The sequence below is a fragment of the Echiichthys vipera genome (assembly GCF_963691815.1).
Source record: "Echiichthys vipera genome assembly, chromosome: 4".
NCBI classification, from domain to species: Eukaryota; Metazoa; Chordata; class Actinopteri; order Perciformes; family Trachinidae; genus Echiichthys; species Echiichthys vipera.
The window spans coordinates 28251964-28323742 of NC_139829.1; the positions used below are offsets into that span (position 1 = coordinate 28251964).

General features: G+C 42.4%; 5 protein-coding genes across 5 annotated transcripts; 3 read left to right on the plus strand and 2 right to left on the minus strand.

The window, feature by feature from the left end:
• Window positions 1-6823: 6823 nt before the first annotated feature.
• Window positions 6824-18512, plus strand: anapc5 (anaphase promoting complex subunit 5). The gene is made up of 17 exons (XM_083911675.1): window positions 6824-7309; window positions 7402-7481; window positions 9218-9327; window positions 9424-9667; window positions 9914-9980; window positions 10070-10171; window positions 11451-11641; window positions 11753-11834; window positions 11970-12062; window positions 14074-14255; window positions 14536-14671; window positions 14823-14897; window positions 16170-16291; window positions 16390-16497; window positions 16695-16842; window positions 16961-17123; window positions 17228-18512. Exons 1-17 carry the CDS (start codon window positions 7112-7114, stop codon window positions 17446-17448), a joined length of 2322 nt encoding a protein of 773 aa, XP_083767801.1. The 5' UTR covers window positions 6824-7111; the 3' UTR covers window positions 17449-18512.
• A 2296-nt stretch (window positions 18513-20808) lies between these two features.
• Window positions 20809-28271, minus strand: ggt1a (gamma-glutamyltransferase 1a; the record flags this gene model as incomplete). Its single annotated transcript, XM_083913200.1, has 12 exons — window positions 28096-28271; window positions 27849-27985; window positions 27676-27765; window positions 27114-27306; window positions 24399-24559; window positions 24103-24252; window positions 23526-23662; window positions 23180-23367; window positions 22311-22438; window positions 21552-21664; window positions 21352-21465; window positions 20809-20955 (listed from the first exon to the last, which is right to left on the minus strand). The coding sequence occupies exons 1-12, from the start codon at window positions 28266-28268 to the stop codon at window positions 20809-20811; spliced, it is 1731 nt and encodes a 576-aa protein (XP_083769326.1). The 5' UTR covers window positions 28269-28271.
• Window positions 28272-34706: 6435 nt separating this feature from the next.
• On the plus strand, window positions 34707-48067 carry lrrc75ba (leucine rich repeat containing 75Ba; the record flags this gene model as incomplete). The annotated part of the gene is made up of 4 exons (XM_083911809.1): window positions 34707-34991; window positions 38436-38564; window positions 39822-39934; window positions 47476-48067. 4 exons carry the CDS (start codon window positions 34707-34709, stop codon window positions 48065-48067), a joined length of 1119 nt encoding a protein of 372 aa, XP_083767935.1.
• A 4756-nt stretch (window positions 48068-52823) lies between these two features.
• Window positions 52824-59840, minus strand: ggt5a (gamma-glutamyltransferase 5a; the record flags this gene model as incomplete). Its single annotated transcript, XM_083912012.1, has 12 exons — window positions 52824-52970; window positions 53053-53163; window positions 53348-53454; window positions 54572-54663; window positions 54867-55051; window positions 56113-56243; window positions 56459-56605; window positions 56843-57003; window positions 57103-57289; window positions 58805-58900; window positions 58998-59125; window positions 59674-59840. 12 exons carry the CDS (start codon window positions 59838-59840, stop codon window positions 52824-52826), a joined length of 1659 nt encoding a protein of 552 aa, XP_083768138.1.
• Window positions 59841-63563: 3723 nt separating this feature from the next.
• On the plus strand, window positions 63564-71529 carry asphd2 (aspartate beta-hydroxylase domain containing 2). Its single transcript, XM_083913102.1, has 4 exons — window positions 63564-63800; window positions 64983-66186; window positions 66760-66873; window positions 67097-71529. The coding sequence occupies exons 2-4, from the start codon at window positions 65322-65324 to the stop codon at window positions 67225-67227; spliced, it is 1110 nt and encodes a 369-aa protein (XP_083769228.1). The 5' UTR covers window positions 63564-63800; window positions 64983-65321; the 3' UTR covers window positions 67228-71529.
• The last annotated feature ends 250 nt before the right edge of the window (window positions 71530-71779 follow it).

The window sequence follows — 71779 nt, forward strand, 5'->3', positions numbered from 1 at the left end:
AGTGCTTGTGCGGCGAAATGTTCACATTCCGAGCAGAAGAACGTTCATGTTCAAATATAAAACTGTACAAAAGTTATACATGTAACAAATGTGATGCTGTCAGTTTGAAATAAAGACTGAGCCGTCCTCCATCAGTGGGAAGCTTGACAAAGCCTCACTCACTTTGAAAACAGTCACACATTCCTGAGAGAGATTACCGTCAATGCCTGAGTTGCCATGGCTGCATAGCGAGAACCTCTGATGTTTATTTTCCACCAGTGCTTTTAAGAACTGCAAGACGAGAGATACTAATCAGACTCAAAGTTCTTTTATTACTGTGCAGAATCATGCAGCTTTTGATGCTGCGGCTGCTGCTGCCTTGTTCATGTCACTCCTTAAAAATGATAAATGATTTTGCGTTGTATTTAATAAATTACCTTGAGTGTTGAGAGACAAGGAGAGTGCAGATCTGTGGGTGTGAGCTGATAAAGGTGTCCTTGAGATATTTCATGCAAGAGAAAAATCACACCGGATTTAAACAAACTGCAATTGCAAATGGCTGTTCTGTTCCGTGGAGCTGAAAAAGCTTCCCATGATTGCCCTCAGTATCTCTTATTGCTCAGTTCCAGTCACTGACTCCCCCCTCCACTCAAACTACCTGCTGGCATAACCTTTAAAGCTTTGTGTATAAAACAGAAAACACATACACAACAGGTTGTGAACATGCAAACATGTATAATGTGGCTCTCTGCGGTGTTGCAAATTACAGGGGAATTACTTATGGGGAACCGGTTTTTCAAAATATATATTTATATCCTTGAGCCCTTAATGGTTCTTTCAATCTGCTTCTTACTATGAGTAATGCGACCTATTCCTAAATGAGCATATTGTTGTCAACCGAGCTTTTTTGTTTTTTTCCCAAGAGACATTTCTGCTCAAACCGCACTCCCACACTCATCTGGATGATGACGCGTTTTTGAAGTAAAGTCTTCAGTAACATTCCCTTTAACTTTGATTTGTACGTGTTGAGTCGTGAAAATATTTTAGAGAAATACTTAAAGCTGCAGTAACTTTTCAACTGCCAGTTTGGGAGTTGTCTCTGGTCTGGCCGCGGGGGGTGCTGTCCCGTGGACAGTTCCGGCCCGGGCGGCTAGAGGGCTCTGCACCTTGGTGCGGAGACTCCTGTCTGCCTGGGTCGGGGTGGTCTCTGTGGCGGTGCTCCCTGTGTCCTTGGACTGGGACCTCTCCCAGTGTGGTTGGCCCCCCAAAGGTAGCTTCCTCTAGCCTCCTCTGTACCTCAGGTCTCGCTGCCCGGCCATGTCTCTGTAGTGACAGCTAGTGTTTGTGTAGGTGTGAGTGTGTGTGTCTCTGTGTCTGTGTGTCAGCGTGGCTGTGTGTGTTTATGTGAATGTGTGAATGAACGTATATACATTTGTGTATGTCTCTGTGTATGTATATGTTTATTTGATGTTTCTCTTTTTCTGTACATCTCTGTGAGGCACTTTGCGATACTTTTATGTATGAAAAGCGCCATATAAATAAAGGTTGACTTGATTTGATTTGATTTGATTTTTTTTAAAAACTATTGCTATATTTGTTCAATTTGTCGCTATATCCTGAAAGTAGTACATAAAACAGATAATCTTTGGAAAGACTTCCCCTTCTAGTGCTCCTAATCTGCAAGACTCCATCTCACCCCCGGGAAAACAACCAACCAGGGCTTAGGAGCCTCTAACGCAGTGTCAACAGTGGAACTTGAAAAACTTTTCTATGAATATTGTACCCAGGCTTTTTGGTTTATGGCTCTGTCATGACCAGAAGCAACAGTTTCAAGATATTTCTGGGGCATAAATACACCCACTCACTCACAGACGCATAGGCACACATACACGAACAAGCGAATAAACAGGCTCAGCAAAGTAAACACATTTCCCCGAGAAGGAAATCCACAAACACACACAGACAAGTGACATGTTTTTCTCTGTGGATACCTGATGGGATGAAGTAGGACCAAATGCACTGTCACATACTTTATGCTATACGAAACTGTTTAAAATGCCAGCACTATATGCATTACTTCAGCACCATGGAGAGAGAAAGTCAGGGTTCATTCACAGAGATTGAATCCCTGCGAAAAGGCTGAAATAGGGGGTTATTGAATACATGGAGATGTGGGTGTCATTTACACTCCAATGAGCTCTGTGGCTCACACTATGCTTCTGGTAAGTTATGGATTCCTTCCTAAATCTATTAAGTCCTCAAGAGCTGCAGCAATTAATCTATAAACACGGAAATGAGTAAACATATTTGCACATCCGGTTCCCTCGTCGTATGTTTTTTTTAAAAGTTGTTTTGGTTAGATGACTTAAATAAGGTCTGTGGTTAACACAGGCTTTAGAGAGTTTAACGCTGTGTGTTTTTCAACATAAACTACATCAGTTAATACTCTATACATCAACTTTGAAGCTTATGCATGTCTTAAAAAAGGCGGTTGCTAACAAGTGGCTAAATGAGACTACAAACGTCATCATGTCGTACAAGCAAAATCAGTTGGAAGCTAGTGGGGGGTGTAGTTTGTTTATTTTTACTTCTAGTGATTGCATTTATGCTTCAAAAATCATGAAAGTGGGGTTCATTTGTGAAGATTATCTTGCTGGACAAAACATGTAAGTATCATAAACATACAGTATGTTTGCCACAGAGCTTATTTTCTGCAATAATCCAAAATGCAATGGAAAAATCCCATTCGCTTTTTTATCAAGGGAACCCAGAGCGATGCTAACGTCAGGGTCTCTGTTGTACTCTATAAGACAATAATGATGGACACCTATCAAGACTAAAAAAGAGCCTAGAATTTATACTTTGCAACTGAATGAATGAAGAAGTTAATAAAGATTGAAGTGGCCTTAATTTCTCTTCCTCACATATGCTATAAAGTGCAGTTATAAAACATAGTGTTCGCTCTGGAGTTCATGGACTATATTTTATTTGCCCTCCTCAATGTGTTCTTAATGTACAAGTGAAACACCCTCAAGGAATCGCAGAGGGCACGGCCATATCTTGGACGAGAAAAGGGTGAGATAGAGAAAGTTGCAATAAAACCGAAGTAAATCCCTCTGATACCATTTGGCAGACGGTTGCTTGATATACCTCAGGCTGGATATTAAAAATCTCAGATGGGCTGTCCAATTGACAACTTAATCCATTTAGAGACACTGAGTAAGCAGCAGGAAGCTGAGTCAGGGTCAGCGTACGCAGAGGTCTGTCATTTCTCACATGAGGCACAATAACTTTATCTCTGGTAATCTATTCCACACACTTAAGAGTCAGAGAAAAACAGCGGAGAGGCCGGAGAGAAATGCAATCATCCAGTTTTGATATCAGGATGATTAAAAGATGTCACAACATGAAAGCCCACTCAAACTGAGGCTATGCAAGTGCTGGCAAAGAAAAATGTGATATATGTTCTTCCAGTTAAAAAAAAAAAAAGAAAGACAGTAAGGACATCACTGTCTTGTTATGCTAAATCCTTGCATTGCCAAGGGTAGAGAAAATGACCTTTCGAAAATGAAGCAGTTCAATATGTTAATTAATAAGGCCATGATCCAAGGCAGAGCAAGATTGGCTGGGGGCAAAGTGGCCTCGCTGACTTTCCTACGAGTGTCCGCGGAAAAAAAGGAGGGAGAGCTTTGATGCGAATGAAATATACAGTGTGGTGGCTTAGATAACAAAGAAGCTGTGAACTTCTTTAGAGACAGATGCGACGTTAATGAAGAGAGAAAAGTGATGTAGGGGCAGACAAGAACGGTTCTGTAAGAAAGATGATTGAGTCTCACAAGTAATTCCAGCCATTAGGGAACATATAAAACTGCTGCTTCCCTCAAACTGTCTCAGCATAAAAGGTGACACTAAAGGAATATCTTACCTGATGATTTAACGTTTGATTGGACTAGCTTAGCATGCTAGTGCGCTGCTCTGCTCATTTATTTCTGTGTGTTCTGTAGACATCAATTAGGTTTTTATTATGAGGTCAAATGAAATGAATAAAATCACATAAGCAAAAGCATGAAACCTTAAGAATACAGTTGTATTTTTGGAATAAGCTTATTTGCTTCCTTACTGACAGTAGGGTGAGAAGATTGATACCACTCTCATGTCAGTACGTTGGCTAAAATGTGTGGCTAGCTCTGTTAGCTTAGCTTAGTTTAGCCGAGGATTCTCTATACTTAAGATAGCGCATTTTCGAGCTGCGTCTAGTGGGTGCGGCCTCCTTTGATAGTGTAGTGAACATCATATGGATGAATAAACAGTTTTATATCTCCTATTTTATTTTGAAAGATCCACGATCCAATACACGGTGGTGTAGTGGTTAGCACTGTCGCCTCACAGCAAGAAGGTCACAGGTCCTCTGCCTTTCTGTTCGGAGTTTGCATGTTCTCCCCGTGTCTGCGTGGGTTTTCTCCGGGTTCTCCGGTTTCCTCCCACAATCCAAAGACGTGCAGGTGTTAGGTTCATTGATGACTCTAAAATTGCCCGTAGGTGTGAATGGTTGTCCGTCTCTGTACATCTCTATGTGCCCAGATAGACTGGCGTCCTGTCCGGGGTGTACCCCGCCTCACGCCCGATGTCAGCTGGGATCGGCTCCAGCATCCCCGCGACCCAGGATAAGCGGTTGAAGATGAATGAATGAATGAAGATCCCATTAGCCTTCCAAACTGGGAGTGTTTGCTCTACTCCAGGGGCTGTCCTTGGGTGAAAACTATACAGGGAATAGTGGGGATACTTTTGTTTTCATTTTGTAGGCAGAAACCTAACAAAAACAAGCATACCCAACAACAGTGGGTCACTGTGTGTTTCCCTGGATCAGTTATGCTGAAATCAGCAGAGACAGCAAAGATAGCCCTTAGCAACCCTGTTCAATGACGACCCTGTGGACATGGGGATGACCCCCTTCTGATTTATCATGCAGACACAAGAGTGGGGTCAATCTTCTCATCTAACACTCAGCAAGGAATAAGTATATTTTCCCATAAGCTTGAGCTTTTCCTGTGGAGAAAATCTGTGGAAATCTCTTGTGTAAAATATTTGCTATGTTTGGTATATTTTGTATTTGATGTGCCAGGTGGTAATCAAAGCAATTACCTTGTCAACTATTTTTTCAAAATATGTTATGATGATGTTTCTATTCAAGGCAGAAAAGACAAACATTCAATATTCTCCATTAAAGAAGAGACGCCTACTGAAGTGATAGCGGGTAATCAACGTTCACACCATTGACTGTGTACTGTGTTCCCTATGTTTGAATGAAAATGTTTTCCTATGATGTTCGATGCCGATTTCAAAAGCCATAGATTTCTGTTGTTGAGAGCAAATCATTGTGCGCAATGTTGTGAAAAAACATTTGGATTCTATAACTTAATGTTTGTTAAATTATTATGAGCCTAGCTCAGTGAAACTGTGATGGATGGATGGATGGATGGATGGATAGATGGATGGATGGATGGATGGATGGATGGATGGATGGATGGATGGATGGATGGATGGATGGATGGATGGATGGATGGACGGATGGATGGATGGATGGATTTGCATCAAAGTCAAAGTGAAACTCCTACATTCGCCATTTCTCATGAAAATAGAATCTAACAACAGTTTCTCAGACACACAAGTTTGTTTGTGCGGATCCCTTTGAATTTAAAATCCTACAAACTGTGCAGTCATACAGTCGGCTATGTTATTTTACAGTGACTCATGTATTGACAGAAGAATTTACAGTCAATTTATTTAGGCTTTTTCAAAAAATGTCAGCTCTGACGGGTGTTATTGTGCACCATCTACTGACTCCACCTCACCGTGAGAGACAGTACAGAGGGAGGGAGAGAGAGAGAGAGAGAGAGAGAGAGAGAGAGAGAGAGAGAGAGAGAGAGAGAGAGAGAGAGAGAGAGAGAGAGAGAGAGAGAGAGAGAGAGAGAGAGAGAGAGAAAGAGAGAGAAAGAGAGATGTGGGTGGGAGATGGTGGGGGTGGAGGGTGCCACATTGTGTGTACTGTCTCTTGTTCCTCTCAAACCTGTTACTGATGAGATACAACTTTGAACCAGTATGAGCTGCTAGTTCAATACTGCCATCCTCTGGGTAAAGTCTTCACAGTATCATAAAGGCTCCGGTGCATGAAAAAATGTAGAACTATAATAAAATAAAATAAAAACTAAGCAATAAAAATAAACAAAAACGTAAAGAAACCAAAGCTGGGTTTTTTTGTAATTCATATACTTCAATAATGTTAAAAAGTGTCACTTAATAACATTTAAGAGTTACGCATAGTGGGAGGGGAAAGCGCACATGATAGCATAGACAACTATGAAAAGATATTTGATATACCCCCTGGCATTTAATGAAATGTATGATAAGAGAGATTATTTCATACAAACATGTATTGACAGGACAAAGATTATTAACTAATGAATTTATTGATTTTATATGAGATTCCTGCTGTATTTATTTTTTCTATTCATTGTTTTTTTGTGTGAAAAAGCTCTCATGCGTTGTTAGTGTTTGACACTTCCTGTATGAATTGAATATTTAAATATATAAAATAAAATAGAATATAACCGTTTCCGGTCAAGACCTTCAAATTAAAAGTTTATTGTGACTTAAAAGAATAGTGTGTGTCCCGTAGTATCGACTTTTAAAGGCAAAACAAATCGTCCCTTCAACCCGTTTGTTATTATTTTGTTATTGTTGTTGTTCCCCAGCTTTGTTTGAAACGTACACACAAAGTTTAATGAGAAAAAAAAACATACGGTCTCTTGATGACGTATTTTTCAGGCGACTGAAGGAGGGCGGTTTGAAAGCGAAGATGTAACTTCTGACAACATGTTTAAAAGAAACCAAATGACCTGACAAGACCGGAGTGAGCATTCACAGTCAGTAAAATACCTTATCCGTAAATTAACCGAGACTAACCGTTGCTGTATTATGTCGTCTTTAGGGACTTTAAACTGGCGGTAACACATTTGGTAAACAGCTAACGGGCGTTAGCTAACGTAGCTGCTGTTGTTCTTTCTCTACATGTTAACCCAGCGAGACACAAAGTCAGGTTATTTGTAGCCGTAGCGTAACACAAGCTGTCAACATGGCGAGTGTGCATGAGAGTTTGTATTTCAACCCTATGATGACCAACGGGGTGGTCCATGCTAACGTGTTCGGGATCAAAGACTGGGTGACCCCGTATAAGATCTCCGTGCTGGCGCTGCTGTACGACATGACTGCGTCCAAAATCGCTCTGCCAGAGAGACGAAGACTGAACAAACTCATCCTACCCCTGCAGCAGGTTGGTTTTTCACTAATGCAGTTATCTGGAGTACAGCTGAGGTGTGGAGGGTGTTTCATAGATGTACCTTTTGTTTCATGTGGGGCTGTCAGGGTCCAGACCTGACTCTGGGCCAGTTCCTGAAGACTGTGGAGGAGTGTTGCCCTCAGACCGCTTATGCAGTCAAGCTCAGGTATGCTGCTGTAACTTTAATTCATTACTCAGTAGCATGCTACTACATTGCTATGGTGGTTACTTCTACTAGATTTCTGGTGCTTTCACAGTCTCCTAAGTTGATGAAATTGTACAATATAGTTGCAACATAGCCTGCACATGTGTCAAACTAATCCAGTAAAGAGCCGCTTTGGCTGCAGGTTTTTAGTCCAACCAAGCAAGAACACACCTGACTCGACTTACTTAGGTGTGTTTTACTTGGTTGGAATGAAAACCTGCAGCCACAGCGGCCCTCCGCTGGATCAGTTTGACTCCCATAGTGATAGACCGATACATCGGTATCGGCCAATGCAGGCCCCTGTGTTCCCCGGCATTATTTACAGACAGGCGTCCACAGGCAGCTCTGGATGGCTGGGGAGTCCTTTTTTAGGTTCAATAAATGGTCCTTTTTTTAAATTGAGACATTTGTTATCATCATTGTGTCATCACTGTAAACTGAGGGAGCTAAAGTAGTATCGGCTCAAGAAAATCGTCAGTCCGTGTCAGTCATCGGCTAAGGCTGATGGAAAAAAAATGGTTACAAATCCATATCGGTCGATCCCTACTTTTGTCTGGAGATGCACCTTGAGCCGAGCGTATCCGCCGATACCGGTCTGAACCTACTGTTGAATGAATGAACCGTAAACCTTGCCATGTGAGTGAAGGCTCAGGCTCGACATAAACATTTAACCTTGTTAATAAAAAAAAAGGCTAACAAATTAACACAGATATAAATGTACTTAAAAGTTGACTATGTAAACTCTTCCCTAAAAGCTACATACTTTTTTTAAATAATACACCCACGGGGAGTTTTGAGGGGTACAGAATGAAAGTATTGCTTTTCCATGAAAATATGTATTTAGTCTGAATTTATTTTCACGGGTTTGACAATGCCTTTCTTTCACGTTCTGTTTACATTGTACCAGCCATTAGCGGCTGGCATTGCGGGTTGCCAGGGTTGTCGGTTGTTTGGTGCAGATACTGTAGGCTGGCACTGGGTGAAATCGAGTTTGCCAATCCTGCAGCTGCTTATTTGTCCCAGCAGCTGAGTGACTGGAGAGGGGCAAAAACTAGAGTCAATATAGGCCGAGCATTCACTCGATAGTCCGAGATAAAGGAGTTCAACGGCATTAAAACGCACGCCCAAAGGCTGTTTCTCCTTGATCTGGTAACTGTCAGTCAAACTCCTCTAATACTTGCTTTTATGGTGCGATTTGCCGGAGACTTAAAACTCCTGTAGGCTACTTGGCCGGATCTGACCGACCTGGCAACCCGACTGCTGGAATTATTTTCTGTTGTTGCAACTACGATGTTGAGACACTAGATAGCGGTGTTTTGCTCATTCTCCAAATTCAACCTTTTATATTATTTATTAACAAATAACAAAGTGTAAATTAGCAGCAAAAAGAAATAACTAACACTTCCATGTAAAGTGCACTGCAAACAGATATTTTAAAACGTAATCTAAAACCCTAACAGGTGTTTCAAACATAGAATTAAAGTGACTAGATTGCTGTAACTGTATTGCTGTGTATGATATTAATTAAAAAGAAATGAGCAGGATCGGCCTCATTCATCCGCTATCCGATCCAGCTCATTAGTCAATATAGGAGCCGATATCCGGATCAGTGCATCTCTACCCATCGTCGAGGACGAACACAACATCACAATAATGTTAAACTATTGACATGTCTATTTGTTGTTGTTTTTTCAAAGGCTGCATGAAATGGCAGATGGAGAGCTGAAAGACATGGAGCACTTCTTTTCCAATCTCCCCACTCCATTCACTGCTTTTGATTCAGAGGCGTATAAAACCAGTGTTGTGGGTGAGTAGTCAGCATGATTTGTCAGCTCTTAAAGTCTGATTGGAAGTCCTAACATGTCTGTTTTACTCATTAAGCAATGTCTCACCTTTTTTTTAGGTCTTTTTATGAGACACATGCTTCTGGCATACAACAAGCTTTCTTTCAGTCAGGTCTACAAGCTGTACAAGTCACTGCAGCACTACTACCACAGTCAGTACGCCAAGCCTACCGACGGGCAGGTGGCTTTGCCCGTGCTGGTCGCTGACGACTGTGATATGGACCTCACCAGCACTGAGGATACTATAGGGGACAGAATAGACAGAGAGGAGTTGGACTCCCCGCTGCATGAGTCAGAGCTTCGGTTAGTGATGGATAAAATCATTTGATTTGGTGTGAAATATGTTACTTTAGAGGGACAAACCCAAATGGTTCAACCTTACCTTGAACGTTTTGACATCAATATTATTGTTTTATTTTTATTTTGTGAAATCTACTCACTGTGTGTACGCCAAAAGTCTCAGCAGCTTGGTAATTGGAAAGACTTTTGTAATGATGTTAATGTGACCAGGACGATTGTTATAAGCCAATCTCATTTCCGGTTCTCTAGAAATGACAATGCTCCAAGCAGAGGTCCGCTGTCACAAAAACAAGCAGAGTATTTTCTTGCAAGACAGGTGAGTGTTTCAATCGAGGCCGAACTGAACTGTGTTCATGCCATCTTGTTCAAACCACAGCAGTTTCTGAAAACCTCTTTCTCCTGAAGGCATATCTCCTGAAGAACGATGAGAACAAGGCTCTGAAGCCTGCTTCGCTGCAGGAAGAACTCAACAACATGCTGAAGTTTAATCCAGATTTTGCTGAGGCGGTGAGCTCCTTCCACTTAAACTTTATTACTATAGCTGCTTTTCGACCAATTAAACTCACTGGGAAACAATGATGAGAACTGTTTGGTTCCTTCTGCCGGCTTCATCTAAAAGAAACGTTGAAAAAAAAGGCAACATTTGGTTTCGTCTCACTGCGATGACATTTACTGCTGCATGTTGGATGTAATTAATGAAATGCAGAGGAGGAAAATTGAACTTAGAGTGTCTGTCTCCACATTAATGTTTGATGGTTATTTAATTGTGCTCCAAAACGTATCATTCACCGGCGCTCTCATTAACAGCACCACTACACTGTAGCCTGCCCTGCAGTTTAGTGCTCTTTTTCTCTCCCTATTTTATTTAATCAATTGGGATGCCGACAGCAAAGCCTAACTTTACTTTTAATCAAACAAAGAGAAATGTTTCCCTTCTTCCTAAATCGATACAAGAGAGCATCCATCGTTTTATAAATGAAACAATACACAAGTTGAAGCAGCCGCACTGTGTTTGACTAATCAGCAGCAGCCATTCCTTCAAACCCGGCCCCAAAAGTTCCTATATTTTCAGAAAGTACTTTCCTCCAATTAGGGACTTTTGGGGCGGTCAAATGTCCCTAGAACTTAATTTAGGGCGCACTCACACTGTCCATCCGTCTAGTTCGCTTGACCAGTGTGAGTGCAACCGTACCGCGCGGTACGCTTGCCGGCCACGGCCCGTTTGGGAGAGGTGGGCTTTTGTAAAGCACGTTTGCACATGAACGAGCACTAGCACGAGGCCTACGGCGGTTCTGACGTCATTTTATGATGCCTGTTCGGACATAGAAAAAAGAAGGGCGGAGCGTCGACTAAACAGGGTCGTGACGCATCACAATGAGTCCAAAAAAAACACAAAGCCAATTCTTCCCATTATGTGGCCCAAAGACAAACAAAGCGACGCATCACGATGATGTCAATCAATGCGTGTGACGTGTTACGGCGTGATGACATATAGGCAACAAGAAGCATTCGCGCCGAGGCCCAGGCAGTGTGAATAGAAACAGGCCTGGGCCACAGGGGGAGAGCTACGGGGGACAAGTACCCTAAAGCACAGGGCATGGTACGGACGGACAGTGTGAGTGCGCCCTTAGACCCTGGTCCCTGCAGTCGAAACGAAGTGAGTTTCTCAAAAAGTGTCTAGTCCCTGGTGGAAAATACCTGCAGTGAAAAGCTCTTTAAATTTACAAAGTCCACCTGAGGGGGTATATCTTCTTCATCGGCTCTGTGATCTTTTCTCTCTCCCCAGCATTACCTTAACTACTTGAACAGCATCAGAGTGCAGGACATCTTCCTCTCCGCCCACAGTCTCTTACATTATTTTGACCGGCTCATCTTGTCTGGAAACGAGGGAAAGAGCAACGGGGATGAGGGCTACGGCCGAAGTCTCCGCTACGCCGCTCTCAACCTGGCAAGCCTGCACTGTCGTTTCGGCCACTAGTGAGTACAAGAACTAGTGGAGTGTGTCCGAGCAGATGAACAAGTTCCAGTAAAAAGAGCATCTGTATAAAACGTTGCTCACAGCTGTTCTCACTTTTCTTTTTCCCTCAGTCAGCAGGCTGATCTGGCTCTACAGGAGGCTATCCGCATCGCCCAGGAGTCAAATGATCATGTGTGCTTACAACACTGTCTGGTAAAATACTTTTTTCTACTGTTAATATTCTGTTGTCTTTTTTTCACGTCACTATTGTACCATGATTGATGGTTCCTAATGTCTGGATTTAAAACTTGTGTGCCTCAGTTTATTTGTCTTTGTGTCCCCCGTCAGAGTTGGCTCTACACACTGGAACAGATGAAGGGATCTGACAGCACTGTGTTAACTGAGGATTCAGTAAAAATGGCTGCCCATTTCTGCCTGCCAGTGAGTGTTGAATAAGAACGCCTATATTAAAGTGGCTGTTTATTATTATCATCCTTTTTAATTGCCTTGGCTCACTTTTCACAACAGTCTTAGTTTGCAAAACACGTACCACCAAAGGCTCCAAAGGCCTCCAAACCTCACATAGCAAATCAATTAAAACATCTCTATCAAATACATTGCATCATAAGTTTACCAGAGCATCACAACAGTAAATACTTTTTATCACTGAATTAATTGCATTTTTAAAAGAATACGGACTATATTAAATAATTCTGACTTACAGTAACACATTCTCATCAAAACAACTCTGCAGAGACTTTCTTTTCTTACATAAACAAATGGGAATGAGAAAGATCTGCAGTTAGAGGTATTCAAATAATTTAGAGTAAGAAAGACTTTTCAGAACCTTAATTGGATTTATTGAATATACTTTATCTCTGCAAATATGAGACAATGACTCTAGAGCAGGAATGTCAAAGTCAAGTACATCAGAGGGCCAAAAAAAACAAGCTACAAGCCGAGGGCCAAACAGGTTCAATGTTTATTAAAACATATTAAAATTATTGCAGATATTCTATTGAACCAAGACCTAACACAGTGTACCGTATTTTATTTAATAATTAAATGAATATTCCAATATTTTTGTACGGCTCTGTCACTAATTTCAGGTGAAAACATTTTTCAACAGGCTCACAGACAAAAACAAACTTCCTTCAAAGAGAAAACACATGTCCTGTACATTAAATGAATAAAGCAATATTTTCTTGTGACTTTAGTTATTTCAAGGAAAACATTTCGAACAGGTAAAGCAAAAAAGAAAATGTCCTTCAAAAATGAAATATGTTCCTTAATATCAAGATAAAGACACACAGCTTTGCCTGTTACCTCTGTGAACATGTGCTCTGCCTCCCACTGAGCTTAAAACACCATGTTCTCATCGTCCACCTTCCCTTTAGCCATTATTGGGGGGGGGGGGGGGTGCTGAACGTTGACATCTGCCCTGAATGCTGATGAATAAAGAAGCCGAGGCGGCCCACATATGGCAAAGGGTTGAGTTTGCAGGCTACCGTTGCATTGTGGGTAATGTAGTTTTGGCGCGTGAAAAACACCAGCAGGCAGCTGTGGCGTGCGGGACGGTTCTAATACTAATCAAATATCATCCCGGGGGCCAAGATATTTCATTCGCGGGACCGATCTGGCTCGCGGGCCTTGACTTTGACACCCATGGTCTAGAGCTTGTTTTTTTACAACAGTGAATTCCACACATCTCAACATGTTGTTAGTAATTAAAATACATTGCATTTCTTTTTACTTTTTGGTAATCAGGTGTGTTGCAAATGTCCCCTGGATAATATTTAAAATAATTAGAAATGCTTAAATTCCCTTTGATATTAATCCATGAACTATACCTTAGTAATAAGCATTATCCTAATGTGAGGGTAGCTGTGTGTTTTATATATTTTCTGTTTAGAGGCAAGAACACTATGAAACCTGAGCCAAAGCAATCCTGAACTACTGTAACAGAGGTGTTCTTCATGTCATTATACAGTATGTACAGCTGTTACACGGGGGCATTATATTAACATGTTAGTTGCAATTTAGCACCACTCCTTAGATATTCTGGCTTTTATTCAATAGTTGTCTCCTGAACTGTTTATCATTCATTCATTCATTCATTCATTCATCCATCTTCAACCACTTGTCCCTGTCGGGGTCGTGGGGGGCTGGAGCCGATCCCAGCTGCCATCGGGCGTGAGGCGGGGTACACCCTGGACAGGACGCCAGTCTATTGCATGGCACATAGAGGAGACGAACAGAGACAGACAACCATTCAAACAGCATTCGGGGATGCATGCTTAAAATAGAATCCAAAGACTTGCTGCACACACATAAAAAACAACATAGAACGCATCATTCACCAATCATTGTACTTGGCTATACCTGATCTTTCCATATTTTATCTCTGACACGTGTTATCCACCACACTGATTGATAATCCTCTCTGTTTTAGTACTTGGCATCTCTGGGAATTCAGTCTTTGGTCCAGCAGGGGGCGACACAGGCTAAAACAGCCCACAAACTGATGGACGCACTGAAGGACACAGACATCCTGCACTGGAAGCACAGCCTGTCGGAGCTGATCGAGATCAGCCTGGCACAGACTACGTCCATATGGAGGATGTATGGCAAGAGGTCAGACTCTTCAACGCGCCACCCCGACACACAGTTGTCTCTGGTGCTTACTGTTACTGACTGTGGACTGCACGCACGAATCAGCTCTTGAAAACACGGTTGAAATATCTCATGTTCCTGATGCATAGATTAACATTTCAGGCATCTAATGTACAAGACACACTCATGAGGATTAATATAAAAAAACACAAGTTTAGTTGTAAAAATCCATGCCTCAGAAGTGCCTGTAGTACTACCGCTTTTCCTCTAACTGGTCTATGTGCTTCTGTTTGTCGTGCAGCACCATGACTCTGCAGCAGGCCCAGCTGCTTCTCAACATGAGCAGTCTGGAGCCAGTCAACTTCGGAGTCCAGCAGAACAACACAGAGGCATTCGCCGTGGCCCTGTGCCACCTGGCCGAGCTGCACGCTGAGCAGGTAACACATTTGATGTGATCTCGTCTGTCTGCTTTCTGCCCCGCTGCTGTGTAGCCATTAGTCATTTGACCCAGCGTTGCAGGAAGACAAAAAACTTGGATCAGGTCTTCTTTCCAGCTCTGATTTTAACGTGTGTTCGCTTCTGTTGCAGGGCCTGTACTGTGCAGTTTCAGAGATTCTCCAGCACCTGAAAGAACAGTTTCCTCCTCACTCACAGCATGCCAAGGTGTGTTCTCTCAAGCACAATGTATTATTCAGTGCTGCCCTACAAAGGGCAGAGAGCAGTGACTGCAGAAAGAGTGAAGTTGACAACAGTTTTAAAAACTGTCCGGTAAACTGTAACAGAAAAAAAAAAGTTGCAATGGTCTTTTTAATGCTTTTTTAAGACTCATTCATGAACCCTAAAACAATCATCACCATAGCTTCCTGCCTTTTAGATGATGTTCACTGAATGCACAGGGGAATGACGTATTTACTAGAAAATAACTGTTATTTAAACTTTTTTGTCCATAATGAGTTCATTTACATTACATGGTTTACATTACATAGGTATTAGAGTTATGGCAGGCCCAAAAGTTCAGGCTGATCTCCATCTCTCCGAGCCCCAACCAGGGGAGAATTGTTGGGCCCAAGCCCATTAAAAAAATTCCACTGTTAAAAAAAATAATATTAACAACAAGTAAACTCAAGTCTTTTAAATGCAGACATTTATGACACAATCACTGACATGTCTCGAGACTGTTCTAAACAACAGCAGCGACATAATATCCAACGGTGGGTTATTGATCATAGCATGAAGCATTCCTGCTCATCTGAATAAGATAACAAATAAATACAAACACCTGGGAGTTTGCGCAGACTTGACCAAAGCCTGGAGGAATTTTTAGAAATTACAGCCTGTAATTTCCGAACACGTTCACATACACATTTAGCATATATAAATATGTGATTTAAAGGAGATTAAACCACACTAAATCATCTTCATTGCACTCTCGTCAAAAGCTCAGATGACAGTTGCTGCTACTCTGCTTAGCTAGCGTAGTTAGTCGGAGTCTAGCTAGGTTTTTTCTATTACGATTGGATTCAGCTGCTACCTCGCTTAGTTCTTTAGGATAATAAACTAAAGTTTAAAGAGAGTCAGTTTATTGAAGTAGATTTTACTTTGCATTCTAGCTTTCACTAGACACAGCCCTCTCGCTTTAGCCGATAGTTGGCTCTCTCTCTGCGGCAGATGGTGCAGTATGTGCAACGACCTTCGAAATTACCAACCCAGGGAGCAGTTACTGCAGTGAAGCTTGTTTCTTCTGTTTAGTAGTTTCTGCTGTTTTCATTCCAGTCTTTAGTCAATTTTGACCAAAGTTGTAGTCCTCGCCTTTTTAGCACAGAGGGGAACACTTGATTAATTTATTTTGTGATGCTTGATATGATGTTTAATCCATGATAGGAAATGTGTGAAATAATGCTGACTGTTCTTTTTTTTTGGTGATCTCCAATTCAGCTCTGGATGCTGTGTGATCTGAAAATCCAGTTTGAGAAACACATGAACGAAGGGAAATACCATTTGGCAGAGCCACTTGTCACAGCCATCTCTGCCTTGAACAAAACAGAGGGTCTCTACAGGTAAAGCCAAGGCACTAATCTTCAGTTCTGTTCTCCACAGTGGCTGTCTCATTCATGTGTCATTTGTGCATGAGCTGTAACTTTGTGTTTGCCGACAGGAAAGCTCAAGTTCTGAAGGCTCTCAACCGGAGCACTGAAGCGTACAGCGTCTTACAGCGGCTGCAAGTGCACTGTGAGAAGACTAAATGTACAGAGGTGGTCATCAGGTAGATGGACACTTCATGATAACATGTTTTTCCTTGAGTGTAGAGGAGAATGAAGTCACCCAAACTTTTACCTTCTGTTTTTTTATCGACTCACCTATTTTAGCGCTACCATAAATATTTAATGCAAGTCATTCCTGGCTTCGGACTGAGCCACATTTTTTATCGTCCATATCACTGCCTGTTTATGTTTCATACAGAGTTATGCTTTCCACCACTGAGCTCCACTGGGAGTCGTCTGGCTTCTCCACAGCTCTTCCTCTCCTCCTGCAGGCCTTGGCTCTGGCTAGACAGCACCACCTACAGTCCCTGGCATCAGAGACCATCCTTCACCTGGCCTTCACTCAGGTCAGCCACAGCAGGAAAACAGACTTCACTCAAACACTGTCACAGCTCCCACTAATGCAAATCAGCATGGTCGGTGTATATGCAAAATAATTGTCTTTGTTTTCCCTCCTGTCTGCAGTTGATGTTGGGGGTTCCTGAGCACGCTCTGAGTGTTCTGCATGAAGCCATCGAGCCTGTTCTGGCCCACGGATCGGTCATGGATAAGGGCCGAGCGCTGCTGCTTACTGCCCGCTGTCAGATGGCTGCAGCTGGGTTCAGGCCAAACGGACAAGGGCAAGCAGGTAACAGCCTTGGCCGCATGCCGAACACCGATCCCTATCTCATAGTGTTGTCATGCTGCATAGCCTCTATACTACACACTGCTGATTGTTCTCTCTCTGTGCAGATTTACATTTGGCGGTTTTGGCTCTCGACACGCTAAATGAGGCAGCAGCCTATTTCTCTAAGCTGACCTGTAAGGAGCGGCTGCGGGACGTCCACTACCTGCAGGCTCAGCTCCACCGTTCTCTGGGACAAACCTCACAGTGCAACAAAAGTGCCATGCTCTTCCGGCTGCTGGACCAGGAGCTGCAATCACCAGCACCACCGGTCTCTATGCGACTGTAACTGCTGCCTCTCTAACGCTGAAAAAAGGACACAACAACTCCTCTAATAGCTGAGTTGAGTCACTGCTGCTCACCACTAGATGGCGATGAAGAGCTGTCCTGCTCTGTCAGTATTAAAGCATTTGATTTGTAAACAGTTGGGCAATTTTGGAACTCTTTGCACGCAATGCCTGGATGATTACAGAGGACAGTGTCAGTCATCATCATAAACAACAGGCTGATCTACTGGCAGAGATCAGTAGATCGGTTGTTGCTTCACTCGTGGTCAAGAAGATTAAGAATTAGAAGAATTATTACTTTATTAATCCCGCAAGGGGAACTTTTTTTCACTCTGTTATCATTCAGGTTACACACACACAAGCCCGAAATACACGCACATGCACAAACAGGACCTATATACATGCAATTAATGGAGAGATGTCAGAGCGAGGGGGCTGCCAATGGGTCGGCGCCCCGAGCAGTTGGGCGTTCGTTGCCTTGCTCAACAGCACCTCGGCAGTGCCCAGGAGGTGAACTGGCATATCTCAAGCCACCAGTCCACACTCCTGTCGCGTCCCACGCAGAGACTCGAACCGGCGACCCTACGGTTCCCAGCCCAAATGGTTGCTTGATAATAAACTTTTAATAATTTTAATTTTAAAAATAAAATAAATACGTTTTTTAATGCTTTAACAACAGAAACAGTCCAGGTTTGTCAGACAGGAATAACATGCCTTATGACGGCATGGTAGGAATGACAAAGCTTTATCGGGGGGCTGTCACGGCCGCGCTGATCTAACCATCGCTTTTTGATAAATGAGGCTAATATCGCAGTTAGCTACAAGATGAATGTGTTTCAGTGGCCTGGAGGATCCATATTTCAGCAGAAGAATACAGATAAAGCTGGAGTCCAGAGGAAGAAATCGTGATCACATTTATAATATACTAGACCTGCCAAGATATAACACCAGGTACTTTGTCTGAGAACGATTTTTGCCTGATATTGTTACATTTAGATGTCCTGAAGGGTCTGTAATCCATTACACGCTGCACTTCTTTCAAGAAAATAACCGACTTGTTTTATTTTATTTTGTTTTCAGTTCATCTGAGACAAGTATAGGAATACTTGTGGGTAACATGTCTGCTGCAGGAACATCTCTGTACTAGAGGTTAACCATAGTTTTAAGTTGTCCATACCCTTCTGCGCAAGCATCTCTGAGGTAGGGTGTCTGATTTGAGTCCTCTGGACCTGTTGACAGGGAATTTCTCTGTCTCGTTTACCATCTGTGTAGACCCCCTGAAAGTTTCTGTTGACTGAGTTAAAGTGCCATGTTTGGCTTCATGTCATTTACTGCATAAACAGATATATTACAGTGGAGCGTCGTAGAAGCCGGCCTGTTTTCTGTGTAAATATCACGAGTCAGAGTCATGCGATTCACCTCGATGAGTGAGGGCTTTTCACTCTAGCTTGTTGTGAGATGGCTGTAGGCACAGAGCCATATGGTACCTGTATTTACATGTTTGTCTTGATTGCAACTAACAGCGTGTAGAGTATGTGGTCGACTTCACAGGGAGTGTGTATGTAGTGCAAAGTGTATAGCGCTCAGTTTATGCCTTTACCAAAAGAGTCTGTACGTTGCGGGTATTCCTGAAGTAGGGTTCAAAGCACTAATTGTTATCCATCAGGTTTCACAGAACTGTTTACGGCAGACAGCTTTCTGTTTGAATTTGATGCTGCTTGTTACAAAGTGCGTTTAATGCACTTGAGCAGTAAGTATTTTCTACCATCTGTGAGATATTACAACACTTTAAAGTCTAAAGAGATGAAAGAAACAGCTACAAATAACTTTTTCAGCTTGGTAAAGTTATGAATGACAAAAAAATCTGATATTTTTGAGATTTAAGTTTTACCTAAAGGCAGCTGGTGTTTGGTTTTTCATTTTCTCGAAGAGCACACACACACACACACACACACACACACACACACACACACACACACACACGAGTGGAGATATTTACTCAATACTGATTGAGGCTCACTAGATAGTAAAAGTAAAACAGGGTCAGTCTCTCCGGGGGTCTTGCACACGTTTTGTTAACCTCCTTTTGTCTGTAATTGAACCTTGGTCCTAAAAATAATTTTTTCCATTACCTCCACAGAGGAGGTTATGTTTTTCGTTCGGTTTGTTTGTTTGTCTGTGTGTCAGCAGGATTATGGAAAAACTACCGGCCCTATACTCGTGAAATTTGACAGAAGGGTGTTGCATGGGCCAAATAATCACATTACATACTTCATTTTGGAGCGGATCCATATCATGAGGCGGGGATGTGCCCTTGTATTAATCACAATAGATCAGGCTCCGTATAAACGCTGAAGGACTAAACCTGACTCCACAAACTAAAAAAAAAATATATATATATATATATGGTGGCTTCAGGCCTAATACTCAGAGAAACTCACAGAAATACCCAGAGGGTCCGTGTGGTAAAATATAACATCTTTGTTCAAAATGTTTAATAACAAGCATGGCAACAAACATGGCATAAGAACAATGCATGTTTAGAAAAATATATCTGCAAATGTATTTTTCAGAATACACGATACGTTCACTTGACCTCTACTCGATATTAAACATTTACAATTCAAAAGTAATAGCTTCACTATAGAGTCACGGTAGAAAACATCACGTTCAGTTTCCTCTAAATAATGTTCGCTTCAGGATCAACTTACACCAGGAGAAACAACCTGAGGTGTCCTTAATATGAACTGGTATAGGTCTAGTTTTTAATTGACGATATTTCACCAATGTGACAGAATAACACTCCTCCCATCCCCCTCCCCGTCCCACTTATTCACAATAGCTTTTTACTTCCTAGACAATAAAATAAGTGAAAGTACTACATCGACAACCTACAACCACTCAGATTCTTACCTAAAATACACAGTAATGAAACCTAAGAACCTTTATTTCTCCTCTAATGTATTGATACTTGGTTGTTTTAAGAGAGTTGGCTACTGTGTCATATATAAAATAGGCTTAGTATACAAAGCAGATGGTGTTTTGGGCTTCCCCAAAACATCACCAGTACCCAGTAGAGATGATACAGGAGTCGAACTAGGTGCAACCTCTTATTTTACTTCAAAACTCAAAAATGATGCCCAAAACAAGAAAAGTAATGCTGATTAATTGAGTTTGAGTAAAAGAGGTTTTGGAATGGAGTCGTTTTCCATGTTTGAGTAAACTCAAGTGTTTGACGTGTCTGCATAGTTAAAACACTGCTTGAGTCTTCAATGAAGGCACCTTTGTATTGTGGATCCGTCAGAGTGTCTTTGAGGCGACTGTCCAGACTGAGAGGAGCACAGAAGGTCCTGAATGCACCGTCAGTATCCTGCTGGATAGCCTCCTTTCCTGGGGTCGGATTCGGCACAGAGAAGCTCTCCCTGCCGCACCACCGCCTGGACCACGGAGTCTGGAGTCGGCAGCAGCTGTGTTACATGGTTCTTCTGGACCAGACCCTCCAGAACACTCTGCCATGGTATTATCATCGCACACACAAAAACACATGGAGTTGTTTGCAGGAGTTTATGGTGTTATCGGCCCATAATAAAGAGTACACTATGAAAATCAACTTGCATGTTGAAAATATTAATCATAGCATGTGCCTGGAGTGTGACTTTAAACAACAGATAAGCTTAAGTGTCAAGTCTTGTGCAAGTTGATTTTCATAATGAAATCAATGCCCCCCCCCCCCCCCCCCCAGGGTAGCACATCAGTCAAAAAAACGCATAGTATAATTTGTAAATTACTGTAAGTTTGTAGTCAAATGAGTATGCAGTACCTGTTTAATCATATCATATCAATGGTTAGCCATATCATATATTCCAGATGTTGTTTTGCGTCATACGTCTCAACGTGTGACCCACCTTTTCAAAGCCCTGCTCCACTACTGTCATATTTGGGTTGAGCTGATTGTGAACTCGTGGCTCTGTCACAGCTTTCTTTAGGTCGTAGTTGAAGAATAAGGAGTTCAGGATGACCTGTTTTAGCAAGAAGAATAAGTGACTTAGTGTGTGCAAGTGTGTGTGCATGATGGAGACGATGGGTGTGGATGAATCAGACTTACTAAGGCAGTGGCTGTGGTGATTTTGGTGCCCCCGGATGCTCCTACAACCATTTTCACTTTGTTCTCTTTGTCAAAGATGATAGTAGGACACATGGAAGACAGCGGCCTTTTGCCTGCAACACATAAACATAATGTGGCTACAACTGCTTAAAGGGAAACTACCTATTTTAATCCAGTTCTGTGTCATGGTAATGTGGGCAGTGTGTTCAGATGAACAGTGTTTGGCTTCTCTCTGAGGCAGAACAGATCATTGTTCCGCGGGACTTCCACGACAGAGAGAAGCCAAACACTGTTCATCACACTGCCCACATTGCCACGACACAGACCCGGATTAAAATCATCATAATATCGCTTGAATGGATAAATCTTTACTTTTTACCGTGTGGTTTAATGGTCCACATGCAGCATTTGTAACATTAATGCCACATTAGTATTTAAAATGACTGTAGACAAAGAACAGCAGTGAGCCACTGGGGGAGGTTGAAAATGAGCGTAGTGCTTTAAAACGGAGGATGCTGTTAGTGAGCTAAGGCTATCAGAGGTTCTGGCATTGACAAATGCAGGAACAAGTAAAAGGCTGGTGAAACCATGACATCTGTGTCATCCTCACTAGAGGAAGGGACAACCTCTATGTGACTGTGAAAAAAAGGGGCTTCATTTAGAAAAACACTGCTTTCCATCAACACAGACGTGGACAAAGGTCATGACCTAAACTGGAGGTTGGAGTAATACAAGTGTGATAACTGCGTCCAGCCACACCTGGTTGAATGAAATTGTTTGGTGAAGGAGGGATTCCAAACCCGTTGGTCATGTGCGGAGAGCTGAAGTCGTCCATTTCGTCATTGAAAATGATTCCAGTCGATCGAGACATGACTTTGGAACCAAAGCTGGGGAAATAAAACAGCTTTTTAATGAGTTATTGATACAAAGTCATGGATAACAATCAGCAGTGATCTGTCTGCCTCAGGAAATGTTCTTTTCTTAAAGAGCAACTTGCAGGTTAGAGACCACTGGTAATCAATGTGTAGGAAAATGATGTAGAAACTATAATTCAAACAAATTATTCATAAATAGACATAAAAACGATATCTGGAGTCATTTTTGTTGAGAAATCTTACTTCCGCATCAAAAAAAGTACCAATCGGATGTGACGTAGGAGAAGGGAGTCAAACAATTATTAGCATGTATAACAATACTAGTTTTGATGCAGAGGAGACTGAAATTGTGTCCTCTTATGCGTACAATGGTTCACAGCCATATACTTTTGAGCCGGACAGGCGTCCAAGACACCAGGAGCAGGCCAGAATCAGGAGAAATAACGGCCATAGGAGAGAAATTGACATATGGTGTGAGGAGAACTGGGCAGTTGTCCTGGTGAGTGACTTAGCTCACGTTAGCTAACGCCGTTCTCCTCACAACATTGTAAAGCTTACAGTTATACACCAGGCTATAACTAGCCTAGTATTGGTAGTATGGTACTGGCAGGGGTATTGACTTACCCATAACATAGGTTAATGCGCAGGTATGCACTTGTATCAGCCGTGGCCCTATCTCCATCTGTGTCGCCTAATATAACGTTGACGGAAAGACAATTTTTGTTCAACTTTTATGAAAGCTTTAGTTCTTACTATAGATTGATGGTGCTGGTGGCCGCCACAGCGCTTCCATCCTCAGCTATGACCGACAGGTGAGCCGTCCCGTGGTTGTCTGGGACAAAATATTCTGGCTCGTAGTAGCTGTCTGGGTGGGTGGTGTCGTCTGTTATTTTACTCCTTATGCCATCAGCAAAGTAGTCTGAGGTCATGTTTAGGAGGAGCTGAGGAGAGCCAAACAAGTCACTTCCTGACAGTTTGTTATGAAAATCATGAATGGTAAACAATACAGAGAAGACTACTGTGGTCATACTGAGACCAATGAAGCTAGAAAGCTCAAAAATAAAGGTAAAAAACAGAAGAAGAAGAACATGAAGCTTACATCAGTAATATTGAGATAACGTGGGTCCCCGAGTCTGCTCCTCTTGGCATAAGCGAAACGAAAAGCCTCTACGATTCGATGGTATGTCAGAGTCTTTTTCTCTGCTGTTGACACACTTGTGTCTGTGAAGTTGTACCCTGCAAAATATCCACAGGAAAAACATGTCTGCCGTACATGAAGACTCCCATTCTCGTGTAATGAGTCTTCTCCATCACCGGGCTAAAAAGCCATTTCAGTCGGCAGCAGTTCATTAAACTGTCAGCTCTAAATTCAAACAACACAAACCCAATCAGCAGCATGAATGTAGGAAAATCTTCCTTCAGATTAATTGATGCACACATTAAATGTAATCCCTCATTTGAAATTAATGATGCCACTTTTTTATTTAAAGCATGACTAAAGATTCTGGGCCTGAACAGATGGGTTGTTGATGGTGAATTAAATTTAGCGGGCACGACTGAGTCGCAGCTCGGCTCCTGCTTCCAAAACAGGCAGAGAAACCTTCCAGGGACGACCTGGGGAAACCTGACATCCTTTCTTCTACATGGCTGCGCATGCACTTGGCCAGGCTGCTCACCATCCACTATGTTGAGTATGAGTGCCAGCACAGGGCCACTGGAGGGGGCGTCGGGGACATGCATGGTGTATTCCCCGACGTTTAGCTTCAGAGGGTTCTCATTCAGCACAGGTTGGTACTCCAACAAATCATCCTGGGTGATGATGCCGCCTGGAAGGAGCACAGAAGTGTCAGAGTGAATTTAAAAGGAGGAATAATGCTCAAATGAATGGTTGACAGGTATTTCCATAAAGTCTGTGTGTGTAGTGTATTCACTATCTCTAAAGAGAACAATGAAGAAGAAAACAACATAGGACCTGCCGCCTGGATGTCCTCCACGATGCTCCGTGCCATTGACCCGTTATAAAAGACATCCGGCCCTTCTTCTGCTATTCTTTGGTACGTGTCGGCCAGCCTTGGAAATCTAATAATATCGTTTTCCTTCAGTATGTTTTTTTGAGAATCACAAAACACCTCACTGGAAGATGATAAAAGAAAAAGTAGACAAACAGTTAAATATAAGACTTGTCTTTCTCAATAGAGCCACTACTAATGTAACTTAAACATTTCTTGTTTTGGCGGCCTCCAAACTGACACAGTGGTAGTGTCAAAAAGCTACTGCGGCCGACAGCAATGCACCTCTGAGTGATCTGAGTGCGGGAGTTGAATGTGAACATTGATACATGGTGGTTAACTAAAGGAGAAGCTACCATGGGTGTATTAAGAGACATGGATGTGGGATCTCCACTCAATCTTGCTGCTCATTTGTTGCAGTGGCCACATCCTCTGCAGCACTGAGAGCAATTTTCATTTAAATGAACGGCCGCCATCTAGAAATCCAGTATCCACTTCTTGTAATACATCCATGGGAGCTATAGCGAGAAGAGCTTTAGCCTAGCTTGGCATACAGACTGGGAATGGAGAAAATGGTTAGCTAGCACAGTAATGGTAAAGAAAGGCGTCCAACTAAAACCCCATTTCCCAAAAAAATTGGGGTGCTGTGTAAAATATAACTAAAAACATAATGTGATGATTTGCAAATCATTGAAACCCCATAGTCATGACCGAAAGAACGAGGTTGCGGGTACAAGCGGCCGAAATGGGTTTTCTCAGGAGGGTGGCTGGAGTCTCCCTTAGAGACAGGGGGAGAAGTTCAGCATCCGTGAGGAACTCTGAGTAGAGCCGCTGCTCCTTTGCGTTGAAAGGAGCCAGTTGAGGTGGTTCAGGATCATCTAGTAAGGATGCCCCCTGGGCGCCTCCCTAGGGAGGTCTTCCAGGCACGTCCAGCTGGGAGGAGGCCTTGGGGAAGACCCAGGACCAGGTGGAGAGATTATATCTACACACTGGCCTGGGAACGCCTCGGGATCCCCCAGTTAGAGCTGGTTAATGTGGCCCAGGAGAGGGAAGTGTGGCGTCCCCTACTAGAGCTTACCTATCCCCGGATAAGCGGTTGAAGATGAGATGAGATGAGATGAAACCACATATGTGATTGAAAATTGCATTAAGACAACATTTCAAATGTTGAAACCGAAAAATGTAATGATATCCTCATTCACAAAAAAAGTTGAAGCTGGGTCATGTTTACCACTCTGTTACATCGCCTCTTCTGTTAACAACACTCTGTTTGGGAACTGAGAAGACAGATTGCTGTCATTTTGAAAGAAGAATGGTTTCCCATTCATGCGTGATGTAGGTTTTAGCTGCTCAACAGTTCAGAGTCTCCTTTGTTGAGTCTGCACTGCAGAGAGGCCAGTTCAGCACCAGGACTCTTTTACTACAGAGCGATGCTGTTGTAATACGTGCAGAATGTAGGTTGGCATTGACTTGTTGCAATAAATAAGGCCTTCCCTGAAAAAGTCTACTTGGCAGCATGTGTTTTTCCAAACCCTGTGTATATGGTTCATCATTAATGATGCCCTCATGCGCAGGTTACCCATGCCATGTGCACTAATGCACCCCCATACCATCACAGATGCTGACTTTTGAACTGTGCGCTGATAACAAGCTGGATGGTTCCTTTCCACTTTAGCCCAGAGGAAGCAGCGTCCATGATTCTTTTCTTTTTTTTAAATCCAATTTTGACTCGTCAGACCACAGGACAGTTTTCCATTTTGCCTCAGTCCAACATAAATGAGCTGGGGCCCAGAGAAGGCTGTGGTGTTTCAGGATATGGTTTATTCACGGTTTTACTCTTTGCATGGTAGAGGATCAACTGTCATTTGTGGATGCAGTGATGAACTGTGATCACAGAAGATGTTTTTTTTTCCATGCACTGATGTCAACTACAGAATCGTGTCTGTTTTAATGAAGATCAGGTTTTCAGCCTTGTCCCTTGTGTACAGAGATTTCTTCAGATACTCTGAATTGTTTAATGATAGTATGGACTGTAGGTAATGAAATCCCCAAATCCTTTGCTATTTCCCCTTGAGAAACATTATTCTTAAACTGTTGTGGTGACCCCTCCCCATCGTTACTTCAGAAAGTCTCCGCCTCTCTGGATGCTGTTTTTATACCCAATCATGTTGCTAACCTGTTGCCAGGTAACCTAATTAACTGTGAGATGATCCACCAGGTGTTTCTTTCTATTAGCATTTCAAAAGACTTTTCCAGTCTTTTGTTGCCACTGTCCCAAATGTTTTAAACATGTTGCATCATCCATCATATCTAATTTTTTCAACAACATTTTTCAGTTTTCAGTCTCTCTTCTCCTTCTGCTATCTCCGCTATCGGGCTTAGCAGACGATTGTGATTGGTTTTAAGAAATACAAACAAGCCAGAGCATTTTTCCCCTATCCCTGAATGATAAGCCGGTGTAGTCAGACCATATGCGGAGATATGTGGTCGTGCTATGCTAAGCTAAGTTTATCATCTCATGCCTGTGGGGTCATATCTTGGGTTATTCAACCAAAGCCAAACAATTTCTGGAGTTGTCATCATAAATATTTGAACACATTTCTGTACTTTATACAAGCCACAAAATCAGAGTTAGTGAAGACACTGTAGCCAACCTTAACTGGTATTTTAACCCTCACCACATGTTGGCGTCTCTTTGAATCGAATCTCTGCTCTTGAAGATGGCATGAGCCAAAGCTTTTCCTATGGGAAAGCCATCTCGAGCCAAGGCGATGCTGGGCTCAAACAGGTCCTTCCATGGCAGCCTGCCATGCCTCTTATGGGCCATCTCGTAACCACGGATCTCCCCAGGAATGGCTATGGACAATCCACCTGTCGTGCAGAAACAGAAATACCACGGTTTAGAATTTCACAAGCTCTGTCTTTCTGTCCACTGTCTAGTTGGAGGAGCAGCATTATAAGAAAGCACTGTGAGACAGATTTGGTATTTTATTCTTACATAACCAGCAGCAGGTGCAAGGGAAGGGATTTTAAGGATGATGGAACATTTGAGAGGTGCTGAGTGGATAGATTTGAGACTAGAATATTTATCCTCTCTAAATCCACCTCTGGCTCTAATACAACATTAAAGTACAGCTACAGGAGCTACAACAATGTATCATAACACAACAGTAAGCTCTGCACTGAGTGAATCTTTTCCTCCTCTGCCTGAGAAATACTCCAGAAGCTCGAGGCGAGTACCTGTGCGAGAAAGCTTGGTGTTGTTGCCAAACATGTCTTCGGTGGCGTTCATGGGCGCCGTCTCCCTCGCATCGATGGTTTCCACCTTCCCTGTTGAGCAGAAAGTGAGGGTAGATTGCACATTGTGTTTTTTCTCAGTTAACTTTTGTGAGAAAGTGTAACTAATGATGCACACTCGCCTGTGGAAGCGTCATAGATGACAAAGAAGAGCCCTCCTCCGATGCCCATGCTGTGAGCGTTCAAAAGGCCGACACATAGCAGGGCAGCGATAGAAGCATCCACGGCAGAACCGTTTTTCTTCAAAATATCCCTTAAAACAGAAGGAGACACTTAGTAGAAGCTGGCCTCGCATATGCACATGAAGAAACAGACAATATTTCTCTGGAAAACGAAAGTCTGAGAGCGTCAGAGTCTTCTTACCTCCCCACTTCTGAACACTTTCCAGCATCAGCAGCCACAGCAGCCTTTGAGTAGAAGTGGTCCGAGGGGGGAGGCGTGTTTTTCTTCCCCAAGCCCATGAACACCCCCAGGAACAGGCTCACTGCAGCCACCAGAAGGACCACCAGACCAGCAATCAGGGACTTCCCAACCATTTTCCTGCCCAGGACAATTAACAAACCTCAGACAGAATCCTTCATCTCAAAAACAGGTGTCTTCTTCTCTAGACATCACCTATCATTGTTAGAGCTGCAGCCAAACGTTTACAAGAACAGAGAGCAGAAGGTTCACTCACCTTCAGTGTAGGTGGAAAATATATGACAAGAGAAAAGAAGGGAGTTGGCAGTTGAGCTGACTGTCAGCCGTAATGATAAGGTTCGTCTGTTTACTATGACCTGCTTCACTCATCGGCGATGATGTGAACATGACGTGTCATCTTAGCACAAGTTGCTAATAAGCATGTGCTTCATTTGTACTTGTTTTTGAAAGTTACATGCAGACTAATAGGCACATCGAGTGAGAAAATATAGAGAGAAAGATGTGGGTCAGAGGGCCTCGGTCATGAACACTTTCCTCTGTAACGACTTTATCTGAGAGCTCTTGGAAACATTAGCGATGAAGTGATGAGGTTTGAAATTCTTGCACATTAAATTCCTTTCTTTAATAGGCAGTTTTAATAATAATGGATGCCCTCACCTTGGAGGGGAACTCTTTAGTTTTTCTTTCTAGTCCTCTACAACCTTCCATTTCACCCTGATATCTGTCTGCCAGGCTCTGCCGACGTGAAGGTGAGAGTGATCTGTTTACAGGTGCCAGCAGCAGCATTCATCCTTGACTCGGGGCTCTACGTGATCGGCTCAGCCGGCAGCATTGCCATGCTTAGCAGCCGTGTCACAGTCTATTTGGCTTATTCTGCAAGCGTCCACAGAGCGATTGAGATGCCTGAGCCTTCGCCTAGCAGCTCAGGTCCAAGCTGGCAGTCTCAGTGACAGGAGCTTCTCAATAGCAGATACCTTTCTGTGGAATAGCTCAGCTAATCCAGCGTGCACTCTTGTTGCAGGGACACACTGATAAAGCACTGTCAGAGGAGCCTGTGGGCTGCTGTTGTTGTTGTTGATGCAGTGATTGTGTCTAAATCTAATCACTACAATCCTGTTTTGGATCTTCCAGGTTCAGAGCTGCTCCAAAGAAGGGAGTTTATCCAATGGACAGAGCGGATTTATCTCTAAAGACGACAATTACATATCTGTTTGTTGCAGATTACAAAATCGTCACTGTCACTTCATGGGGGGTTGTTTTCTGAAATATCAGCTGGAATATTTTTATCTCTCAGCTAGAGGCCTATAGGCTTCATTTGACTTGACATGACTTTGATGTGAGGGGTATAGTCCTGCCCATCAGGTCTCCCTCCAAGTGTTTTCACACAAACCAAAAGGTTTGTCCATGCCTATATAGTCCACAGTGAGTCAAATCACACACTGCTGTTGTTCCCGCGTGACAGGTGAAACGCAGTTAGCAGTAACACTTATAACAAAGAGGTTGCACGATGGGAAAAGGTGGCGATGGGGTGTTTTATGGGTGGCTGCAATCCTTCATGACAGGGAGTCATACACAGACTCTGTTGTGTGAAATTCTGCTTCTTCTTTTGTTAGCAGTGATGGACAAACGTGTTTTTAAATGCATGTGGTTGGCTGGATGATGAAAGAAGTTCCCAATTGTTTTTTTCTTGTGATCCCTTTAAATGAAAGTGGTTACACGTGCAGTGGTGTTTAGATTATAATTTTTTTAATTGAAAATATTTCTGAGGGATGTTTTCCCATTTGACAGTCGACGGTCAAGAGGTGACAACAAAGAAGGGATGAGATGCAACAAAGGTCCCTGACCAGACTCGTATCAGGGATGTAGTGGTTAATGGAGAGTGACTTAAACCCTAACCCTGAGATACAGGGACACCCCAACTGTGTCAGTGTTTTGTTGTTTCCAGTTGCTGCAGGATTCATGTGCTATCTCGTTGATTGCATTTCCATTGTTGTCATTTCAGTATCTCACTGCCCTATGTTAGTTATTGTTAACCTGTCACTTAATTGGTTTTAGAACATCTTGGTAAATGACTGCAGTTGACACTTAGCTTGGCACATTTACAGATTAATGTGTGTTGTCCTCACGAATAAAGAAAATGAGAAAATCCATCTTGTTTATCCTCAAACTTGTTTTTTTTAATTTGAGAGACATCATGAATTATTCAGTGCTTTAGAGTAAAAAAGCGAAGTTCAACAGTGTTTTTCTGTTCCCCTGTCCTGTAGAGACATATTTTAAAAATAATGGTCAAATCTGAAGCAGCAGAGGCAGAGATATTCTGACCTGAGTCCCCAGTTTGGGTCAAGCTCTAAAAAACTTCGATCATACAATTCCCATAATGCAATTACTAATGCCTTTAATGAGACCATCTTTGCCTCCTACTGTAAATGCTCACGTCGTTCAAACACGAAACTTGCAGTTTGTAACGCAGGTTCTCTGTAAAAAAGTTTCCGTTATGACTTCTTAATAGGACTAATTGTTAAATATTCCTAATATTCAGCACATCAATTGAACGTCATCGGAGATGTCCTCTACTCTTGGGTGGGGTGGGATTTAACAGTGATCACGTGGTGCCACCAGCACGCCACATCATCAGTTGTTTGCCCCAAACAAACTGAGTAGGGCTCCTAATGAGATGTAAACCGAATATAATCCGTAACAATTGTGCACCCCCTTAATCATCACACAAACCCTCAGACTCCCTTACACTCTATTAACATTAAGGGTTTAACAGTCCCATATTATGCTCATTTTCAGGATCATACTTGTATTTTGGGTTTCTACTAAAGCACGATTACATGTTTTAATGTTCATAAACCACATTATTTTTCACATATGTATCCGTCTGAATATTACTGTATTCACTCTCTGTCGTGCGTGCTCAGTTTTAGCGCCTGTCACTTCTCCTCCTGAAAAATCCAATTTTGCTCTGATTGGTCAGTGTTTCCGAATCTTGCGCATCGGCGTTTTCTGTGTTTCTGCACCATCGTTGCAGCCGAGGAATGACTGCAACAGCACGGTAGCAAAACTTTCTACCTTTATTTAGTATAGTTGTGACATCCCAACGGTACAAAAAGGCACAGTTTCTGACAGGCTGTATGCATTTCTCTGTGGATTGAGCGTTTTGATACTTTCACAGTGTTTATATAGCACCTCAACGAGCTTTATGATAAAAAAAAATACATGTTATCTCACTTTTTACAATATTAACATTTGGTTATCGCAGTGATTTTATAGAACTGATGGTACCATAAGAGGCTTTGGATGAAATTTCATATCTTTGAAGGGCCAACGTGAAAAAGTGATGTTTAGCATATGTTAATGTTATGTTAATGTTATTCCATCAGCATTGCTTGGAGAGTCAAAGCTCTGGCAAAACAAATTAGTAGCAAGAGGATGATACATTCAATTAAGGGTGCCAGACACTCATAATTAATTTTTAGGAAAATATGCAGAATGATGGGTCCAGGGAGGATATAATGCAGCCTGGGGAGACTCACCCTGCTCCACTAAACATGGGTATACCTGAATAATTACTGAGAAGAAGGTCAAAGTCCCTCAATGATGGGACAAACGAAACAAGTGTACCCCAGTATTAAAGCGTAATTCTGGTGTAACATCATCTCGGGGTCTTTTTTTGGCAAATTTAGTCATCAATAAGTCAGTTTTTCATGTATGAACGATTAATGGAGAAATTCCGGAGAGTGGCTACAACAGTGGCCGTCTGTTAGCTAACACTGATTAGCTCTGGGCAGCACGATGAAGGCATTGAAACATATTTTTTTTAACCACTAATACTGATCGAAATAACACCAAACCTCTGCAGTAGCATGGTAAGATTCCTCACACATAAACCGAAGCACCAACAACGTAGTTAGTGAACCTGGAGTTTATTAAAGAGTGTTTTAAAGACTTACCCACTGGCCGGTGCCAGCTCGTCTCGTAGTAAAGTCCATTCAGGTCGATTTGCAATTTCAAGCCAATAGGAAGGAGTCCATTGGTGCTTTGTTTAATGTGTAGGGACTCTTATCATGCTACTGCAGAGGTTTGGTGTTATCATGAGGAGTATTAGTGGTTAAAAAAGACATTTTAACGCCATCACCGTACTGCCCCGAGCTACTCAGTGTTTGACACGTCTGGCTGTTAGAGACGCTACCGGATTTCTCCGTTTATCGTTCATACACGGAAAAAATTGTCTCGATGGCTTATTTTATGACCGAATTTGCCGAAAAAGACCCTGGGATGATTTTACACTGGAATTACGCTTTAACTTTCCCCAAGTGCAGGTGTGGAGGGTGCTATGAGATCTGAAACTGAGAGCTGTCTCTCGTGTAGCTGGATGCACAGAAGGGCCCCTATCTATGACCCTTTAGAGCCCCTGGACCAAGATGCTGATTCATGACAGAAACACACTCTGGGACATGGATGTTGTTCAAAGAATGACAATGACTCAGTGGAGTTGTGACAGGTGCAAACAGGATTTGACAGCTCTGGCTGACAACAGGACTGCCAAAAGAGAAACTCATATTTGTGCAGGGCCCATGGCAAAGCACATATTTGGGCGAATGGAGAAAAAAAGAGGAACTTTCACTGACTCTGAAGGATAGCCTTTAACAATGTTCCTAAAATGGGGGTACGCGTAACTTTAGTGGTACTTTGGAGTACTGCAGCGGGTACATGAGATTTGTTTTAATTGTTAAAGGTTAAATAAGTAGAATCTATATTAAAAGCAATTTTTTTTTAAATACTACACTCACAGGGTATTTTGAGGTGTACAGAATGAACGTATTGCTTTTTCCATTAAAAAAATATATTTAGTCTGAATTAATATTTAACATTTTTTTGATGGGTTTGACAACGACTTTCTGTCACGTTCTGTTTACATTGTACCAGCCAATAGCAGCCGGGATTGCGGGTTGCCAGGGTTGTCTGTTGTTAGGTGCAGCTACTGTAGGCTGGCACTGGGTGAAAGTTTGCCAATTCTGCAGCTGCTTATTCGTCACAACAGCTGAGTGACCGGAGACGGACAAAAAAAACAGAGTCAATATAGGCAGCATATAGGCACGCCGAAATGGATACGTTTCTCCTTGATCGGTAAGCTAACTTTCATGTTTACTTAGCTGTTGCGGCTGACAGTAACTGTCAGTCAAACTGCAATGCTTGTTTTTATGGTGCGATTTACCGGAGGGGACGGGTTCAAACAGACTCCGGTCTCTTGTAGGCGACTGGGCCGGGTCTGACCAACCTGGCAACCTGAGTGATGGAATTATTTTCTGTTGTTGCGACTACGATCTTGAGACACTAGATGGCCGTGTTCTGCTCATTCTTCGTATTCAACCTTTAATTTACAAAATATTAGCCATGCATGACACCTAGAAAAATTAGAGTATAATAAGTTCAATAAAAAAGGAAAATGTAAGTTTGATAAACCCCATTTCATATTCCGCATAACTGCCGTAAACTGTCAAGTGTGGCAACAAACGCGATTTTTGGTTAAATGTAGCAGTAGCAAGTGTTTTTGCATTTTCAGTGTTTTTCAAGGTTGTTTAGTAAATCAGGACACTGATGGTGCCTCTTTATTAAAGCTTTTTTTTCTACCAAAACTGTTTTTTTTTAAATGGTCAGGAGGTAATTGGTGTATAATGTGTGTAATATTGGTGGGGAAAATATTTCAAAGGGGGTCAATTATTGAATATATTATATATAACATGATTTCTGCACAATTTTGGGCCTGAAGTATGGATGTTAGGATTGATTTGGATAATAATGATTAAATGGCAAACTAGTAAACCATAATCCATCATCGGTGTGCCAAATCTTCATTTGTTGGGATAACAAACTAACTTTGAAGACTGTTTTATCCTAAATTTTTGGGTTGTTACTGCACTTAGGCTGTGTAGATTAGTCAACATCTTTCTCTCAAGACTCCAACACAAGCTGAAACGTCAGAGTTTTCATTTGTAGTTATGTTCGGAGGACTTCGGCATGGTTTATCAGATGCGCATTGGTCGCATGGTTGCCTAAAAACAACACTGGCATCCCTTCTTCCATCCCCCCTGTAGCTGCTTGTTGTAGCAGAGGGGGATTTCAAGCCTGGGAGGAGAGAGACGCGTAGCGGGCACCAGATGCTGTGATTGGTCAGACGCTCCACGTTGCTCAAATCTAAACAGCAGCGTAAAGTCGAGACAGCCGGAGGATGAAACAGCCGGAGCATCCTCATCATCTGAGCCAGGCGCACGGAACCCGCGACGAGGAAGGTGGGAAATAAGAATAATTATATTTTTAAAAAATCAATGTGTGACGGGTGCATGAGAGAGTAGTGATAGATTAAACTGTCGAGGGATATTGTTCTGTTCTGCACCGGAGCCAGCCAGCTACGCAGCACCAGACAACACGGCGCTGCTTTCTACCATCCACTGAGGAGCATCTACTGATCATGGGTTTGTCCTCTTGGTAAAACTGTCTGCGCTGCAACACAAACACCGTCAGCATCTGCAGGAAGAAGAAAAAACACCATGGGTTCCAGACTGAGCAGGCAGAGCAGCCTGGACAATGAGAATTTCGCCAAAAAGCGACGCAAGCTTCAGGATAGCACCGGGGAGAGCGACTGCAGGGGCAGCCGAGGCGGCGGAGACTTTCTGTTTGCACTGATGCTCAAATCAGACAAACTGCCCGGGATGCTGCGGAGGACCAACCACAGCCCGTACATGAGGCGAGTGGCGTGGATCAAAGAGATACAGAAGCTGCTCCGTGACCGCAGGATAGAGCAGGCGACCGACGTGCTCAAATTACTGAGGAAGGTAAGGAAACTGCACAGTGTGGCCTGAAGTCAGACCTGTTTACACACACACAGACACACACACACTGCCGCTTTAAGGCTGCTTTGATGCTGATGCAGCACGCATCCTCAAGAGACATCCCAAAGCAACAGATGGAGACCGAGCAGGAGCTGTTCACGTGTGTGAATGCACTTTGGTGTGTTCTGTGTGTCCTGAGTGTTGCAGTGCCACAGGTGCTTTCATCCCCTTCTGCAGGCTCTGACTGCCCTGCACCTCTGACCCCCCCTCCCCCTTGAGGTGACTCTGCTTGTTTTTGTGTATGTATATATATATATATATGTATATGTGCACAAACACAAATAGACCACTTCCTCCGCCATCCCCTCTCTGTCCTTGTTGCTCCACTACGGCCAGTCCCACCTCTCCGCAGGCTGTTCTAACAATCCCATTAGAGACCTGCCCTCTCCATCCCTCTGCACTCCTAATGTCTCTCTCTCTCTCTCTCTCTCTCTCTCTCTCTCTCTCTCTCTCTCTCTCTCTCTCTCTCTCTCTCTCTCTCTCTCTCTCTCTCTCTCTCTCTCTCTCTCTCTCTCTCTCTCTCTCTCTCTCTCTCTCTCTCTCTCTCTCTCTCTCTCTCTCTGTGTGTGTGTGTAATGGCCTGTGCTCAAGCAGCAACAATGTAAAAGCCCTAGAGTCCTGTGTTCTACTATATACTATATTATTCTTCTCCAAGAGGTTTTATGAACTCTATAAGGGATCGCCCGAAATGGATTTTTTTAGGGTCGATGCCACACCGATTTTTTTTTTTCATCAGCCTTAACCGATGACCGGTACGGACTGCCGATTTTCTTGAGCTGATATTTGGAGCCAATACTACTTTTCCTCCCTCAATGTACATCTTTAAAATAAGACAATAATGATAACAAATGTTACGAGTCACAATTTTAAAAAAAGGAACATTTGTTGAACATAAAAAAGGCGTCTCCAGCAACACTGAGCTGCCTGTGGACGCCTTTCTGTAAATAATGACGGAAATCATCGACAGACGCAGCAGCCTGCTTCCGTCGATACCAATACACCTAAAAAAGCAAATATCGGCCTGCCATACCTAAACTCTCTAAAACTCTCACAGAAATGAAAATCCAGACCGCTGTCATTGCTTTAATAGTGCCACTGTTGTGCTGTAGTCATATGAAAAGAGATGCGATCAAATATGGGCTCTGATATTGACTATGAGCTGGATCAGATATCCGATGAATGAGGCCGATCCAGCTCATTTCTTTTTTATTAATGTCATACACAGCAATACAGTTACAGCAATCTAGTCACTTCAGTTCTATGTTTGCAACAGCGGTTAGGGTTTTATATTTCATTTTAAAATATCTGTCTGCAGTGCGCTTTACATGGAAATGTTATTTATTTCTTTTTGCTGCTAATTTACACTTTATTTGTTGATAAATACTTTTTTTACCTTTTTTTAACAAGGCTAAATGTTTATGTCAAGCCTGATGCCTTCACTCACATGGACAGGTATGCGGTTCATTCATCACAACAGTAATTTCGTATGGGTATCGCGTATCGGCCGATACACTCAGCCCAGGGATCGAATTGGTAAAAAACTGGATCGGTGCATCTCTGGTGAAAACCTTGTGATGGATTACTAACAACAGCTTTTGTTGTAGTGTATTTAAGGCCGTCTTTACAGGACTGTTACAAGGAGGTATTGTAGTCGTGACTTAGAATATGTTGCACCAAGTCTATACTGAGTAAAGGATGTCGGATCTTAATTAGAGGTGTGATCTGGAAGCCCTTTCTCACGTGGCTGCTGTGGCATATGTAGCATTAAAGCGTGTGTCGACGAATATGTAGGTGCATGGAAGATTTGACAGCAGCCCTGGCGATCTCATTTGTTTGCTCGCCCTCGGGCGCCCCTCTGTCTTTTAGCTGTCAGCCATTCCGGTGTTAATTACTCTGAAGCCCTGACACAGGAGAGAGTGGAGCCTCCTTAATCAAGCCAAGGAGGAGATAAACTGGCTGGCCTGGGCTCCGTGACAGCCTCGTCACAGGGGACATGGGCTCGATCCTTCCAAATGAGCTCCCCTTTCATCAAATGAGCCTTACTTTATCTTTTCTTGCAGCATTTCAGGCAGATATCTGAGAGATGCTGTTCCCTGAAATCAAAAGGCAGATTTAATTGGTGCGTAACAGTGAGCTCTGCTCCAGATACGCAAAAGATCTCAGCTCCTGCAGATATGGGAAGGATTCATGGCTTCACGACGCTCTTGCATATGACAACTGATCGTGTCTGAAACTCAGAAGGGAGATATTTTTATACCTTGTATCTCAGAGGGGCAGAAGCAGCATCCTCCCCCGCCTTGGGTTCAGTCTGTTTACTCTTGCCCTTGTTAAGAGGGGAGCAAGTAATGTGGAGCTGCCAGCCGCCCACTCAAACTGTCTATTGCAATCAATGGCGATTGTGTTTGTGGGAAAAGAAATGCATGTGTGCAGGTGTGTGCGCACTGTATGCGCCTGTCTCAAAGGCTCGCCTCTCTCATTAAAGCTGCATGAGCTGTACAAGCGCCTGTCATGGTTTGCCTCGTGAGGACCTTGAGGATGGACATGTTGATGGAGGCAGATTTACACGGCTGCATCGCTGACTGTTGCTTGTCTCACCGCAATCAAAAGGTCATCTGAAATCACCTTTCAGTTGGTTTAATTAGGTTTGTTCTTTTTAACCGCAGCTCCGTTTTGAATCCGTCATAATTAAGAGTAACCTGCCACGATGGCTGTCAGTTCTGACCTATTTTGCAGATGTATTTATGTGCTGTGCAAACTTTGAAGTCGCATTTACTCAAAATCTCACAGTTCACCATATTTATATGAGGTGAAAGGAATTATAGACCAAGATGAATACCTTAAATGTGGTTAGAGAGATAAAAATGTGTTAAAAAATAACATATAGACAGAGTTTTTCCTGGGGGATTTAGAAAATAGAATATTCTCCTCATAGTGGAGCATGCATAGACTTTAAGCATGGGGAAATTACCTGACAGATAAGTGAATTATACAAGGTTTTCACAGCAGATCATACAGGAGTCAATCGTTGATTGTGCAAACAGTAGATGCAATGGCATGTTGGGATACATGTGGCTCGGTGCCAGTGTGTTATTTTATACGCCAAAACACTGCGTTCCCTGTGACTTTCCCTCCATCTCACTTTCCTCCTGCAGATGAAAAAAAGCTGCTGTCTCCTTTAATGAATATTTAAAACAAAATACTTTTATCTTCCCATCTTCAGTCACATTGCCAGGGCCCTGGTTTCCATCACTAATGTCTTTTTCTTCCCAGGTCCAAAGTCACACTTTTTAGATGCCTGATTATAATTATTATAGGATGTTTTTTTTTAATGTATGAATTTGCACCTTGCTGTGATTATGATGCCTCTCATCTTGTCTGCTTTGGTAGGATCTTGGTTTGGAAGGCACCTCACTCAACGACATCCTATACAAAAACGCTGCCTTCCTCAACCTGGTGGACCCGATCTCACACGAGCTGCTGCTCAGCCTGGCTCGAGAGATGCAGTGTCCTAAGAAGGTCAGCTTACTTTGTTCATCCTTTCCAGTATCCGCAAAGATCCAGTTGGTGTTCTGCAAAACAAAGCATTTTTCTAAAAATACTCCGCCTGGTGATTTTCGTTTGTTAAGTTATAAGCTCTAAAGATCAATGGAAATCCAATCTGAGGATGTTGTCGACTTAAGTTTCTACGGGCGGATTAAAGGAATCCTGCAGACATGTGTGACTTATGAGCAGCTGGAAATAGAACCAGCTGTTTAATGTGAATGTCAGATATTTAGGATTGTTTAAATCTAAATTCTTCCTGCTGTTTTGTTGCAAGCATTTTCAGATTCAGATAAGTACTTTGGGTTTCTACTAGTTTACATGCTTTGATGTTCAAAAGACACAGTCTGTCTGAATATACCTGTATTCAGCCTCCTGTCTGAGATGCTCAGTATTAGCTCCTGTCTCTTTAAACTCCCCTCCTTGAAAAGCCCAGTTTGCTCTGATTGGTCAGCGCTTCTGATTCTTCAGCATCTGCACTCTTGGTGTCTCTGCACCGTCATTTCAGCCGGAGAATGACTGCAACAGCCCTGTAGCAGTACTTTCTACCCATAGTATAGCTGCGGCACCTTACAGAAGTCCTGACAGCTCGTTTAAAGACGCAGTTTCTGAATACGGACTGTGTGCATTTCTCTGTGGATTGAGCCTTTTGATAGTTTCAACGTATTTATATAGCAGCCCCACCTGCTTTATCATTTTTTAAGAAAACATGGAAATGTCACGTTTTACAATATGAGACCTATCAATAAAAAAAGTCTATGTTTGGTGCACAGAAAGAAATCCACAGTATGTCTGAAGCTCTAACGATTCATACTGGATTAGTCTGAAGGAGCCAACGGCCACCAGCAGCCACAACATTGCTAATGAACTGGAATTACCAGTGGTTGTGTTGAATCTCACCTCTCTTGTGTACTTCCTGTGTTTTCCCCACTGATGCATGTGATTAGATTTTCTGGCTCCAGCAAGGCAGCTAAATTGTGTTTTGTTCAGGAGCAGCTCGGGGCCTGACGAATAATAACAAACTACTTTTCTTCTGTTCATGTGAAAGATTTCACAGTTACAGGTTGTTAAGTTTTTATAAAATGGAGGAGACTTAAAGCCCAGGTAGTGTGAAATAATGAATAGTAGACTTTTTTCCTCCTGCACACACAAGCAGAAAATCTCATATTGAAAGCTGCTGCGTCACTACTGTTAGTCTCTATGTTCTTATTATCTTTCTGCTCTGCTCTACAGGATGCAGACACCATAAAGTCTTCAGATAAGATTTGCAGACAGCTGATCTACCACCTGACCCCGCACTCAAAGTGGCTGAGGCAGAGCATGTCCAGACGGAAATCCCAGGCCTGGTAAGCTCTTCTGTCCAGACATCCAGTCTGTAATAAATCTGCAGCTCCGCACAACAGAGAGCAGGGCTCGGCTCCGTGTCCAGCCGTAGAGATTTACATCTTTGTAGCTGACATTGAAGTAGGACGGAGTCGGCCACAGGCTGACCTGAGGGAAACACCATGGTAACCACAGCTGTCAATCATCAGTCTTTTTAAGTGTTAAGGTCCGTGCGTTGGATGTGCGTTGCCACTGGCCTCTGTCTCTCTTCAAAAGTGGCACAGCAACAAATCTGTCCATCTGTCTGCTGAAGAAAGACTGGGAGGGTTGTGTTATAATGTAATTATACTATGATGAAAGAGGGAATTGCTTTTGATTATTTCATTTTTGTATTATTATGAAAAGAGAATTAGTTTGCAAATAAGCATTTTTGTGCGTCCAGGTGTTGCTTAATAATCCTATTCATGAACATAAATGTAATTGGTTATTCTACAGCCAGCTAGACGCTGCAAATAATGCATTCATCTTCCGTGGGCGAGCATAATCATAAGAAGGAGACAATGGGAACACAGTGAGATGAGACAGGTTCATTATGAGTCCGTTGGAGGTATCAACACGCAGTATCAGAGACGCATTCGCAGGGATCTGGCAGGAACAGACGCGTCACTGTGGAGCTGCACGAACAGGGCTTTTTTTGTGCTCGTGGTCGTTTAATTTTGCCAGACAGCATTTAAGGGCCACTGGCTGAAGGGGCTTTTTTTTTTTTACTTAGTCATGTTGTTGGCTTCGTAAACCTGCAGAGCGAAAAAGACAGTCTGACACCGGCTGAGACAGCAGGAGCAACATGAATCATTAAAACAAAAATCCACCCTAAAACAGAATATTAATAGAGTAGATGCTGTGAGCTCTGACAGCTCCGTCTGCCACCGTATCCACGAACAAATACCTGTCACAACTAGAAAGAGACGAGACGGGTCAGGCTGCCGCTCACTGGGAAGAGGAAACTCAAATCCTGAAGATACTTTTATTCTGGTTTAGCATTTTTATAAAAGCAACCATGAAAGAATTTATACGGGGCGCACAGTTAGTCAGTTTACATTCATTGTTATTAAAAAAGAGCTGTTAAGCTGTACTGTGTTGTATTGTGTGGTAGCCTAGTTTGCACACGGTTAGCATCAAGTATCCTAGCTTAGCATAGATATTGGAAACATGGGAAACAGCTCTGCTGGCTCCGTCCAAAAGTAACAAATCTGCACACCAGCACCTCCAAAGCTCACTAAATAACATGCTATGTTTTGTTTTAATCCAAACAAAATATGTTCTTACTTTAAACAAAGCTAGGCTAGCTTTTTCCAACTGTATCCAGTCTTTATACTAAGCTAACTGTCTCCTGGCTTCAGACTTTGCATCAAGTGTATTCCACAAAATGTTGAATTATTCATCAAATGAGGATTAAACTGTATGTGATAAATGCAGTTTTAGGGTGGATTTTACCTCCCTTTAACTTCCATCCCTGTTCAGCTGCAGGCAAACTGCCCTCATCTGTACAATAATGCAACAATCTCACTTCTAAGAGGTTTCTCTGTACTCAGAGGAAACAGAAACAGCTCAGTTCTTTTTAATGCCCCCGGATTGTTCATCCCTTCATTATCCAGCATTAGCACTGAACACCAGTCTAACTAAATGCTGTACACACGTTCGGACTGAAATGCCACACTGAATTAATGTCTGAATCTCACTAATCCTGTTAATCTATCTAACTAGTTTATTGGGGTTTTGCTCAAAATGTTTTCTTTCACATTTAATGAAAGAGGTTGACTATAAGCCCGATGGAAGCAGTGACCCAGATGTTCTGCCGAGGCGCTCTAACCTGAAGGGTGATTCCATGTGAGCGTAATAAATTGCCAACACTTTAGTGACCTTTTTTCTCCGCAGGTGTCACGCCACAATCTTCCTGTTCCATCAGACTTTTTGACCTCGTTATTACTTTGTTCCCTTGTAACCTGAACTAGGGCTGGCCGAAATCTTCTGTCCTTTTGTGATTAACATTTTATTGAACAAAATGTTCCATCTTGGTGAGGGGCGGGCGATTTTAACCGTAAAATCACGAGGCCAAAGAACCTTTTCTGAACAGATTTTTATCAGTCTGCCAAGTACAATGGGTACGTAACAAAGAGCTACCTAAAGCTACCTGTTGCCTCTGCTGGCTGCGGTGTGGCTGGACACCTCACCGTTTCACTCTCAGCAGACTGTTTAGGATGCTGTCTCTTTAGGTGGTTGAAAAGGTTTGTTGTGTTACCGTCCAATGTGTGCACGTAGCGAGACTGTGTGTGTGTGTGTGTGTGTGTGTGTGTGGCAGGTTTGGGTAGAAGTCTGCCTCTGTGAAGTGACCGCACTGCCTCCTTGTTAAACACATTAGGAGTCTGCAGGTGCACGGGACATTTTTATGTTTTTCTCAGGGGCATATTTTACAGCTTGTTAAATGTGGACAGACGGCGTCGATGCAGTGCAATAGTCTGACGCTCGTGTGCTGTAAGGACACGGTAGAGTTTCTTCCCGCTACTCTCTGACTCAAACATGATTGGGAATGAGAAATCCTCGTCACTGCCTGTAGTTCGCTGTGATTGGTTGATCGGCGTATCTTTAGATGGGTGCATGAGGCGGACTAGCCAATAGTGGGATTTGGCGGTGCTGCGTCTGTGCAGAACATAGAACATCAACGGATAGAATGTGTCCTACAACATCAACATCGTCAACATCTTCTAATCCTTCAGGATCTAATATCGTCCAAGCCCACCCCTAATCCTGGTCATTTCAATAGTGATATTAATCACAATATTACATTCCATTGCATTTTATTTAGCTGATGCTTTTGTCCAAAGCGATTTCCAATAAGTTCAACATCGAGGGTACAAACCAGAAGAGCAAGTTATCAAGTAAGTGCAGTAGCTTCAAATAAGCCGATCTATAGAGTGCTACAGCCTTTCCTCCTCTAATTCAATAAATAAATAGTCTATATCAAATAACCACAGGGTATTTTTTATACTCCTGTGTAAATCAAATACTTGATGCATTAATAGTATTTTCTATTTCTATTAAGAACTTTAGTGCAAAATAAACATAACGTGCGAGGATGAGAGCGTAAAACGTCGTCCAAGCGACGTAAATATTGCCGTGACGTAGTTTGGCTGCTGGTTTTTTGAGATCGGAATAGAAATGATATAGAAATAAATACATATGTATATATGATGGACATTTTTATATCGTTTATGATGATGATAAATGTCATCATCCTGCCAGCTCTAACCTGACCACTCAGAAACTACATAACTAAAACTGCCATTTAGTGGCTGCTTTTCTTTTTAGTTTCCATGTCATCTGTTCTCGTATTCGTTAAGACACATTATATTGTGCATTGTTCACATACTATGCGTGTTAAAGCTTCCTCTGGGGCCCAGACAGTCATTTTTTACCGAGTGCTTTTCCAGAAAATACAGAATAAGATGCAGAAGGGACAAAGTGGTCGAAGCAGCTCCCCAGGTTTTTGTTTTTCCAATCAAAACATCCATCAAATAGATATGGAGGTGATATTTCTGTGCAGGAACTGTCTTTATTGATATGAATCGTGAGCTGTGGGGTTGGATTCCCTGCACCATGAAGGGCAATGCAGCGGTATGAGTGTGTGTGTGTCACTCTCGCACACCCCGCTATAGGCTTACATATAGAGTGCATGAGAAAATGAGTTGAAAGTCTAAATGAAATGTCAGTGAGCAGGTGTGATTCGACTGCTTATCTTGTGAAACTGCAGCCATCAGAGGGCTGATATGAATAATAGAGCAAAGCTTTAAATGACTCTGCTGAAAAGCGGCATGCAATAAAAGCCCAGGAGCAGATGAACTCCTGGAAAATCCCTATTTAAAGTTGGAAGAAATGGGATTTTTATGACAGCTGTCATTACCCACCCACTTTCAACGCTTTCAAAACGCCTTATTTTTCTTATTTTTCTAAACAGAATTTTACTTCATCTAAATTAGAATCAGCTTTCACTCCAGATATGAATATTTATGTTAATAAATAATAAGAGCGATTCTATTTACGCTCTCTGAATTCAAATGTTGCATCATTATATTAAATCAATGACACAGGGAGACTGATGAGCCGCATGTGGAGGCAAGAGACACACTCTGCTTCCTCTTTGTTCAAGTGGGAATACTTAATAGATGGCTTCATTATACAGTGTCAATTTAATTGATTACTTAATGGATAATGGATGGATATTTATTCGATGACTTGGCATCCACTTTTGCTAAAATGGTGATGCCATTTGTGTTATCATTGGCTTCAATTCAATAGTTATTGTGGTTCATTTCTCCCCGCCTGTTGCTTAAGGCATCCATTTAGCAACACAAAGTATATTCAGTGTGATTTTTTTCTTTACTCACATACACAAACGCTTCCTCACCTGCTCCTTAAATGAGCAGTAAAGGCAGCCGAGGGCACATCCACTTTCACCAAAAAACACTTTAAAGCATGACAAGTGACAGGTACTGCAGTGGATGTCACAGCAAGTCACCGGGCGCTAGAGGATGTTATAATTCACTCTGACAGTGAATCAGCGTTACAGGCCACTTCGGTAACAGCTCAAGTTAAACACACTGCATCCTCGGGAGGGTTCGGCTGGAAACAAAAGGCAATGGAGTGTGTAAATGAGGCGCAAATATTTTCAGATGCAATGAAAAAGCAATAGCTAATGCTACGGAAAATGATCAGAGAATCACAATTGAGTCCTGAACATCTGCTGCTATTACACAACATCCTTTACGGCTTTAAGGTTTTTAAAGCCCTGTGCACCAAAACAGACAGATATCCTGCACATATACTACTACTACCACTACTACTACTACTACTCACACATTGAATAAAGTTTCCATCTATTACTGTCATTGACTTTATGTCAGTGTGTCATATGTCATTGATTTTACTTTAATAACCTTAATATAATTTGTCAAACACAAAAAAATCATCAGGAAATAAAACAGGAAATAGAAAGCAGCCATTGAGCGCACACCTAAAGTCCCCCAATGTGTTATTTGAATGATGGAAATTGGTTCTGAATGTTTAATCTGCATTGAAATCCACACTGATAAACAATCAGGCAGCACTTTAAGGAGCCACATGCGTAACTAATACATTCTGATAAATTCATGTTGCTCACATTAACAAATGATGAAGTCAAAATGCGTTTATATGATCCACTTACACTAATGGGTCATCACTTCATTAATTGTTAATTCACAATGATTTTCGGTTATACGCCTACAAATTAGCTGGAAACCAGTTGCATAGACACGGGCATCTCTGGTCCTCTGAACTGGGCCCGTTCTTACACAGACATGGTGTACAAAATGTCTACATGATGCTGCATGAGCCACTGATCAACACAAACAATACTTTCAAGATTCAAGAAAACTTTATTTATCCCCAGGGGGTGATTAAAGGTAAGCTCGCAGAGTAGACAAAAATGACAGAAGAAGAAAGAGTGACTGAGAATAAATAGATAAGTTATGAACCTAACCTGATGAAAAGCAGAAAGACAACAAGTACCGTATATTTCGGATTATAAGTCGCACTAGAGTATAAGTCGCATTTTTGGGGGAAATGTGTTTGATAAAATCCAACACCAAGAATAGACATTTCATCTTGAAAGGCAATTTAAAATAAAACTAGAATAGAGAACAACAGGCTGAGTAAGTGTTTACGTTATATGACGCATAAACAACGAGCTGAGAACGTGCCTGGTGTGTTAACGTAACATGTTACGGTAAGAGTCATTCACAGAACTATAACCTATAGAACACGCTCTACGTTTACAAAACACTCTGTCACTAATCACACAGAACTATAACATATAGAACACGCTCTACGTTTACCAAACACTCTGTCACTGCTAATCACTAAATCCAATGAACTCTTCTTCCTCGGTGTCACTTCTGAACTCCGCCAACTCCAAGTATCAGCTAGCATCTTTTTTTTTCACAACGCACTTCTGCCATGACCCGCCCCCGCCAAATTTTGACTGGTTGACGTGTGTGTGTGACGATTGCTGATATATGCCTAGTCTCTTATGTGACTGAGATAAATAATAGCCCGGGCTATTATTTGATATTTTACGGTAATGTGTTAATAATTTCACACATAAATCGCTCCAGAGTATAAGTCGCACCACCGGCCAAACTATGAAAAAAACTGCGATTTATAATCCGAAAAATACGGTAATACATGTTATAACAGGTGCAAATGGGCAATGAGGAAGATGATACTTAGTGCAAATGTGATAAATATGCATGTGGAAAGTTAACAGACACGTCCACGTTAACTTGGACTTAGTAATGTCGAAAAGCCACAATCTTATTCCTGACACAACATCAAAACCACACATGTCTTTCTCACTTTAATCAACGGTTGGCTTGAACTTCTCTGTCTGTTCTCCTCTGATTTGTCAGCTGTAACCTGCCAGATGTTTTTGCTTTTATTTCACTATTATCATCTTTACTGCAGCCCACTTCTTTTAAAAACAACAATTACATAACATTTTCACCCTCTCCATCAAGCTGATCAAAAGATGCCACTTCACTGGTGGCATAGGCTATAAATGAATGTACGAAGTAACTGTTAGATCAACGGATCATCAATTAAGGATTAACGTGAAGTCATAGTGACTTCATCGTTTATTAATGGTGCCCAACAGGAGTTCATGCAGGCATTAAATCATCACCGTGTAATAACTCGACATCCATGAGTTATGTATGCATGTGTGTTTTGTACCCTTTATTATAAAGTGACAACCATGCACCTGATATATTATTGCAACGTAAATGCTAATGACAATTCAAAAGTGCAGAAGTAAAATAGTGAAAATGTTTTTTTAAAGATGCCCTTTTTAGCAATGTTGGAAAATATAGTACCTCCTGGATCTGTGCTTCTGCTCACACAAATACTAACCATTGTTCCTCTGCCTTACTTTTTTTTAATCTAATTTCACCAAAATCTGTGAACAGGTTTTGTAGCCATCTCGCTAACTTAAAAAAAGAAGCGTGAGAGAAACCATGGCGACTTTAGCAGAGATAATGACATCCTCCTCGCTGAGCATTTCTAAAAGATGAATCTCTTTCCTTTCCTGTGGCCGAGTATCTTCTAGTCCAATTTAATCAGTTTTTTTCTAAAACACATCATAGTTTATCTTTTAAGTAGTAAACTGTTCTGTGCTATAATGAGCTCTGTGCTCCTGGCTGTCAGAGCTTTAAGCTCAAGCTGCTGGCTCGTTCGGATGTTTTGGCTCCTCTGTTTACACGGGTAAATCCCCATGCTGGAGTCTCTCTGTCAGCCTTCCGCTCCATGCCGGCCCAGTCACCCCCTCCTTTATACAACACAGGAAACACAACATAAAACCAGGGCCTTGTTCCCAAGTCACATCCCTTCACCCTCCAACTAAAACCTCAACTGGTTTCTGTATTTTCATGTAAAAGAATCATCTAACGCTCTTTCTCTTCGTTGTCTTCAACAGTCTCAAGACAACCCTGCAGAAAAAGCTGTCCAGCGACTCGGTCGACCTATCTGGCATCCCCCTGTCCACCCGTGATGTCCGTCAAGTCGCCTTCTACCTCCAAAACAACAGAGACACCGTGGTGGCTGTGGACATAAGCTTCACCGAACTCCAGGACGACAACCTGAAGATTCTCCTGCCTCTTCTCGCCTCGCTGCCAAAACTCAGCACCCTGGCTCTCAATGGTAACCGTCTCACCCTAGGTATACTCAAAGACCTCACAGAGATGCTCAAAGACCCCAAGATGTTCTCCAACCTGGCCTGGATCGACCTGGGCAACAATGTGGATATTTTCACCATGCCTCAGCCACTGCTGGTCGCGTTGCGTCGGCGCTGTAGCCTGAAGAGCAGTTTACCAACCATCTACGAGTACACAGAGGGTCAACCCTACTGCTACCACCTGGAGACCTCCATCGAGGAGCCCAGCCACTACGAGGAGGAAGAGGAGGAGGAGGAAGAGGAGGAGGAGGATGAGAAATTTGAGATGGAGCCGTGGAGTTTAGGCGAGAAGCAGCTCTCCAAAGACTTCACCCTTCACTACTGTGAGAGGTGATGGGGTATTTCCACTCTGAGGCTCCTTCACCTGTGGTTGAAATGTCGTCCCACAGCACTCCGTTACCTCCTTCGCCCTCTCGTCCTCACACCACAAGTCCAGTCACCCTTCGAGGCATGAGGGGCGCCCACATTGTGAACTTCTTGTCTTGACACGGCTACCAAGCTATTCCTAACCATCTCTGAGTTAACCCACACAAGATGAAAGCGAAGTGACGACGGCGGACTTACTGTGTTGGTGGATGGCGCTCTTGGGAACAAGGTGCGGTTTCATTGGAGGGGGGCTGGAAGAGTTAATGAACCGGTCCTCTCTTTCTCTCTCTCTCTCTCTCTCTCTCTCTCTCTCTCTCTCTCTCTCTCTCTCTCTCTCTCTCTCTCTCTCTCTCTCTCTCTCTCTCTCTCTCTCTCTCTCTCCCTCGATCTCTCTGATAGTGGCAGCTGAGAAGCCAATCCCAAGGAGATTTAGATCAGTTGGTTGGATGGAGGAGCAGCATCCCGGCGGTGGCTGAAGTGGAGTCAGTTTGGAAACAGAGGCTCCCTCTGGGTTCTCTACCAGGACTGGGACTATCTCTGGCAGGCAGGGCCTAGCTCCACATTGTGTGTTCTCTGTTAATCTCTCAACAAAAGCTATGACACAAGTTCAACAGACTATACAGCCGACGACCCGTCACGTGACGCCGGCAAAACTGCTAGGTCAAGACTTTTTGCGTTGTCCCCCCCCCTTTCCAAATGTCCACTTGTGAATACCCACGCAGCCCTTGTGTAGATGTAAATGAGGACACAAAACATGGTTCTCTTGTGTTTCCACGGGCTATTTTTGTGCACTTTTGGTGAACAAAGCAATCTTAGAAGACAACAGGTAGGACTCAACAATGGATAGCTGTCACTGATTGTTTTTGTACTTGCCTAAATGCTGATATATTTACCTCTTTGTAATTATTGAGCTGTTGTAGTCATCACCACAGTGTTTCAGTGCATTTATCACACCACAGCCGAGTGTTAATATGGGCCAGCGAGTCCGAGCAGTGCTGCCGCCCTACTGCCGTTTGTCTCTACAAATGTGTTGTCATTTCCAGTTATTGATACCGTACTGCATTGGTCACAGCCATGACTGTTATCTATTGGTTATAGTCTGTCTACAGTAGCACATAATGACGAAGTTAGACTGACTGAAAGCACTTTAAGGGGACTATTTTTTATATTTATGTTTCTCCATAGCATATAATCTGTGTACATTGTTTATTACTGGATATTTACATAGCTGAACGCATACCTCTTTAGGTTGAATTGATGACCAAATGGCTCATGAATGTTAGAAGGGAACAACATAAATGCATCACCAGATATATAATAAATGTTTAAGTGTGTGTTATATGTGTTTGTAACAGTTAAATGTCTGATCACTGCTGTAATTATTTGTGTTGTTTTGGTGTTTCGTCTCTTGTCCGACTCGAATTATATAAATTACTCTAATTATGAAACTGAGCGCAGTGAACAGCTGCTGTAAACAAAAAGGGACGTGGCTGATGGGGATTACACAATAAAACAGGGAATAGTGCAGTAAATGTAAATGACAGTCAAAGCATACACCCTTCATGTTGAATGTTTCATTTGAACGATGGAGAGCACTGTCCGCTTGGTTCGTAGTTTATGTTCCGTGTGTCACCGTCAAACTCTTCCCTGTAGCCTGCGTGTTCCTCGTCTCATGCCAAACACTGACTGCCAATAAAAGAACGGATCACAACTGAGAACTGACGTCTTGTTTTATTTTGAAGAACTTCACAATAAAAAGAGTGCATTGACCTGGGTCACAGGCGGAAGGAAACACGGGATTTATTTATGCAGATTAGTCTGCAAATAGGGCAATAAAAGAAAAACAGCTCAGAACGCGCTGTACTTGTTTCTGAGCCAGCGGATCATCTGGGCTGCTGTGTTCTGTCAGGGAAATGACTGAGCTGCCGCCGTCTGCCAGGGAAAGGCAGGGTGGTCATCGCGTGAGGCCCTACCCATGATCCTCTCCTGGCAACCTTTTGTTTCTGTTGCCAGACATGGTAATGTGGCATTTGCAACAGGTGGCTCCTGTAAGGTCAGGGCCCAGTGTGACTGTCACACCCCCCGAGGTCCAAATACCATGTGACAGGGCAACAGAGCCCACCCCAAAAATCCCCAGGGTCTCATTATCTGACCTTTTTCTTTCAGGGTTGATTTATCTCCCATGGTTTTGTGTAAAATAACAGAAACTCATTTGTTTGACTCTGTTGTGAATATTGAAAACATTTCTCATTTAGGCACATAAAGTGCATCATCGTTCTCCACAAACCTCCTCTCAGGAGGAAACTGCTCTCCTGTCTGTATGACTCACCGTTCATCTGATTATCATGCTCTAGCTGCTGCATGCTCCGGCACAAAAATGAAAAATTATTTATGAAAAACAGAACAGAGAAGTCACGCAGATTGCTCAGAATACATTATAGCACAGAGGGAATGGATTTACAGACTTCAATAGCAATGACCTCGGGTTCAAAAGACTGTCTGCCTGAGGTCCACTTTGGTGCATCCAAAGAAAAACATTGGTTGTTGTTTTCCTTAGATTTATTGATTTGACAATGTTCATCTTCATCCACTTATTCTATTGCACCTACTACTGTATGTGACTAAACGCCTTTATTGTGAAAAGTCAATGTAATGCCTTTTTCAAGATATTATGTTGAAGTCAAGAATGGCATTTCTTCAGTATGATTTTAGCCAATTTGTGACAATTTCCCTTCAAAGAAAGGACAGTTTGTAACAGATTTAAGGCATCTTTTAGGATGTTTTGGGAAGTTTTAACATAGTACTCATTATAGAATATGAAACGTGTAAAAAATTCATTTGAATATTATACATAATATCGATATTTCATTCACTGTATATTCAATTAACATTGCAACAACAGTTCATAGTATCATAGTAAAGGTGACAGAATAACTCCAGTACTAAGAGATTGAATACCAAAAAATACCAACTATGATGTTATTAACTTCATGAGACCTTCTAAAATAGCCTTCTATGTATTTTGTCATTTGACATGAATATACCAGACTCACAGGAGGTCAGATACAGTCACAGTTGTTTCTTTGCGCACAGTGAAAACCATCATGTCACTGATTCGATCAGTTCTGTCCAGAGGCCACATGTTTAACTGTTACTGTAACTGTGAGTGTTCAGCTGAAGATTACCCTGTCTTTTTTATTATAAAGCAGGTGGAGGGGCTATATAATTACTGTGAAAGTATCAAAACACTCAATCCACGGAGAAATTTACACAGCCCGTATTCAGAAACTGAAAACGAGCCATCAGAAATTGTATATGGTCATGATGTCACAATGTTACTACATGGAAAGTAGCCTGGCGTTGAGTTTATTTTTGATTAAAAGGGGGGCTATCAACTGTGCAGACCAAAATTAACCGGACTCCGCCAAATGGATAGATTCGCATTTGCTCAGCATATCCATCTGGGAACTCTCGTTTGGAGACATTTTGGGAAGGGGCGAATATACTGGTTGCTGATTGGATAAACCATCTGTCCTCAGATTAACAAAGTTTATCACGTGCTAAAAGCGTCGAGGCAAAGCTCAGAAACTAATCAATATGTCGGTTAAGGATAATTGTTGTTTGTGTAACAAGAATTTACGAATAAAAGGCCCAATTTTAAGGTGCCCAGTCCATATTCCAACGGGAGGATCCAAGAAAAAAAAGAGTTAGCGAGCGGCTTGCTCGATAGCTGCGCTTGTCTCATCCGTGGAAACAGCCATGTTGTCTACACTGAACAGTTGCTTCTCGTTTCGTCACACTTAAATCCACCTCCAAACCAATGCTTATTGGTCGCTCTCTTCGGCAAACTTCTCCAAATTTTCTCCACCGCACGTTACCAGACTGATCTGTTAGTAAAATACAATGGAGCTTGCGAGATCAGGATGGTCTCATGAGGCTAGACCAAAATGCCTCTTGACGCAATTAGATAGACCTACAACCAATCACAGCAACCTAACAAAGTTGAGGCTAACCATTTTGAAGCAGGACAAAATGGGAGCTAAGCAGTACACTAAAATGTGTTTCTGAAAACATTTGAGGTGAGAAATAGACAATACAGTAACTGATTCTTGATTCATATTTGATCAGAACTTTTGACAGTGTGATCTGAGTTTTGTGAGCCTAGTGCATTGCGCTGGATGCAGTATGCCATTCACGTTCAATAACTACATTCAGTTAGGACGCTCCTTGGTCTGTCATCGCCTTAAACCCGCCCCACATGAGATAAACCATTGTGACTGATCTAGCCAGCTGGAGGGAGCGTGGCCAGACGCATGTACAACAGCAAATAAAATATGTGCCATTAGTCATTCCCCAGCTGCAATAATGATGCAGAGACGCAGTGAGTGCAGATGCTGAAGACCCAGAAATGCTGACCAATCAGAGCAGACTGGCCTTTTTCAAGAGGGGGTCTTAAAGAAACAGGCGCTAAAACTGAGTGTTTCAGACGGAGCGTGAATACAGGTATATTTAGAAAGACTGTATGAGACACATAATGTGTTTTTTGAACATTAAAGCATGTAAACATGTTCTAGTAGAAACCCAAGATACAAGTATGAATCTGAAAATGAGCATGATATGGGGCCTTTAACACCTTCTGTTGCAGCTTGTGTGGTTTTGTGGCTGCAGAAGGTTTCAATAACCTTCAGGCCCTTCTGCGTCACCAATGTCACCGGCTCTTGGTCTCAGTAACCGGCTGCTTCACCCAGTTTCCTGGCATCAGACACAGCACAGATGCAGCCTTCCTCCTTCTCCACAGCATTGACAACATTGTAGAATCGTTTTGCAGTTTCATGTTTGTGTCCCAGAGCCTTCAGAGCCTCGATGACACTCTGAAGGGCAAAGAAGAGAGGAGACTCAGATGTAGCAAATATAATGTCTCACTTAAGCAAATAAATGTGTTAAGTACTTTACCTTATCAAAGCCGGGCTCAAACTTCACTGCATTTTGAGAGTCAACAAAAACAACCGGAGCAGCGATCGCCTCCCCAAGGCTCTTTCCAAACCAGAGGTGGTTCATGAGCGCCTGACAGAGAAAAACAGAACAATACATTGCAATCAGCCAAATGGGAAAATGATGCGTACAGAATGGATTATGGACACGGTGAAGACACTCGTGGAGACGGAACTTGCTGTGACAACAGTGAGGGGCATTAGTCCACAGCAATTTATCTTAATGGCACTTAGCGTGATTGCCCCCAGACACTTACCGAAGCCATCCCAGTGGTGATCATGCTCCCACCAGTCGATCCAATCACCAGCGTCTTCGACTTAGACTTCAGCACAGCGGGGGCCATGGAGGATGGAGGCTGCTCCCCTGACAACACAACAAAAGCCTTGACTGACAGGACAAACGGCTGCAATTCAGACTCATCAAAGTGAGAGGAACAAGAGGAGAATTATTATAAATGCAATCAGTGGAATGAATTTAAATTATGTAAATCACAGGCGTGCATAGAGGGGAAAGGGCATTTATGCCGCCCTTTACCTTTGTTCAGCAGCTGACATCCGACAGGAGTCCAACTTTTCTGTTAAATAAAGAATTTTTTATGTGGTCCTAGGGCTCATATTACAGGACTAAGAGTCTAAAGCCAGAGAGGCACCAGTTTTGTTTTAGTAAAGACTAGTTGAAAACCATGTCAATACGAGAGTGAAGGCATCGCACACCGGGGGCGGGACAAATAAGAGACTAAAAAATGCAAAATGCTCGCCTGCTTATATTAATACATAATAATTAAACCTTGCCTCACTGCATGATATTCACAAACTGTGTGAAAGTACTCATGACCATAACGACAGTTTGAGAAAAAATATATTGATGTGCAAACTAATGGCACAAAGACTACAGTTAACATTTCCACCCGAATCCTGTTTTAATGTGTTATGATTGTGTATATACTGTGCACGTGTTAGTGATCCATTGTTCTTCAAAAGGGCTGGAATTTGCATAATGCACATTATGCATATGTGACCTGAAGCGAAAATGTTGCATTATGCTTTTTGAGCGTATTTTAGCATACCTACATTTTGCAGGTATTAAGTCATAAATCAGTAGTAAGTACTGGACCAGTTTAAAATCGGAGTAAAGGGATCACAGTAGTTAAGCTATATCAGTCTGGGCCTATAAGTGTTTGACAAACATACCAACATGCATGGCTAAAAAGAGGTTGGTGAGCTTAAATACGTCATAAAAGTACATTACATTATCCAAATATCTTGCTCGATATCCACGCAGCTCCACCAAAATTATAAACCATCAATTCTGAGGTCTCAGACACAGTAAATCAGGTTCTCTCCACTCATTAAATAACCTCTGAACAAGTGATTCAATCCTGTACCAGCAGCCCTAGGAATAAGCGTGTGTACATGTATGATGTCTGGAATCAAGGTTGGACAGGGTTAAAAACAGATAAACATCATGCTAATCTGATTACCAGGAAAGATGTTATCAACTTTCCCACAGAAGTCAGACAGCTCATTGTTGAGGATGACCCCCGTGCTCGGAGAGAAGACCTTGGAGCCAAATCTGAAAAAAGAAAATACATTCAATGAACTGGATGCTGGTATTATGATATATATAAATAACAGTCTTATGAAAAGAGAGAATTCTTTTCAAATTCCTCTTAGAAAAACATTCGTTCCTTAATCTCTTAAATCTTAATCCTCTACTTTCAAACCACAGTAGAACTCGGAGGTTGGTTTCTCGCTATGACTCCTTCAGATACTGACATGTGGTTGATGGTACTGGTGACAGACACAGCAGATCCATCCTCAGCCAGCACAGACAAATGCGTGGTGCCGATGCTGTCCACATACGGGGTGATGTTGTAATACTGGGGATCGTGAGTCGCGTTGCTTCTGATTAAGCTCCGTATGTGCTCGGCAAAGCTGTCCTCTGTGAATTTCTTTGCCATCTGTGAGAAAGTACAGAGCATTCATAACAAAACAAAAAACATTTAATCTGAACAAAAAAGGAAATTACACCTGATTTGAACCCTTTCATGCACTATTTGTCTGCCACTCAAACTCTCTTACTGTATATTTAGGCCCATATGAGAACAAAGACATATTTGATGTGAAAAGTACTGTGCAGTCAATATTTATAATTATATTCATGTAGAATTTAGGTTTGCCCAGTTACAAATGCATTCATTATAAATCTGAATGTTTCAAATACTCGTTACAGAACAGAAGTCCAGATAACCAGAGACATTTTGAGTAACTGACAGCAACTTTTGACCCACAACGGCATCATAACAGATTAATAACTGAGGCAAAAACTGGTCAAAGGCAACAATAAGCCTCAAAGTTACCTTTACTCAAATCAAACCATGTCATTGACCTAAGAGGGGTCAACAACACCCATAACTGTTCACATTTTAGCAGAGTGGCATGCAACCAAACTTGATGCACTCATGTTTAATAGATCACCATAAGAGCTCACTGAGCGGGGGCTCATAGGGCAAATTGATATGTTGACTGACAGTGAGGCCAGTAGGCATAGCCTCACTCATAAGTGGGTGGACGGCCTGCATTTCACACGGGACTGATCAAACACTGAGTAGTTCTGTGACTATTATAAGCAATAATGGAAAGTAAGATTTAATTGTGTAATTCCTGGTGATATTGTATGCTTATACTCCACTATATCAGGTGGAAATATTATACTTTTTACTCTATTACATGTATCTGACACCTTTAGTTAATACTTATTTAACAGATTCAGATGTTTCCTACAAATACACATATGATCAACAATTAAAATAACATGCATTTGTTATCAATTAAACATCTTAACAGTAAATAAAGTGATAATAATCAGCTTCAACTGCCCCAGCTGCAGTTATCCTGAAAAACAAATAGTTTACTTTTGATATTTTAAGTACATTTAGCTTTTACTTGTAACAGTAAAGTATATCTGTCAATGTATTTACATATAATGGCATTTCTCCTTAACTACTGGAATATAACGTACTTCTTCTGAGCTGAAGCGTGGGTCACGGATGTGTTTCTTTAATCCATTGGCAAACTTAAAAGCTTCAACGAGGCGATGATAGGTCAGTGGTTTTTGTTCACCTACGAGAGATGCTGCATTCAAGTTATAGCCTGTAAATAAAAACAATTGTTTAGTTTTCCCCGTTGTATTACACCTCCGAAGATATGCAGGAACCACTCTCATTTACAACATCATTCAATCAACCTCATGAAAGTGTCATTTTAGTCATTTCTCTAACATATAGATGAACTCAGTTAACAGGCTTTATTATGTGGTTTGAAAGTGTGGCTGAGCAGCAGCTCGGCAGTCTGTGTACAGCAGGAACCTTTCATGACGTTAAGGACGAGGCTGAGCAGGATGCCTCCTGCAGGGGGTGGGGGTATATACATCTTGTACTCTCCCAGAGGAACAGCCCACGCATCAGTCACCGAAACTCTATACGATGCCAAGTCCTGCGTCGTCAGTGTTCCTCCTGGGCAAAAGCATTGAAACAAATGGTTCTTCTAAGCAGAACTGAACAGAAAGCATCTCAGCTCCGCATAATCAAGACTTTTAATGGATCCCGGCATTTCACTCTGATGTCTGTGAGCGATCGCTGCAGTGCTGTACAGACCCAATTGATTTGTTCATTTGTAATTAGATCACTGCACCAGGCAGAGATAGAAAAGGGTTGGGAAAAGAGAGCACAATGAAACTCGTCTGACAATACCTGCCTCCTGTATGTCTCGGATTAAATCATTTGCTATTTTTCCAGTGTAAAACGCATCCGCCCCGTGGTTTGCGATCATCTCCAGAGTGTCCGCCAGTTTCTCAAACTTTACAGTATCACCAGTCTTCAGCAAGTCCCCATTCTTATTTGTAAACAACTTCCTAAAGGATATATACAAAAAAAATACATATAACTTAAACGTAGACAGGTGAAATGTTCACTTTGTGCTTTTAGAGTCATTTTAGGGGTGTCATCCATACCGTAGTGACTGGGTCATGTTTGTATCACTGTACGGGATGTAGCGACCTTGGACCTGAGGAATAGGAAACCCTTCTCTGGCCAGTTTGATGGTCGGCTGGAAGAGGGTGGCCCAGGGCAACTTCCCATAAAGCGTGTGTGCCTGTTCATAACCCCGAAGTTCTCCTGGGACCCCAATCCATTGGCTACCTGCGAGGATGGATAGATAGGTAAGTAAGTATGTACATTTACTCGAGCTCTGTACTTAAAAGTCCAACATTCTGCTCATTTTCAGGTTCATACTTATAATTTGGGTTTCTACTAGACGCATGTTTAGATGCTTTAATGTTCAAAAGAGACTTTTGTTCTCATACTTTCTGTCTGAATATGCCGGGGTTTGCCCTCTGTTTTAGCGCCTGCTTTATAGTAATAAAAGACATGGTGTCTCACTTTTTACAATACTTTAACACGTGTTTCTCACAGTGCTTTGACTGAAGCGGAGCAGATCAGCAAATGGTAACTTCAGCGTTTCTCAGTTAAATTAAAATAACATGACAACTGTTAAGAAACACTGGATGTAACAAAATCAAACCTGCAATAACTGATCTCTGATCATGCACACACACACATACAGACACACACACACACACACACACACACACACACACACACACACACGTACGTGGACACATACACACAGATAGAGGGACAGATACACAGATAAACAAGCATACTTAAGAAATAAATGCCTGCATGCACAGAGACACACCCATAAAATCAGGCACATACACATATATTGCCATGAATTAGGGAGCATAAATACATATATGATTGCAATGTGGTATAAATATTGTAATTTATATATGATTGTGTCTAATGTACGAGAATATCACTGTTTATTATGTGCTTATTTAAGATATGTCCGGACAGGGGTCACACATTATCCCTGACTCATACATTTCTATTCTATTTGGAGAAATTAACTTGTCCCTGATGAATAAATACATAAATGCACTACATTCATTTGTACCACTGACCCTGTGTTATCATGCATATGACTACAAAACCTGAAAGGGATGTAATAATAGCAGATAATGAGTAACATATTTTAATGACTAACAGAAATGTAAATGTGGACTCTCTTCCATACAAATATATTTATTCATTTTTACAATAATATTGTTTTTAGCTTTTCTCTTTATATGTATCTTATTTGACTGATATTATACACTTAACAGAGTGTATCATTATGTCATATATCTTTCCTCTATGCTTAAATAGGGTCACAAGTACACGTGCAACATGATTAATAGCTAGTAGACTCCTGTTCCACTGTGTGTGTGGTCTTGGCTGAGAGCTCAGCTCAGGGGGCCAGTTATATGTCAGGACTGTTGGGCCCCCAGTATGTATACAATCAGAGTCTACAGCATGGGAAGAAAGCATGACAAGGAGGACACAAAGACATCTGCATGTCCAAGAAAGGACTGACAGTATATCCAGTCCAACACCTGACATAAATCTCTCATCGTTGTGCCCTTATGTGGTAAATAAAGTTCTCCAGATGTGAACCATACTAAAGGAGCCGCATGTTTAGGCTTATCTCTTCCTCCAGCAGTAAGAACAGTCACCTAAAAATTGACACAACAGCCAGAGCGAGATACACAAGAAATGCTCCTAACAAAGTAATCAGGGGGGGGAAGATGATGAAATACACCAGAGCAGTACCTGATATCAGCTGGAAGGTCTTGGGGCATGACTTGAGCAGGTCAGGTTTAAACTTCGCAGGTACAGTCTCTCTGGAGTTGATAATTTTCACTTTGCCTTTGACAAGAGGAGATCATGTCAGTTAACTGTGTCTCAGCCGCAGCACACTCGTTAGTTCTGCTGTATTGGAGAGCTGAATGAATGCGGTTGTTACCAGAGGTGTCCATCACTGTGAATATGGACCCCCCTCCGATGCCCATACTCTGTGGGTTCACGACGGATGTGCACAGCAGCGCAGCGATGGCGCCATCTACCGCCGAGCCACCTTTTTGAAGTATGTCCCTGAAAGATTCCACACACAGACATATATGTATGTTTCACACTCATCACTATCAAAGCCAATCTATTTCCGCTACGCTGCACCTGCCAAGGAAGGAAATAGGGTGTTTGTTTTGCATATGTAAAGCACATACGACCTCCTGGTTTATTAAATGTTTTATAGACTGACATTTGATCCGATGTGGCACATTTGTTAGAATAGAATTTAAATTGTCTCCATACTGAGATCTTTACAATGTGGTCTATGCTGTTTTAGTGTGCGCCTTAAAAAGACCAGTCCCAGTCTGGTCAGATGCGTACATGCACTGATGAAGCCTCTTGGATGAGAGGTGAAACGTCTTCCTAGACAAACAACCAAGTCCAGTTGCTTTTGACTGAAATTGCTTTGAGGATAAAAAATGTCCTGGACAAATGAGAACATTCGCAGGCCTTAAAAAGAGTGTGTTTCGTGCGTAATATGAAGCCTGCTGCTCAGAAAACACACCTGACTGACCTGAACAAATGGGGGTTGTTGTTGTGCAGCCATAACAGAAGTGTAAAATGCCACTCACCGTCCAATCTGTGAACATTTCCCAGAGTCTGCGGCCACTGCGGCGCTTGAGAAAGTGCCATCTGGACACTTGCGCCTCACAAGCAAAGCTACACACACAATTATAGCAACCACGCAGAGCAGCATCAGTGCGCAACAAGTGTACACCCTCGCCTTTGACCTCGCCATGGCTGATAATATCCAATACCTCCGCGGGGATCATTAAAGTTTCATCATGACATTTACAGGTGAACTCTTCTGAAATATTACAACTTTACTGACTGACTTAATGACCGGGAGCCCAGTTGCCCCAGCAGAAGGGGAGTGCACGGAACAGTCTGGCTCCACCCTCCGCCTGGAGCGCAAGAGGAAGGGAGGAATGTGGACCCACTGTTCAGTAATGCCCGAGGTTTCACATCACAAAAATACTGTAGATCTACATCTGTGCAACTCATACAGCGCCGGGATGGATCTAACTCAGGTGACAGCTATAGCTTTGAATTGACAGATGCAAGCAAAAACATATCTCATACATGTTTTCAGGGTAGTGTTACTGGGTTATTGATGTGACCTGCCTGAAGGACTGGTGGTTTACATAGTTTCCGTGTCAATATTTAAGCAAAGGGGTTTTCAAATAGGTGCCCTGCAGCAACAGCTTTCAATGTTATGATCAGTGGGACAAAATGTGCTGAAATCTTGTAAAACTATGTGTATATGGTCATGGTTGACATGTATAACCATGAAATAACTTCACTGGTGTTGAACAAATGCAAAAGAGTTAAGACAAGTCAGGGCCTGTCAAACTGATTATCAAGATCAAGATCTCTTTATTGTCATTCAGTAAAACACAAAAATGTAAAGCACAACAAAATTGCATGCCGGCTCTGTTAAACACAGATTAATGGGTGAATACACAAACTGAAATAATACTGGCAGAGTTATTATACAGATATGAGATGTATATGACTAATGGATATTATTGCTTATTATTATTAGTATTCCTGTGACAGGGGCGGGTGGAGTATATCTGGATGCTGGTGGCTTTGGTAGGCGCTTTTGGGCCACATCCTGAATAGGTGACAATAAAGTCAATAAAGCCCAGTCAGACCCAATAGTCCTTTCTGCTGACCTCACCACTCTCCTCAGGGCCTTGCTTTCTGTTGTGTTTAAACTCTCATGCCAGAGAAAGATGCTGCTGGTCAACACACTCTCTGTGATGCCCTTATTGAAGGTAGTGGGAAAGGAAGAACTGAAGTGGGCCTTCTTTAGCCCTGGAAGTGCAGACGCTGCTGCGCCTTTTTCACCAGAGGGGAGGTGTGCAGGGTTGTTGTCTGCAGCGTGAACCACCAGGAACTTTGTGTTCTGAGCTGTCTCCACGCAGCCTCCTCTGTCTCCCCAACAGACAGACGGTCCTTCTCTAACCCCATCCATCCATCATCTTCAACCGCTTTTCCCTAACAGGGTCGCTGTGCCGGCTGACATTGGACGTGAGGCGGGGTACACCCTGGATATGACGCCATGTCTATCACAGGGCACATAGAGACAACCAACCATTCACATTTTAATTTAGATTTATCAATTAACCTAAAACGTGCATGTCTTTGGACTGTGGGAGGAAGCCGGAGAACCCGAAGAGAACCCATGCAGACACAGGGAGAACATGCAAACTCCACACAGAAGGACTTGAACTAGGAACCCTCTTGCTGTGAGGGGACAGTGCTAACTACCACTGCCGAGGTGCTGTTGAGCAAGCCACCGAACACCCAACTGCTCGGGGCGCTGGTCACTGGCAGCCCCCTCGCTCTGACATCTCTCCCTTAATTGCATGTATATAGGTCCTGTTTGTGCATGTGTGTATTTCGGGCCTCTGTGTGTGTGTAACCTGAATAATAATAATAACAGAGTAAAAAAATTGAATTTCCCCTTGTGGGATTAATAAAGAAATTCTTCTTCTTCTTCTTCTTCATGTCTAGATCAGTGCAACTCCCTCCTGGCTGGTGTGCCTGCATGTGCCATCCAACCTCTGCAGCTCATCCAAAATCCTACCCACGGTCTCCCACACTACACCGCTCCTCCGCACCCTGCACTGGCTCCCACTGGTGGATAGATTCTGATTTTACTCACTGGTACTAGGGACTACCATGCTGTGGATGGCTCAGGTCAATTCTATATCCAGGATATGGTCAAAGGGGGGCCCCGCTACCGCTCAACAAAAACCTGACTGTTTACTGTCCTGGATCCACAATGGTCGAATTAACTCCCCACTGATATCAGGCCAGCAGAAACTCTTCACTACTTCTGACACAGACTGAACACTCACCTGTTCAGGTTGCACATGAATCGATAAAATCAAAAATAACAGATGTCTCTTGTTTCTAAAATGTAGCACTTACAGCAGTTTTGCTTATTTGTTTCATTTTTAAGTACTTGCATGATACTTGAAATGTTTGGGTAGTGTCTTTGTGGTTGAATGCACTTTGGATTGAAGCCTCAGCTTAATGAATGTAGTGTTTTGTAGGAAAAGTTGCTGACCATGCCTATCACACTTCAACTACTGCTGAGCTCAATACAGGCACGTTGCAATGCATCTCGGGAAATGCTGTCTGCCGTTCTATCAAGCAGTGGTCGATGGGCGAGCCATGAGGCATACGGAAGAGGGAGGCTCTTAATTGAGTCAAGTCAGCCAGAGATTACCAGAGCAATACCGGATATAAGGTAATTTCGCCTTCAAAGTAAGATAATTGACCACGGTAAGCTTGGAAAACAAACAGCTTCTATAGGCCCATAGGCCAATCAATTTTCATAATCAATTAATCATTTTGTCAACAAATTGTCAGAAAAAAATTGCTTTTTTTAATCCAACCAACAGTCCAATCAGTCAGTTTAAAGGCTGTGACAAAGGGTATCTTCACCGTATAGAGGCTGACAGCAGTGGCATTTTGCTTGGGGAGACAAACATTGTCTTTTGCCTTTACTGTTAAAATTGTACTTGAAAGATTTACCTTTAAAAGTATAAGTATAACTTTGTCTGCAGACGGTCGTGAATCAAGCGAGTGGGACATCACCCTTTGGTTTCTGAATGGTTGGTCAGGTTACGGGGCCCTGCCTCATTGCTACTGTTGCTCCAAAACTCTGAATACTTTGAATCAAAGTTGCCGGAGAGCCAGAGAGCCCCGATCCCGGAACTCAGGCTTTCTTTTGATGTTTGAAGCAATCATTGGTGAAGCAAAGGTTTCCTGCTAACATAGTCATGAACAAACAAGGATAATTGCAATATATGTAAAGGGGAACTAATTGGGAACCAATTTTACACTAAATAATTACTTACTACTTTACAAAGTAAAATCCTCTTGATGGAGCATTTGGAAGTCTCACATATGGTTAACACTTCAAATGCACATAGCCTACCTGTATTAGACAGAACTGGGAGCACTGAGTTTAATAGAGGAGATCATTTAAGGCAGGGGAAGTCTAATGCAACTGTTACTATGTTGCATCACGGGAATTGTAGGAAACAGCGTGTTTGAAGCTTGACCCATACTAGGGTCTAAAAGTCAATCTCACCCTGCGCTGCTGGTCGTTATATGTTAATCTGCATTTTCACATTGACTAACTTGTTGGAGTAGACTTGTCTGTTAAAAAGAAGTAGCTGTTGAGAGTTATTGCATTAAAATGTTTAGACTTTTAGCTATGAAGGGTCTCACCCATAGACAGTCTATGTGTGCCTGGGGAGTTTGCAGTTCCAGTGCTTTTTGCCGATTGAGTTCAACAAGCTTTTCAGCGCGACCTTTATTTTGAAAGGCCTAAACGGGAAAAGTGCTGCGTGTGGCTGCTTGACGTTGGGTGTCTTCCCCAGTGGAGCTTCGGTATTTACAACAATATTGTCTGAAGCCTATCCGACGCTGCTGTCCGTCACAGACCGACAGGGAGTCGAACCGTCGGCTGGGCAGCTCTTTCTGTTCTCTTCCTCTGGTACGCGATGGCTGTCGGCTCCACTTAGGACTTCTTTTGTGCATTTTGGAGATATTTCCTATAATGTTGGCGAGTGATATCCGTCCACCTTGTGCACTGCAGTGGTGCGCAGCGTCGCCTGGAGAAACACCTGTGCGCCTCTCCTCTCCACCGGCCACAATCATGACTGTTGAGTAGGTATGGATGCAAACCTGTGCACAAATCAACGCTCCAGACATCCGCGCAGCTCTAACAGAAGGAAACACGAGCTCGGTTACTGCGATCTGAGTGTTTTCCCACCGTTTTATTGAACGTTACAGCTCTCCAGTGTGTTTGGTCATCACTTTGTATGGCAGCTTGGCCCTGGTGGCAGCAGCTCTAGAGGCGAGAAAACATGGGAACAGTGTGTGTGTGTGTGTGTGTGGGTGGGTGGGTGGGGGATAAGGCAGGGTGTGTGTTTTTAGATGGTTGGGTTTGGTGGTCAATCTGTACTAAAAGCAGCGGGAGTGTGTGGGGGATGTGGGGGCGTCTTGATGCTGTCAGACAGGATGTAGGGGAGGATCTGTTGGAGCAGGATTAACCGACCATTTTTGGTGAGAGCGCATCGTGGAGTTCTGATCACTGTTGACGCATTGCACTCCTCGCGTTTTGGCTGCTGGTCCATAATCATTATATAATGATAATCATGTAATACAGTCCTTGTTTTTTTTACTAAAGCAGCATTGGATTACACAGACTACAGCTCGCCCCCTCCCTCCCCCCGAGGATCCATTTCTGCAGCGCCTGCTGAGCAACCTATGAATGCCAATTATACATGTGGGTGGGTGTCAACACTGTTTAAGTTTACATAAGGCACTGTTTAGTGCGCGTGCATGTGTGCGTGGTGCGCAAAATAAATATAAAAGGAATTTATATGTGTTAAATGCAGCCAATGACTCATGGTTTTTAAACTGTGTGTGTGTGTGTGTGTGTGTGTGTGTGTGTGTGTGTGTGTGTGTGTGTGTGTGTGCGTGTGTGTGTGTGTGTGTGTGTGTGTGTGTGTGTGTGTGTGTGTGTGTGTGTGTGTGTGTGTGTGTGTGTGTGTGTGTGTGTTGTGGGGGGGGGCAGTCGTTTTGAAGTCCACAGTGGGTGGGTGAGTTTCAGCAGGTGTTTTTGTGCTGCAGCTAGGATGGGAATTCGCTCCAACTGTGAGGAGGAGGATATGTTTCACAGACACAAAGCAAATTGTCATGATACCTGCAACATTCTGCATGCCAACACATTAACAGTAGATAGAGTTTGGAGCGTTCCCTTCGATCACAGCCTTCCCCCTCGTGTCAATTACAGTACCCTCCTCTGTCCTTACCCCTCTCTCTCTCCTTCTGTCTTTTTGTCTTACAGAGAACAGATTACCCTACGGCTCTGTGTCTGTCTGCGTTTGTCTGAAAGCACGAGAGAGGGAGCAGCACAAATACCGCACAGCCAGACATCATGCAAAGAGAAACCTTCCCTCGCCGCAGAGCGCTGAAATGTTAGGACTGAAGAGCGAGGCTGTCAGATTAAATCAGCAGACTGTTTACCAAAAGGGGGGCGATAAGAGCCGCTTGACACTAGACTCACTAACGCCCTGTGTGTGGTTTGAGGCCCCATTAAATCACGCTCAACAAAAGACGTGTTAACTGATCTTTCATCAGCACTTTTCTCACCCCGTCAGATTCCGCAATCCAGAAACGAGCCGAGATGGAGTGGTCACTGGAGAACGTGAGGGAGATGGTGGCTGGAGGGATACAGTCTATAAGGGAGTGTGAGATCTGTGCTTTCGCCATAGCCATGTGTGTGCTGCTGCTGTTTATGTGGTATTGTTACAGGGTGGGCCGAGAGCACGGCTCCAGCCCTCTGCGTGGGAGGTATCTAGCTGGGCCCAGCCGAATTGGAGGGGTGGTGGGGGGCTTCATGAGTTCAGACTGCCGTGGCAGGGGGAAGGGGAAGCAGGGATCAATGCTAGAGGAGCAGAACGGCTTCGCTTTCTGCCAGTCGTCGGAGTGCTTCAGATGTACCAGCGCAGGAGAGAGCCTGAACCAGAGGCTCTATCACAGCCTGCAGGATTACGCCAAGCGCTACACCTGGTCAGGTATGGGCAGGGTGCATAAAGGAGTCCGTGATCAAGGCCGATACCTTAACAGCCGTCCGACCATTCAGCGGCCAGAGGTCTTCTTCCTCCCAGACCTACCATCAGCCCCTTTCTTCTCCAGAGAAGTACAGAGACACGACGTGGAGCTCCTGGAGCAGAGCTTTCCAGCCCTTCTGGCCGAGTTTGAGAGCATCTACCATCAACCTCCAGCTCGCAGCGGCTCCTCTCTGCCACCAGGGTGGAAAGCCAACAACACGCCTCGCGGGCAGTGGTGGACCTACTACCTTGTCAACCAAGGCACCCCTCTGGTTCTAAATGTCAGGAGGTGTCCGCGTGCCTGGAGGGTGCTGGGCCAGCTGCGCACCTTCATCGCCAACAACGTGTTTGGAAACGCCTGCTTCTCTGTGCTGACCCCTGGAGCTCTGATCACTGAGCATTACGGTCCAACAAATGTCAGGCTGCGCTGCCACCTGGGTAAGAGAGTGAGCAAGCCGAAAACGATTCAACCATGTGATGTCTGAGGCTCAGCGTGTACTCAGCTTAACACACAACAGCAAATTGTTTATTTTTTGAGAGGAGTGGATCAGCTGCTGCAGTATGTAGACTGAAAATCTGGATCCTCTTGGGTCACAGTGGCTGAAATTGAAGGTCTTATATGATTATTTTCATAGTTTTCACTTCACCTGAGCTTTGATTCTGTTTCAAACTGTGAGATGGCTCTAAATGATTCAATTCAATTCAATTCAATTCAATTTTATTTATAGTGCCAAATCATAACAAAAGGTATCTCAGGACACTTTACAGACTAGGTATAGACCACACTCTATGACTTATTTATGATTTACATAGACCCAACAATTCCCCCGTAGAGTACGGGAGCAACAAAAACCTTCCCTTTATAGTGGCGTTGATCGTTGTAGACAGGGTCTTTCATGCTTTAAAAACAAACTACTGTAATGATACGGGACACTAAGAAGAGGGCGTGTTACAAAATGGTTTGCTGTCCCATAATGACACATGGTTTGACTGGTTCTTTTTCTCTGGCAGGTCTCAGAGTGCCCCCCTCCTGTGAGCTTGTAGTTGGGGGAGAACCACAGTGCTGGTCTGAGGGCAGCTGTCTGCTTTTTGATGACTCCTTCCTCCACAGGGCCTTCCACGAGGGTAAGCAGGGATTCAAACTCAATATCTTATTGCACTCTGTCCCTTTTTATTTATTCCTTTAAGGAGGATTTACCTAAATATGGTATCATCCAATATCACTAAATTCACTTGAGGGCCTTTTTAATATGTGTATGAGGAGGTTTTACCATGGGTTCTATGCCAAGATCATCACAAGGTGGGGTTTTTGTTTTTTTTCTGTTGCTGTGCGTCTCTGTGTGTGCAGGCGGTGCAGAGGACGGCCCCAGGGTGGTCTTCATGGTGGACCTCTGGCACCCTAACGTGGCCGCTGCTGAGAGACAAGCCTTGGACTACATTTTTACTCCAGGCCGCTTAGAGGACAAGGAAGGGAAATAGGTTTGAGTGAGAAACCGTGTCTGACCAAGAGACAGATGGCGTTTAGGGAAGTGTCTTTAGGATTGGGGAGCAACTCTTTTTCCGCCTCCAGACCAGCTCTCACATTCACTGTGTACATATTCTCTGTCACATACGGTATCTGTCATAACTCTTCTTAGCAGATGACCAAACATTGGGCCTCTCTTATCGGTCGTGTTCGTGTTTTTGACTGTATAGATGTGTAAAAGATAGCCACACTTGAAAGTACTTGAAGGAATACTTCACCCTCAGAATAATCTTTTGTATATCAATCACTCTCCCTGTGTTACCTTAAATTCTTTATGATTTTTTTTTCTCGCATGCCTCCACAGTGAACGAAGAATCCAAAATCGGAGAAAATTCGATCACTTTTTGATTTCAAGGTAACACCGTGTGAATCATTGTTAAACAAATAATCCTTTTGAGGGCAAAGCATTCCTTTAAATTCTTCCAAACGTAATAGGAGCATGATTGTTCACGCCATTTTATTCATGTGAATCAACACCATGGCAGAGACATTTCATTATTTGTCATTTTATTTTGAAACTTCGAAATCAGATCATTCATCTGTATGAAAATGCACTGAACATTCGAACAGTAAAAACTTCCAGAGCATGCAGTTCCCATCAAATATGTTTTTTTTAAATGTCCTTCTCATTTTGAAGCAAAGTAATGCCTCTATAAAAGTTTTTGTACAGCTTATATCAGTTTTATTTTGGTAGCCGCTTAAAACAGTACAACAGTAGAGAGCAAAGTACAGAACAGATATGATGAATGGCTCCTAGCGTGCCAAACAATAACGTGTCACCCTCTTGCTGTTATGCTTCACAACGTGTACGGGTCCATGGGCCAACTTATTCTATTAGCCATACATGAACTGGAGTCAGTGAGTAAACGATCTACATTTCACAACACTTAGAAATGATTTTGTGTAAGGTATTGGAGGTATAACCTTACACTACACATATTACCAATTCTTTTAAAGGTCCCGTATTAGGCTCATTTTCAGGTTTATACTTGTATTCTGGGTTTCTACTAGAACATGTTTTCATGGTTTAATGTTCAAACATACACATAATTCTTCTCATACCGTCTGAATATACGTGTATTTACCCTCTGTGTGAAACGCTCTGTTTCAGCACCCGTCTCTTTAAGTCCTCCACTCCCCAAAAACCCCAGTCTGCTCTGATTGATCAGTGAAGACCAGTTTCTGGGTCTTCTGCATCTGCGCTTGCGACATCTCTCTCCGTCGTTGCAGTTGGTGCCACTGACATTTTCGAACTATACCGTATATACAGTAGTGTAGTTGTGACATCACGACGGTACAGAAGTGCTGATATGTTTGATTGATGGCAGCAAACAAATAATTAATGGCATCACCCTTTCACGTATTGGGGTAAGAGCTGTGTGGAGGCAATCCCATCCCACACTCTTGCAGTGTTTTGAGTAAGGCAAGGCATTTATGTAGCACATTTCATACGCGAGGAAGACTCAATGTGCTTTACATAAAAACACGTCATACAAAGAAATGACACAGTAAAATGGAAACTAAGAAAAGTTAAAAGAAGTTCTAAAGTGGAAGGATAAAAGTGCAATTTAGTTACGATTTAGCAGAAAGCCAAATTGAACATAAACGGTTTCAGTTTTGTCTTAGAAGTAGTCATAGTTGGAGCAAGTATGAAATCTGCTTTCCCATGCTTTGTATTTACTCTGGGAACCATTAACAGATTTGTCTCAGATGATCTTAGTGGTCTCGAAGGCTTGTGCAGCGAAAGCATTTCAATGATATACTTTGGCCCTAAGCCATGTAGTGATTTATAGGTGAGCAACAATATTTTGAAACCATTCTCTGATATACGGGGAGCCAAGGTAAGGATTCAAGAATTGGTGTAATGCGTTCAAGTCTTTTGGTCTTTATAAAAACTCAGCAGCAGCTTTCTGAACCAGCTGTTGGTGCCTAATAGTTTTTTGGGGATACCTGCAAGGAGGCCATTACAATAATCTAGCCTACTAGTAATAAAGGCATGTTCACGTTTTTCTAAGTCTTGTTTTGACATGAATCCTCTTAGTTTTGCTATGTTTTTAAGGTGATAGTAGACCGGTTTTGTTAGTGGTCTGATGTGGCTGTCGAAATGTAGATCCAAATCCATAATAAGATTTCTGTCTTGGCTTTAAGAGTGTGAAGCTGTTGCCTAACATTCTGTATTTCTGTTTTAGTGCCCAAAACAATTATCTCAGTTTTGTCATTATTTAATTGGAGGAAATATTGGTACAGCACTGGCACAACAGATCTCTGGGAAAATAGTCGCTTGATGATAGCGCTATATAGATTTGATTGTCGTCTGCATAGCAATGGTAATTAATATAAATATGAGTAGAGCACCTTTAAAAAGCAGTTTCTGAATACACGCTGTGTGCATTTCTCTCTGGATTGAGTGTTTTAATACTTTCACAGTATTTATGTAGCACCTCCGCCTGCTTTATAATAAAAGAAGACATGGAAATCACACTTTTTCTATAGTAAAAAAATTTACCGTAAAACCTGCATACATTTTCTCAAGGGCTAAGAAATTTTATCATTAAAGTTGTTAATATTACTCAGCTACCTATCCAGTCACACTTCAAGCCAAACACGAGTGTCAGTGGGTTTGCATATTTTTCATTTCAAAAACACCCACTTTCATCCATGGGACACACTATCGATTTATTAAATTTTCATAAATGAGTCGAAATCTCTTACTTGCAGAATGGTGACGTATTTCCAGTGATTGTATTTACATTAAATCAAAGCTCAAGTAAAGCTAAATCAGAGGGATCATTGCAACAGTGCTGGATGATGTTCTGTTCAGATGGTTGTCATAAACACATGAATGAATTAATTCTTTTTTTTATTTTTGGTTATACAACAGATGTTAAATAAAATGACATAATATTTTGACAATTTCAACCGAAAAAAGGATTGGGCTGAAACAACTTGCTTTCATTAGCCCACCCTAACATCACAGTTCTTACTGTTTAAACACAACATATTTACTTATGATTAAACATATATTTGATTAAAAGTATATTTACTTATACCTTAATAAATGAAATAGTTTACTTACTTAATATACATAAACACATAAAGCTAGATAACAAAAAATGTTTTTTCATGCTGACTTTACTGATAAATGATCATTTTAACTATTGCAGGGTGCACTATTGGGGCTTGATGACCGAACTGGCAACTGTTAATAGAGAACTAAACAAATTGCAGAAAGTATGATATAGAAAGCATTAATTAACGGCATTGTTCATGTCATCTATCATATGTGTTTTGATGGATATGTGATAACTGAGGTCCAATGTTGATCATGATATGAATGTTTACAGACGCAGCTAATGTCATGACTCCTGCTGGTGTGGTAGTTTATAGTGCTCCTCTCTGAAAAATCAATCCTGCTTTCACAAGACATGGTTAGATAAGCACATTTTTAGGTCAAATTGTGTGTGAGTGGGCCTGTGCTGTAACATTGGAGATGAAGCGTTTTTGGTAAATTTACTAAACTCTTGTAATTTGGTTGTATTTGATATCAGGTTTGTATTTCTGTAAATAGAGTCGAGGTAAAGGAAGAAAAAAAAACGAACGGTCTGAGACGATTGACTTCAATGCTATAACTATTGTGTTGTCCTGATTTACAGCCGACGCGACTGCATTTCACTCTCCGTTCTCAAAGAGCCAACAATGAAGATCGTTTTCATAGATTCAATTTGTGGATTCTGTAAAGTGTTTATGAAGTCCTATCTCTGTTGTTCTGTGACATATTTCTTTTTTTAATCACTGTAATTTCGCAGAACTATGTGGTATCCATTACTAAAGCAGCAATCCTGAATTCTTCAACAGCACTTCATGGATATATGTGCACAGTCTAAAAGGTAGTGGAAATCAATCTGCAGCAGCTTTGCAGGTCCATCGCACCTCAAGACACCCATCTATTCAATTCTAATGTTTACAAAATGATTTACAAGCTGTTTACAACATGGGACAACACTCACATTGAGCTGTCCATAATTAGGTTTAAGAGTATGGAAACTGTCAATCCCAAAGCATTCCAGCTTTACACATACAGTATCTGATGGGGCGACCATTTTGTTTACATTAGGATTAAGGATTTGTCCTTTAAGACGTTCTTGTGTGGATTTTGAACAGTATTTCTGTACATTTAATAAATGGTCAAGTATCTTATTTAACCGGCTGTTGTGAGAGGTGTCACTTTTACACAGATATCATCAAAGGTAGACTTTCCACTGTATGCATGTTCTTTAGTCCATTAAAGAACTGGTAACGACACAAAAGGTTGTGTACCGTTATTTGAAGACTTTACGATGAGCAGGGTTCTTAACAGGTGCTGGTAAACCCTGGAAAGACTTGAATTTTAGTGAGGTGTTGCTTAGATTTTGAATAAATAGCTTGAAACTGCTTGAAATTTAAGATTTATATAATGCCAAGTCTTCAAACATGGACGTTTTTTCTTTGATTTGTCACCCTTACGTA

Coding starts and splice junctions, on each gene's coding strand:
- anapc5 (XM_083911675.1), top strand. CDS start 7,112: ATGGCGAGTGTGCATGAGAGTTTGTATTTCAACCCTATGATGACCAAC. Junction 9,668..9,913: donor CTGCATGAGTCAGAGCTTCG/GTTAGTGATGGA, acceptor CCGGTTCTCTAG/AAATGACAATGCTCCAAGCA. Junction 14,898..16,169: donor CTCACTCACAGCATGCCAAG/GTGTGTTCTCTC, acceptor TCTCCAATTCAG/CTCTGGATGCTGTGTGATCT.
- asphd2 (XM_083913102.1), top strand. CDS start 65,322: ATGGAGTGGTCACTGGAGAACGTGAGGGAGATGGTGGCTGGAGGGATA. Junction 66,187..66,759: donor CAGGCTGCGCTGCCACCTGG/GTAAGAGAGTGA, acceptor TTTCTCTGGCAG/GTCTCAGAGTGCCCCCCTCC. Junction 66,874..67,096: donor CCACAGGGCCTTCCACGAGG/GTAAGCAGGGAT, acceptor CTGTGTGTGCAG/GCGGTGCAGAGGACGGCCCC.